This window comes from Notolepis coatsorum (assembly GCF_963971535.1).
Source record: "Notolepis coatsorum genome assembly, chromosome: 16".
Lineage (NCBI taxonomy): Eukaryota > Metazoa > Chordata > Actinopteri > Aulopiformes > Paralepididae > Notolepis > Notolepis coatsorum.
The window spans coordinates 109094741-109166829 of NC_140180.1; positions in this window are offsets into that span (position 1 = coordinate 109094741).

A 72089-nucleotide genomic window follows, 5' to 3' on the forward strand; every position below is an offset into this window, starting at 1 on the left:
TGCGGTGAAGTATGGCCTGTTTGGCCCCAAATAGAGCATTGAGACCGCGTGCGAATTAATAACTGAAGTGTCAGAGTTTGGCGCTATACCGTCGAGTGCGACATATTCTATTAAGTCAGTAATAGTCTATTTGTGTATAGTGTATCGTGCGGCTAAAGTTCTACAGTGACCAGCATCACCAACGTTTTCCTCATATCAGCTAGAGTGCTTATCCAGGCTGGGCTGCTTTCATGGCGCTTTCACCCGAGGAGCCCTAGACGAGGACCGTGTGGACATGTACACTGGATTATCTACCCGACGACTGCATAGCCCTTTACGGCTGGATTATATTTGCTTTTGGTCCTGTAATTAATGGAGCGGAGAATCGCCGACGCCCACACGTGTGTGGGATTTACCCTGTGAGGAGCCACGTCGAGTCTGCGCCTCAGAGAGCCTGAGGCAGGCTAGCTTTCTTCCCTGTGGAGCTACAGGCTACGGAGAACAGCTGTATTCGTCTGTGGATCAAGATCTTATTGCACCGTCTCCCGTACTCGGAGTCTCCTTATCATCGTTGACCCAGACTCTATTACCGACAGATCCTCTACCCTTGCTGGCTTACAACCGGGGGGACCCTTCCAGTATCTCCCGCTATATATTACTAGTGTACCATAGATATAATTCCCTAAGATTCAGGTTGTATAATTACCTCCTGCGTAACCAGAGAATGGACATTCATTATTGATTTGCCTACGCACATTCCTTTGCCTTATAAGCGCATTCAAAGTGAAATAGAGAAGTATATTATGTACCTTTTGCTGCAATAAATACTTAATTACAACTTTGTGTGGAACCGATTCATTGTGGGAAGTGTTCATCATTATATATATCATGTACTGTATGGCCAGTAATTAAAGTACATAAGACGGTAGTGGTTTAATGATACCATACTTATCAATACAGTCAGGGAATTGTACCCCTCAGTTACAGCGTTCATTCATTACGCCCGCTGTAGGCTATATATATTATATGTCATTCATTCATTCATATACAGTACTGCGCGCGCGTGTGTGTCTGTGTGTGCGCGCGCTGCGGCAGGTGTGTACCGCGAGCTGTATATGATGCCAATACATTAATCTAATCTAGTTTTGATGGGCGCAAGCGTGATTACGAAACCTAGCCGCGTTCTAGCCGTCTCGGAGACGCTCTCTGATTGGCACTGACTGATGCTAGGTTTCGTAATCACGCGGCTCGCAAAGCACTTCCGCCATTCCATTTCACACAGCTGCGTCACCAGTTGCCTTATAAGGAACTATGGAGGCGGTGTTTTGTATGCAAATGAGCTGAACGGGAACGCGCTTTGGAGTTTACGACAGAATGCCATTCTCCAAGCAGATATCAGATCATATAATTTCTGCTACCGTTTCAGCCACTTAAGACATATCTCCAGCACGTTCAGGACTCAGTGTACTTGTCATAGATTATGTCTCAGTGGTTCCAAGATAAGTCTTTCAGAATATATCTTTGGAAAATTTTCGGGAATGAGACCCAGTGTCGAGGTCTTCACTGCTCTGGTGGCCTCCGTTGAGAGAAGTCAGGCTGAGCTCATTGAGGTGATTGAGGGGAGGCAGAGAGCAGCAGAGAAACAGGCTGAAGGCTTCATCAAGGAGCTGGAGCAGGAAATCACTGAGCTAAACAAGAGAAGCACTGAGCTGGAGCAGCTCTCGCACACTGAAGACCACCTCCACCTCCTCCACTGCTTCCCATCTCTCTCCACCCCTCCACTCACCAAGGACTGGTCTGAGGGCAGTGTCCACAGTGATGTAAGTGTGGAGATAATGAGAACTGTGGCTCGGCTGGAGGAGACTCTCAGTGAAGAGATGGAGAAGCTGCGTGAAGTCAAGCTGATGAGGATCCAGCGGTATGCAGTGGATGTGACTCTGGACCCTGACACAGCACATCCACTCCTCATCCTCTCTGATGATGGGGAAAGAAGTACAATGGGGTGTTACACTGAAAGACCTTCCTGACAACCCAGAGAGATTTGACCAGACACGCATTGTCCTGGGAAAGCAAAGTTTCTCCTCTGGGAGATTCTACTATGAGGTTCAGGTTAATGAGAATCCTGAGTGGGATTTAGGAGTGGCCAGAGAGTCCATCAACAGGAAAGGAAGCATCACGCTGAGCCCTAATAATGGATACTGGACTATAGTGCTGAGGAAGGGTGACAAATATATAGCTGCTGGAAACTCCCTGTCCCTGAGAGAGAAACCACAGGTGATCGGGGTGTTTGTAGATTATGAGGAGGGTCAGGTCTCCTTTTATGATGTGAAAGTGAGTTCTGCCTTTGAAGATAGTACTCCTCTAATAATCTTCCCTCTTAACCTCTTTAGCCCGTCCGGTCCGTCAGTGGACTGCAAATGAATAATGTGCTCGTGGCAGAATTCAGTACTGTATCTACAAAACCTTCTGTTTAATCATCTTCCCTTTATTAATTTGCTTAGATTCTTTGTACACGTGATCTCAAGAAGGCCCTGAACGAGCTCAGTATCAGTGTTTCATGTCTGGTAATTTTTAGCATGGTATTATTCACCGTCAAAAATGCACAGCGCAGTGATCACAGTGCATGCGCATCAGGCACCCAGTATTGACCAGTTTATAAAAAATGTTTATTAGCAACGCAGAGCTTTCAAACCCTAGCGCTTGTCTGTCCGAAACTCTCGTGCAACTGTGAATACATTTGAAATTTCTCGGATACTTGTACGAGAAGCGTTTTGATAGAGAAAAGCAAGACAGACTTAATTGTAGGAATTTTACATGGTTGGACAAGGGACTGTGTATTACCTCGGTGCATCACAGTCACGAAAGGGGCTAGTTTGATCCCAGTTCTAGACTTTGGTTCTGGGGGTTGAGGTAAATAATCTATATTTGGAATATTAATTAATATGATTTACATTATCTACCATTCTCTAACCCCCCCCTCCCCATGTAAAATAATGCTGTATATACCGTATATATTTATTCTTACCATATATATATTATATATATATCCACACATCTGTCTCTACATAACTGCATATAATCCTTTTGTTTTTACATATCTGTAGATACTGTAGCGACCCTGGGATTTGGGTCGGTTGGTCAGCCCTCTCTGCCAACCTGAGGCTGGCGCAGACCAGGCTGCAGAAACAAATTAGTGGGGGGGCATACAATTTTCTCGGGGGGGCACAATGGTTTTTCAACACAGGTTCCCTTTTATACGTTTCAGCTGGGACAACGGCGCTGTGGCTTGCTTGGCGCTGCCCACGGTGCTGAACTAAACAGCAGAGAGGCAATTGAAAAATCAAATTTCTCTCTATCTTAAGAACATTCACTTATACAAAAACAGACTGAACGGATATATATAACAGACCTGCTGGGGCAGCGGACTGAGAGCAGGGGACACAAACAGGCTGGATAAGATGGTCAGGAAGGCCAGTAGCGTGGTTGGGGTGGAGCTGGACTCTAGCGAGGGTGGCGGAGAGGAGGAACCTTGCTAAGCTCCAGGCCATCAGGGAAAACCCCTCCCACCCACTATACACAGACTTGGCTGACAGGAGGAGCATGTTATAGGCTCACACTACCTAAATGCAGCACTGAACGGCACAGGAAGTCCTTCATTCCGACAGCCATCAGACTATACAATGCATCACTGTGCCTCACTGCATCACTGAGCACAGAGTGACAGTTACCATCTTCCTGGACTCTTACTTTTTAAACAGCACTGTGCAATATTACACCTACTGTAGACTTCAGTATATTTTTTACTGTATTTATTTACTGTATCTTTTATTCTATTTTTATTCTATTTCATTTTATTCTATTCTTAGGCCATTTGTTTTGTTATTCTTATTCGTGACTTGTTCTGTCTAAATGTTTAATGTTGAGTGATTTGGAGTGTCAAATTTCCCTCAGGATAATACATTTCTATTCTATTCTATTATATTCTATATCTTTGAAAAGTCTCCATTTATTCAACACTTCTGAATCCACTGACAAACTGAACTGAACTGACAAAAATAAGGTGCATAAAAAGGCAAACAAAATTCCTCCACAGGCTACTCACCATCATTAGTAGAGCGGCAAGCAGCGTTTGTGGACAGAGTGAAATCTTCTTAAAACACTGCCCCTCCACTCATTCCTGAACTTTTTTGTTAAGTCCTTCTCAAATGCCAACTGAATTAAATTGGCCTTAGTTGCATCGATGAAGCATACTAAGGCGATGTTCTGTAAAGACGTTCTTGAAGGTAGAAAACTTCAGCTTCAGTAGTGTTGTTGTTGACATCAGTGCCCACTAGGGCTGTCCCCGACTAAGGATTTGGATAGTCGACTTTGATTGACCAAAAAAAAAAAAAGATAATAATTTTACCAGGGTGGGCACAGCTGACTCTGTGGGCGGGCCCGGCCCCCTAATGCCCGCCCATGGCGCCGGGTCTGGGCTGGCGGCGACGCTATTGGTCGCGCAAGCCGGGGATTGGCAGAGGGGAGGGGGCAGGGGCTGACCTGGAAAGGGTATAAGAGGGTGTGGCACCTAGGGTGCACTCTCTTGAGGCATGGGGAAGTGGTAGTGATGACTCACGTGTATACTGCAACCTATGCACCTGTGTTGTAATAAAGATTACAATGTATTGGTAACTTGTTTCAAATGACAATATATACATCTGTGATTATTATTGTACGGATCGGAATACGGGCGTGCGTGTGGGAGCATGCACAAAGATATTACAGTGATATGCTAGTGCTCCCGACTGGAGGAGAGAGAGAGAGAGCGTGCGTGCGTGTTTGTGTAGGCGCTATTGGAAACGTGGCTGCATTGACTGATCATATATTGATTGATGGCAATGATGATAGTTGTACTGTACCTACTTAAATATTTGTACCTTGTGGTTTCGCCAAAGCTCTGACGTGCACAGTAGGCTATACTCAGTGTGTGGTTTCGCCAATGCGTGTACGCGTGTGTGTGTGTGTGACATTGTGATACCTCAGTACATGTTTGCAACATTTTTGGTATAGCGCCCCCCCTGGAGAAGAATTCACCAGCCGCCACTGCTAGGTTGTTATAGGTGGTTGCTAGGGTGTTATAGGTGGTTGCTAGGGTGTTTCTAGGTGGTTGCTAGGGTGTTATAGGTGGTTGCTAGGGTGTTTCTAGGTGGTTGCTAGGGTGTTATAGGTGGTTGCTAGGGTGTTTTTAGGTGGTTGCTAGGGTGTTATAGGTGGTTTCTAGGGTGTTATAGCTGGTTGCTAGGGTGTTTCTAGGTGGTTGCTAGGGTGTTATAAGTGGTTGCTAGGGTGTTTCTAGGCGGTTGCTAGGGTGTTATAGGTGGTTGCTAGGGTGTTATAGCTGGTTGCTAGGGTGTTTCTAGGTGGTTGCTAGGGTGTTATATGTGGTTGCTAGGGTGTCTAATGTAAGTGGTATAGTTAAAGGGTATAGCTAACCCATTGTATAGAGGTCATGGCTAACATCCACCAATGAATGTAGAAGTCAGTACTGAGTTGATTGACACCTCCCTTAGGTGTCATGCACATGCACATGCACATGCAGGTGTCAATCAACTCAGTACACCTGCAAGCCTTAATTTATTCAAATCCTGTGGTCAACATAGACCAATGAAAGAGGATATCCCTACTGAGTACAATGGAACAACCCGCAAGTCCCTACGACAAACGGTTCAAAAGATACACAAAAGGGGAGGAGTCTAACCATGTGGGCGTGGTCAACATAGACCAATGAAAGAGGATATCCCTACTGAGTACAATGGCACAACCCGCAAGTCTCTACGACAAACGGTTAAAAAGATACAAATGGGGGCATGGCCTAATGATCAATGGGGAGGAGCCGAACCATGGGGGCGTGGTCGACATAGACCAATGAAAGAGGATATGCTTACTGATCATGATTCTCTAGAACATTTCTGTATCTATTCAACAATTCGCTCAGAAGATCTCATTGTGCATTTTGAAACAGGACTGTTCAGACAGATCAGACTAAACAACACATAGACTGAAGCCTGTATTTCTCAAACAAGATGCCTAAGGTGAGTGTCCACAACGGCTAGCTAGCTGTTCTACTTGAATACTGAATGTTAATATTGAATCAGACACTATTGAATACTGAATGTTAATATTGAATCAGACAATATTGAATACTGAATGAAAAAAATACTTTTTTTTTAATACTTTTTTTTAAATTAAAAGCGAAGGTCCATTCGAAAAACCCTGACGAAGTTTGATTCCCAAAAACAGGCTTCGGGGACAGCCTTACCATACATATTATTTATATTATTCAAATGGAACTCAAACTTCCGCTGTGATGTCACAGTATGATGTCATAATAGAACATTCTAGAACATTTGTGATGGCACAGTATGATGTCATAATAGAACATTCTAGAACCACCAACAGCCGGTGAGAGGGGCCATAGGAAGACGAGGAGGAGTAAGCAAAAAAAAGGTTCATCGGTCCCGGAGATATGCACCATTTCTAACATTGGTAACATAACATTTCAAATGCATAATTGAGTGACTCGCACCACAATGTCCTTTCTAAAGGGTTATCGTTTGTTCCGTAGCTCGCTATTTCTCCAAATGCAATCTTACTGTTTACTTTCTGTAATATGGGACTCGAGCTGGTCAACAAGCCCTCTAGAGGGGGAGACGGGCTACTATATTCATTTGTTTAATGGTACAGAACCAAAGGGAATGAATGAAGAAAACGTGTTATCCTGTTTCCTATAATAAGTGACTTTTATTATTATGATTATATTATTATTATTATTATTTTTACGAATGGTGAAATGTTTCCCTCTTGTTTTTCCTTCTGTTTTTGCAAATATTGCAATTGGCTTATTTAGTTTCTGGTCTATATTTGTATTTATTTTGAGTTTGTAACATATTACATTATAAAGTCCTTACTTTGGAGGTCAAAGTTGACTAGCAATCCAGGCTCACCTCAATGATGTCACTTCCTGCCCACCTGGTATATAGCTCCCACCTTTAGAAGCTATCATTGCTAGCCTATATTAACACTGAAGAAGGAACACCTGTTCCAAAACATGTCTGTTCTATAGGCTGCCATTAAAACTTTTTAAATCTGAGAGTGCTGGTCCGGCCTCCTGCTTTCTTCCACATAATCCTCAGGATTTTAGCACCCAGTGTCATATATTGAGAGCGCGGTCTATCCTGACTTTCAGCACTAGTTAAAACAAATGCTTTTTAATACATGGAGATGTCATCATCACTTAAAACCCCAGCTTCTCAAATGTCAATGTCTCATTTGATTGCTTTTACTGATCGATTAGTATGCATTACCTTTTGACTTGGATGCGAGCAATATCCTCAGAGACGTCTTGCAGGTTTGAGTGACGAATGGCAAGTTCTGATGCATGTGCACCCATTGGTCAATCGTGGGGGGTCCTGTACAGCCCATCTTCGCAGATAGTTCATCCGCCCAATCATCCGATCAGCAGTAGAGTTGTCACGATCAGGCATGCGTGGTCATGGGACGGGGTAGCACGGTGTGCAAGCTCACTCGCTATTTGCATATCAATAGCGCCGGTCGTCAGGTGTGTTAAATACGTTCTCAGACACATTCACACCTAACTTGTTGTGAAGACGTGTTACATTCCATTCGTAGAGGCAATTAGGCACTGTCTTTAGTCTGTGCCCAAGCGAGGGGACATTAAATGTGCATTCGCGGGAGCGCGCGCACGCGCCGGGAGCGCGCGTGCACGTGGTGCGTGTCACCCCAGATGATTTCAATAACGCACCACTGGTCACGATACTCTGCAAAACAATAACAAATACACGTGTAGGCTGCGCAGCCAATTAGCAGTAGGCTAACGTGGACATTCCTCTGCCTAGACACAACAATCTGTAAAAAAGTTATGTCTGGAAATACGTTGGATTTTAATCAAACAAGGAGTCATAAAATACTTCTGATTTAAATCAAACAAAGGGGTCATAATCGGACTTAACAACACACATTCACAATATAACGTCCTCACGGTAATCAAATCAAATCAAATCAAATTTATTTATAGGGCCCGACAACACACGTTAATGTCCCCATGGGCCGTACAGATCTTCTTTAAACAAGTCAAGAAGAAACATAACAATAAGTCAAGAACAGAACAAGAACACCATAAGGTCCAAACATTTTTAGATGAATGCAAATAAATGAAAGAATGCAAGCACTCCCAGACATGCCCCACGCGAAGGTAAGGAAAAACTCACTAAAACCTAACAATAGGGAAAAAAGCTCCACAGGCAGTGTGGAGGAGAGAAACCTTAGAAGGGCCATTCAAGGGGGGATCTCCCTTCTTAGATGTTGGTGATAGTAGTGTTGCAGACGGACAGTTGGTAAGCATGCACTCATGTGTGTAGAGGAACACACACATGTGTTCACAGGAGGAACACATGTGTGGAACACAGGAACACAGGACATGCAATAATGTCCATAACAGTTGTAAAGAATACAAAAAATAAGACCAGAATGACTAATTGTTGCTAATATGTCATCTTTATAAAAGTTAGCTTTGCTTAGGAAGTTTGGTTGACATTGCATTCCAGATGCATGTTTTATGACAACTTTTCCTGGAAAACGTTATGGACGTTACATTGGCTGTCCTGTCCCTTAAGGCTATGTGTCCACTAAAAGCCTTTTTTTCAAGGCAGACCGCTTTGAAAAGCAAAAATATGCATGCCCAGAGCGTTTCCAGAGCATCTTGCGACTCCGCCACTTGCTCGATGTTGATTGGTCGGTCGAAAAAAGTGACATTGATGAGCGGCGCTCCTCTCCAAAAGTTGAACTATTTTCAACTTTCGGCACTGGGAACGCTCCGCCCAAAAACGCTTGCCGCCCGGGAACGCTAAAGGCACTAGCATACTCGGAAAGTGACGCGCACACGGACACGCTGCGCACACGCTTCTGATTATACCCGTGTTTGGTGCCTGGAAGCGCTGCGCGACTCGGCCCGAGTGTTTATGGAGATTGATTGATTGATTGATTGATTGAATATTGTATTAACAGATTGCAGAATGGGTACAATACAGTACAGCTCAATACACACAATTGTTAAGGGGATGCAGACCAGAGAAAGACGTTTGTCTTGTTTACATCAGGGTCCCTCATTTTCAATTCATAATGAATTGTAAGTAAGGGTGCAATTAACACCGTGCAATCCATTCTTTGTGGATCCCCGCCCTTAGACTAGTTGAAAAATGTTCATAAGAAAGAGGTGAAATGCAAATAGAAATGTTTCATAATGATGTTCAGTGTATTCATAAGTGTATTGCTCTCCTTAATGTAGAATGATATGGTGACTGTGCAGACTCAGGAAGGAGGCAGAGAAGGAGAGAAAGAGATACAAGAGGTACAGGTAATGGAAATATCGGACAGTCAGCTTAAAGTGTAGGATAACATAACAAATTAAGACACAAATAGGGAGTCGTAATGAATTGTAAGTAAGGGTGCAATTAGCACCGTGCAATCCATTCTTTGTGGATCCCGCCCTTTAGGTCGCTTTCACATATAGTTTTGGTGGACTCGGTGCGGTTCTGGCGGTGAAGTTGCAACATGGTTGCATTCTTCATTTGGTTCGCCTGCGTTCACACATAAATCTGTCAGCGCACCGAACCTTCTGAACAATGTCACGCGGTCGAAAAGGGCGCTTGTCTATTGGACAGTGGAAATGTGTGTGTGGCTGCGAGCCCGTGTGTGCGCGCGCGCGCGCGTGTGTGTCTGTGTGTGGACTGCGGAGCCCTCCAGATCAGCGGAGCCGGGTTTTGACATGGCATTGATCCATTGTTCTATTGAAGCACATTACCACCATCCTCTCGCTAAACAACTTGTAGACCACGTTGTTTTTATGAGTGCCCACAAGTAGCTGTTTTATTAATAATATAATAAGCCGCGTTTTTTCTTCCTTCTTCCCAAGATGCACAGATATATAGATAGAGAGATAGATAGATAGAGAGATAGATGCAGTGTGGTTGTTTTGCAGTGAATGAATGCTGCGAGCAGTGGTAAGGTAATAATAGTATTGACGTGGCATTGATCCATTGATCCAATTCCGTGTGCCTCGGTAATAATAATAAGCCGCGTTTTTTCTTCCTTCTTCCCAAGATGCACAGTTAGATATATAGATAGATAGATAGATAGATAGATAGATAGATAGATAGATAGATAGATAGATAGATAGATAGATAGATAGATAGACAGATAGATAGATAGATAGATAGATAGATAGATAGATAGATAGATAGATAGATAGATAGAGAGATTAGATGCAGTGTGCTTGTTTTGCAGTGAGTGCTGCGAGCAGTGGTAATAATAATCACTTCCTATATTTGGTTCGCGTTTGGTTCGATGAAGCCGAACCGAGACCTACGTTTTCAGGCGGACCAGAGTTCGCCTGTTTGGTCCGCGAACCGAGTTCGACACGCATTCACACAAACCCGAAAAACCGGACTATCGAATTCTGGTCCGAAAGTCCGGACCAAACAGCCCCTGTGTGAAAGCGACCTAAGACTAGTTGAAAAATGTTCATAAGAAAGAGGTGAAATGCTAATAGAAATGTTTCATAATGATGTTCAGTGTATTCATAAGTGTATTGCTCTCCTTAATGTAGAATGATATGGTGACTGTGCAGACTCAGGAAGGAGGCAGACAAGGAGAGACAGAGATACAAGAGGTACAGGTAATGGAAATATCAGACAGTCAGCTTAAAGTGTAGGATAACATAACAAATTAAGTCACAAATAGGGAGTCATAATGTATTGTAAGTAAGGGTGCAATTAGCACCGTGCAATCCATTCTTTGTGGATCCCGCCCTTAGACTAGTTGAAAAATGTTCATAAGAAAGAGGTGAAATGCAAATAGAAATGTTTCATAATGATGTTCAGTGTATTCATAAGTGTATTGCTCTCCTTAATGTAGAATGATATGGTGACTGTGCAGACTCAGGAAGGAGGCAGAGAAGGAGAGAAAGAGATACAAGAGGTACAGGTAATGAAATATCGGACAGTCAGCTTAAAGTGTAGGATAACATAACAAATTAAGACACAAATAGGGAGTCGTAATGAATTGTAAGTAAGGGTGCAATTAGCACCGTGCAATCCATTCTTTGTGGATCCCGCCCTTTAGGTCGCTTTCACATATAGTTTTGGTGGACTCGGTGCGGTTCTGGGGGTGAAGTTGCAACATGGTTGCATTCTTCATTTGGTTCGCCTGCGTTTACACAGAAATCTGTCAGCGCACCGAACCTTCTGAACAATGTCACGCGGTCGAAAAGGGCGCTTGTCTATTGGACAGTGGAAATGTGTGTGTGGCTGCGAGCCCGTGTGTGCGCGCGCGTGCGTGTGTGTGTCTGTGTGGACTGCGGAGCCCTCCAGATCAGCGGAGCCGAGTTTTGACATGGCATTGATCCATTGTTCTATTGAAGCACATTACCACCATCCTCTCGCTAAACAACTTGTAGACCACGTTGTTTTTATGAGTGCCCACAAGTAGCTGTTTTATTAATAATATAATAAGCCGCGTTTTTTCTTCCTTCTTCCCAAGATGCACAGATATATAGATAGAGAGATAGATAGATAGAGAGATAGATGCAGTGTGGTTGTTTTGCAGTGAATTAATGCTGCGAGCAGTGGTAAGGTAATAATAGTATTGACGTGGCATTGATCCATTGATCCAATGCCGTGCGCCTCGGTAATAATAATAAGCCGTGTTTTTTCTTCCTTCTTCCCAAGATGCACAGTTAGATATATATATAGATAGATAGATAGATAGATAGATAGATAGATAGATAGATAGATAGATAGATAGATAGATAGATAGATAGATAGATAGATAGATAGAGAGATAGAGAGATAGATAGAGAGATTAGATGCAGTGTGCTTGTTTTGCAGTGAGTGCTGCGAGCAGTGGTAATAATAATCACTTCCTATATTTGGATCGCGTTTGGTTCGATGAAGCCGAACCGAGACCTACGTTTTCAGGCGGACCAGAGTTCGCCTGTTTGGTCCGCGAACCGAGTTCGACACGCATTCACACAAACCCGAAAAACCATCGAATTCTGGTCCGAAAGTCCGGACCAAACAGCCCCTGTGTGAAAGCGACCTAAGACTAGTTGAAAATGTTCATAAGAAAGAGGTGAAATGCTAATAGAAATGTTTCATAATGATGTTCAGTGTATTCATAAGTGTATTGCTCTCCTTAATGTAGAATGATATGGTGACTGTGCAGACTCAGGAAGGAGGCAGAGACGGAGAGACAGAGATACAAGAGGTACAGGTAATGGAAATATCAGTCAGCTTAAAGTGTAGGATAACATAACAAATTAAGTCACAAATACTTGGATCATATATCCCCCCTCTCTCCCTTTACAGAGTAGCACAAACCAGTTCAGTGTATTCATAAGTGTATTGCTCTCCTTAATGTAGAATGATATGGTGACTGTGCAGATTCAGGAAGGAGGCAGAGAAGAGAAAGGTTGGTACTGAGTTACACACCGGGTCCATTCGGACCCAGAGTTTTTGTTTTCCTTCATTACATACTACATCCTACATTACATACTTCATCCTTCATACTGCATCCTACATTACATACTACATCCTACACTACATACTACATCCTACATTACATACTACATCCTACATACTACATACTACATTACATACTACATCCTACATACTACATCACATACTACATCCTTCATTACATACTACATCCTTCATTACATACTACATCCTACATACTACATACTACATTAGTAGTAGTAGTAGTAGTAGTAGTTTATTTTTTCAGTCATCATCACACAGTACAATATACATCATCATTTATCAATATTTGATTATTTACAGTGACTGAACATACATACTACATACTACATCCTTCATTACATACTACATCCTTCATTACATACTACATCCTACATGACATACTACATACTACATTACATACTACATCCTTCATTACATACTACATCCTTCATTACATACTACATCCTACATTACATACTACATCCTACATTACACACTACATCCTACATTACATACTATATCCTACATTACATACTACATCCTTCATTACATACTACATCCTACATTACATACTACATCCTTCATTACATACTACATCCTTCATTACATACTACATCCTTCATTACATACTACATCCTACATACTACATTGTTCATTACATACTACACCCTTCATTACATACTACATACTACATATTTCATTACATACTACATCCTTCATTACATACTACATCCTACATACTACATCCTACATCCTACATACTACATACTACATTCTAATCAGGCTGACAATGTGATATAATTTAGACAGTCTCCCTGAGTTGACCAGGGAGGTTAATGATCTAATGAAAGTGCAGATCGACTTGGGATTGGTTGCTCCGTGTTCAGGAGACTCGGGCGTGTAAAAGTATATTGGATCATGTCTCCAGCACCCCCACAGCCGTAGCTACAACCACTTAATGTCAAGGCTCTCATCCACATTCATAAATTTCCCCCCGCCCTCTCTCCCATGATATCAGAATACCGGAAGTGTTGCGGTGGTCTATAGACTTATTATAAGACAATCATACACATTTTAAGCTCTCGCGGGCCACATCAAATGACGTTGCGGGCCACACTTGGCCCCCGGGCCTTGTGTTTGATACATATGCTCTAAGGCATTCGACCAAGTTAACCACCAGAAACTTTTTAAAGCTGAGGGAGAGGGGCGTGCCTGGTAATATTATTAGAATCCTGGCATTCTGGTATGCGAACCAGACGCGTGAATACTTTCCCCAAGGCAGTTGTCCTTCCGTGTTCGGTTTACGCGGCCTGATTGGCCACTGACGCTTCTCTCAACGCCCAATCGCGTTACTCCTAACGCTCGCTCCTAACTTCCACAAGTCCATCACATCAGCTACCTACGCGTTACTCCTAACACTCGCTCCTAACTTCCACAAGTCCATCACATCAGCTACCTACCTACGCGTTACTCCTAACGCTCGCTCCTAACTTTCAGAACTTCTCTCAGTTCCACAAGTCCATCACATCAGCTACCTACCTGCATCAATATACTACTAACTATCAACTAACTCGCTACCGCCTTGCATCAATATACTAACTAACTAGCACATCAATGCACTAACTACTACCGCCGTGCATTGCTATACTGCTACCACCGTGCATCAATATACTAACTATTGATGTGATGTCGATTGATATGAATAGCTAGTTACGTTAATATAGCGATGAAAACTACGCTATTTATATTGATGTCGATTGATATGAATAGCGCGTTACGTTAATATAGAGAGATGAAAACAATACGTTATTTATATTGATGTGATGTCGATTGATATGAATAGCGCGTTACGTTAATATAGATATGATGAATTGAAAATGGGGGACCCTGATGTAAACAAGACGAAAGTCTTTCTCTGGTCTGCATCCCCTTAACAATTGTATGTATTGAGCCGTACTGTACTGTACCCATTCTGCAATCTGTTAATAAACTTTTCAATCAATCAATCAATCAATCAATCAATCAGGGAGATGAAAACAATATACGAGGAAATGGGCTAGTATATTGAGCGAGTAGTTAGGCGATAGTAGGGCTAACGCGATTGGGCGCTGAGAGGCCAATCAGCCAGGGCGCGCAAACCGAACACGGAAGGACAACTGCCTTGGGGAAAGTATTCACGCGAACCAGGCCATGCAGGTCAGATGGGGTGATACTGTCTCTGCTCCTTTTTGGTGTTGGGCATGGCGTCCGGCAGGGTGGGTTACCATAGATATATATAGAACACTAGATAGCTTAAGGCGGAGTCACCAGCGTCGCTGAACCGCCGCCATCTTGCCCCAGTCAGCCTTTCTGTTTGTGTGAGTGATCTGCACAGACAAAAATACTCATAACTCGCTGAAATATTGACGGATTTACAAACGGTTTGGTTTATTACAAACATTATTAACGTGGCTATGATTCAAGCGGTTTGTAAAAAAACATCAACAAAAAAATCAACAAAAAATTATAAGTATGCAGCATCATAACTACATCTTTGATGTTTATAGCAAACCAACCCGTTTGAAAATCGGTAAAGAATTGAGCAATCTATGGTTATTTAAATACTACATGCACCATAGACATTAATGTTATCAGTAGCTGAGCTGCCTGGGGCAAGATGGCCGCCCTACGACGACGTCGCTCTCCATTGGCCGGCAGGCGTGTAGCTTATTAACAGCGGAAGAGTGCGTCGCGTGCTTCCGCGTTTTCTCTGATTGGCCATGACGCCCATGTGACCGCGGCAGCGCGAGAGAGCTGCAGCGCGGAAATAGGCTGTCTATTGCCTCGCGCTGCAGCGCGGAAATAGGCTGTCTATTGCCATTCTCTAAGACAAACTCTAACCTTAATACAATCTTATTAACCTTAATACTTAATAATATCAATACAATCATCAAATTTGCTGACGACACAGTGGTGGTGGGCCTGATCTCTGCCAACGACGAGAGGGCCTACCTGGAAGAGGTCAAGGTCCTGGCGGGATGGTGCCAGGAAAACAGCCTCTCCCTGAACGTCAGCAAAACAAAGGAGATGATTGTGGACTTCAGGAGGTCGGGGGTCAAGGACTACAGCCCCCTCAGCATCGACGGGGCACCGGTTGAGAGAGTCAACAGCTTTAAGTACCTCGGAGCCTACATATCCGAGGACTTGACATGGACCACACACATTGACAGTGTTGTGAAGAAGGCACGACAACGCCTCTACTTCCTCAGGCGCCTAAGGAAGTTCCAAGTCAGTCAGAAGATCCTTAAGAACTTCTACTCATGTACAATAGAGAGCATCTTGACCGGCAACATCACCTCCTGGTTTGGGAATAGCACTGCACAAGACCGAAGCAGACTACAAAGAGTGACACGTTCAGCCGAACGCACAATTGGAGGGGGGCTCCCCACCCTCCAGAACATTTACAACAAGCGTTGCAAGGGCAAGGCTAAGAGAATCATTAAAGACTCCAGTCACCCGAACAACTGCCTCTTTGAACTGCTGCGGTCAGGCAAGCGATACCGGAGTCTCAAGGCGAGCACAGAAAGACTCAGAAGAAGCTTCTATCCCCAGGCCATCAGGCTGCTAAACGAACAATGAATGAACACTACACAACAACAACCACCATAGATCCTCCCCTACACAACAACAACCACCAAACGCACATAGCACACACATCCACACGCACACACTCACTTTAAACAAACACACTGTAGCACCCACTCCACACACTTTATAGCACACACCCACTTTAAACAAACACACTGTAGCACCCACTCCCCACACTTTATATTTATTGATGAAGGATTGCACTACAACTCGTACACCTTACTGTAAATTGTACCTAAATTGTACCTCATCCCATTTCTGCTTTGCACTATATAGTACTGTACATTAGTACACTGCATAGTATTGTATATTATATGGTAACTCAGAACATTGTACATATGTCTATACCGAACACTGTGACCTCATTTTATTCTTCTAAACTACATGCTATACTATGTTATTTGATACTATCTTGTCTAGCACAGTCTCTGGAGCGTAACAGTAAGAAGCATTTTGTATGAAAGTATTCTGTACTTCTGTATGACAACTATTAAAGAAACTTGAACTTAACCAGCTCCTTAACAGCGCCTAAACTTAACCCTTCTAACCTTAACCAACTCCGAAACAATGCCTAACCTTAACCTTAACCATGCCTAACCTTAACCATAACCAACTCCGAAAGAATATTGCCATTCTCTAAGACAAACTCTAACCTTAACCAACTCCTTAACAGCGCCTAAACTTAACCCTTCTAACCTTAACCAACTCCGAAACAATGCCTAACCTTAACCATAACCAACTCCGAAACAATGCTTAAAGTTAACATGCCTAAACTTAACCGGCGAAAGAATGCATGTTAAAAAAAAAGAAAAAAAAATTGAAGGGAATCAAACTTGTCAACAACGGACCGCAGGATCCACAGCACGGCAGCGCTGCCAGTTGAGCTAAGCATCGAATGAAAAACATCAGGGATTACGGCTACATAATGCCACAAGCTCTGCCGCTCCGCTCTGCGGCTGCCGCGCTGCCGCGGGGCGTGTCGCAGCCAATCAGGGAAAACGCGGAAGCACTCGGCAGCACTCTTCCGCTGGTAATAGCCGCAGTTTGCGGAGACGCTCTCTGATTGGCCACTGATGTTTCTGGTCATGTGACATGTGCGCCCAATCGTGTGACGCCTGTTTCTTTCACCGGTTAAGCTTAGGCACTCTTTTGAAGTTGGTTAAGGTTAGAGTTTGTCTTAGAGCAGCGGGCGATAGAACACCAGCCCTGATTCCAAACTCTAACCTTAACCAACTTCGAAAGAGTCGCCTAAGCTTAACCAGTGATAAACTAGGCGTTAGGTAGTTTGCATGCTGTTCGAGGCGGAAATGGGCAAAGACACAAACGTCACGCGATTGGGCGCACGTGTCACATGACCAGAAACGTCAGTGGCCAATCAGGGAGCGTCTCCGCAAACTGCGGCTACGAAAAGAAATCACGCAGGGTTACTCTCCCCTGCACTCTTCCATCTTTATTTGAATGAACTGTCTGTACAGCTTGGCAATTGCCGAACGAGTTATGCGTTGGTAACATGGTGGTGACTCACTTCATGTGTGCTGATGATTTGGTCATCCTGTCGCCAAGTAGTAGTGGTTTCCAAGAGCTGCTCAATATCTGTTCTGATTATGGAGTAAGGCATGACGTGAAATACAATGCTAAGAAGAGTGTCGTTCTGATTTGCAGGACTAAACGCGATAAGGATATTTCTTTTCCTTCTTTCTATCTGTCTGGGCTGGTGCTGGCCGTCTGCTGTAGTACAAAATATTTGGGTCACATTATTACCGATCAAATGAGTGATGATGATGACATGTGCCGACAGCGGCGAGTACTGTATACTCAAGCGAACATGCTGAGGAAGGAGTTCCATTTCTGCTCTGCTGGGGTGAAAGTGAATCTGTTTAGGGCCTATTGCACTCCTCTCTATACTCTATACTGACCCCTTGTGGCTCAAGTTTAAGCAGGCTAGCTTCCATAAACTCCGGGTTGCGTGAATACTTTCGGCAGCCAACTTGCCCTTCCGCGTTGCTCTGATTGGCCGCGACGCGCTCCTCAGCCAGGCTCCGCTTAACGCAATTTATACAAATGGAAGTATTGATTACGCCGTAACGAATCATTAAAGAAATATACCCTTAACTGGAATATGTTGTGCCTTTACACATATGTTGGATTATGTAATTGGTTTGTCATGACAAACCAATAAAAAATCGCGAATTAACCAGTGGCAACAACAACACACAGTAACTACATGCATCATTGTTTACAACTGGACACGGACGCAAACAGCAATAAATTAATTTAATATAACAGTCCGGTTTTGTGTTTGTTTGTGTCTGTAGATTGTTGGTGAACAACTAACTTTAGGTTAGTTTAACGCGTCCGTGTCCAGTTGTAAACAATGATGCATGTAAATAATAATATAATATATAAATAATAGAATGCAAGCACTCCCAGACATACCCACGCGAAGGTAAGGAAAAACTCACTAAAACCTAACAATAGGGAAAAAATGCTCCACAGGCAGTGTGGAGGAGAGAAACCTTAGAAGGGCCATTCAAGGGGGGATCTCCTTCTTAGATGTCGGTCATAGTAGTGATGCAGACGGACAGTTGGTAAGAATGCACTCAGGACCGCCTGGGAGAAATGCGAGGCCCTGTGCGAGATTTAAACGCGAGCCCCCCCCCCCCCCCAAAAGGTAAAACAAAATGTATATATATAATTAAAAAAAAAAAATTTTCATACAGTCAACATATTCTTAAATAATAGCGCTGCCCGAGGCTGGGCATTATACAGTCAACATATAGCAAGAGAGAGAGCGAGAGAGAGCTCCCGTTCTACAGTCAATATACAGTGTACAGAGAGAGAGAGAGATAGAGAGAGACACATTGGAAAGAAATTTAAATGCTATTTGGCCCTAAGCAGAGAGTACACAGTGGCAGAATACCTGAGCACTGTGACTGAAGATCCTTGACTAGGTACAGACTCAGCGAGCACAGCCTAGCCATCGAGAAAGGCCGCCATAGGCAGACTGTGTGTGTTAGAAGAGAGAGAGAGAGAGAGAGAGAGAGAGAGAGAGAGAGAGAGAGAGAGAGAGAGAGAGAGAGAGAGAGAGAGAGAGAGAGAGAGAGAGAGAGAGAGAGAGAGAGAGAGAGAGAGAGAGAGAGAGAGAGAGAGAGAGAGAGAGAGAGCATGTGTGTTTGTGTGTTAAAGAGAGAGAGCATGTCTGTGTGTCGTGTGTGTGTGTGTGTTAGAGAGAGAGCATGTATATGTGTGTTAGAAAGAGAGAGAAATATAGAGAGAGAGAGCATGTCATTTTGTGTGTTAGAGAGAGATATAGAGCATGTCTGTGTGTGTTAGAAAGAGAGAGAGAGAGAGCATGTGTGTTTGTGTGTTAGAGAGAGAGAGCATGTCTGTGTGTGTGTGTGTTAGAGAGAGAGCATGTATGAGAGAGATAAGCAAAGATGAGCCCCTAAAGGATATTCAACTTTTAATGGAAGAACAAAACAGAAGGAAAAGATAACTTCACAAAGGCAACATGAATATACATAGATCCAAAAGGACAAAGATCAACACTTAAATCCAAAGAGAAGAGGGTCTATACCAGAGAAAACAAAGTAGCAAGGAGCCAATGGCCGACATCAGCTAAATAGGCTAGCCAGGTACTGACACCAGGCCACACACAGCTTTGGCCAACACTACCCAAGCTACACAAACGACCAAGACAATTCACACACAGCACATGTCGTATCTCCAAATGTTGTGAAGTAACATATGTTTTGCCTGGAAAAAAACATTGTTATTAACAAAACATTCGGGAGGGGAAGGAAGGAAGAGTGGGGTAATGTCCAATGGACATCTTACCTGCACCAAGGAACGCAGGGCGAAAGGCCGCAACACATGTCTCCACGTTGACGAAAGGCCTCTCGCTGGCGGGACAAAAAGAAGCTATGGCCGGATCCTTGTCATGGTGCAGGCCCGACTACATCTTCTGTCAAAGATGATGTCGTAGTCAGAGTGCCAGGGCCCGCTATTCTCACGGCTAATGTCAATGGTCGTAGCACAAGCTAACAGCTAACTCTAGGCTAACTGATAGCATCAAGCTAACGTTCCCAGGCGAGCAAAAACGAGCAGCTAACGTCGTAGCTAAACAGCTAACTGGCTAACAGTTAGCTCAACCCGGCTATCGCTAACCACTAGCTAACGCAGAAGCAAGCTATGCGGCTACCACTGAAAAACTGTACAACGTGAGAAAAGCAATACAGGCCAACACTTCAGACAGCCGCTGTGTTTTCCTCTTCTCATACGACGAGAGAAGGGAAAAAGAAGGCAATACACGTCCCACTACAGAGTGGTGTTTACCATAGCGGTGCCGGCAACAAGTCCCTCGTGGACTATAGCCGACTTGAGCATGGAGATATTCTCATAATGAAACACCAAGCTCACCTCCCTCGCACCAGGTGCTGACACCAGGCCACACACCGTTAGCTACTAGTACTACAACAGCTAGTCGGCCCGTTTGGCTCCCGAGAGAGAGAGAGAGAGAGAGAGAGAGAGAGAGAGAGAGAGAGAGAGAGAGAGAGAGAGAGAGAGAGAGAGAGAGAGAGAGAGAGAGAGAGAGAGAGAGAGAGAGAGAGAGAGAGAGAGAGAGAGGAGAGAGAGAGAGAGAGAGAGAGAGAGAGAGAGAGAGAGAGAGAGAGAGAGAGAGAGAGAGAGAGATCCACGGCGGGAATAGAATAGAGTGCATTAAAAACTCACCAAACGTCCAAGAGGATGGAGACAACCGCATGGAGTTGACGAAGTTCATCTGCCAAACGACCGTCCTCTTCATCTTGGCATAACAATGCTGCACGCGCTGTCTCTAGGTTAGCTAACGCTAGTTAGCCTTTAGCTAAGCTAGCTACTAGCCGACATCATCATGGCTATATCCCGACTGAACACACGTTAGCACTCAATATTATAATGTAGCTAAAGCTAACTAGCTGTCCCTGTCTTTAGCCGGGATGGCTAGCCTGACTGAACTGTCTAACATGCAACAACTTTCATCTTCAGTCCATCTGCCGAACGATGTCCTCTTCATCTTGGCTGGCATAACCTCCAATGCTGCACGCGCGAAATAGTCAGACGCTACCTTACCTGTAACCCCTCCCCTCATTGAAACCAATTCTGCTGCCTGCAAAGCCTCAGAGCTGCCTGCAGAGCCTCAGAGCCAGGAACAAGTCAGACACATTCTACAAACGTGTCTAATGTGAAATATATAAGCATATAAGCAAAACTAGATTTTAGGTCTGTGATGAAAAAGGGAGGGGGGCCTCGCAAAGAATAAAAAAATTAATAAAATAAAAAATAAAAAAAATAATAAATAAAAAATATTTATTTTAAATTTTTTTTAATTTTCTTTTGTGAGAGGCCCCCCTTCCCGCAAGGCCCTGTGCGACCGCACTGCTCGCACACCCCCTGAGGCGGCCCTGCATGCACTCATGTGTGTAGTGAAACACAGATGAGTGCATGCAATAGCAACTGAACATTTAGAAAAATTAAAGATAGAGCTGATAGCGATAGCAACTGAACATTTTGAAAGATTAAAGATAGAGCTGATAGCGAATCTATTTGAGGCACAGGGGCGACGCAAAGAGGGTCGCGTCCTCCCCGTCTTAATCACGGGACGTTCAACACTCCGGTCATCGCTCCGAGACAGCCGGAGACAGGGAGATGGGGGGGCGGCGCAGAGAGGGTCGCAACCTCCCCGACATTGTAGAGCTGCTATTGGTTTATGTTTTTATTAGTGTAATTTGTGGATTATTATGTTTGTGTGTGTTTTTTACTCTGTGGACCCTGTGTCTGTTAATAAAGATGATTGATTGATAATGAGTATAGAGGTGTTCATCCTTCATTACATACTACATCCTAATTAGGCTGACAATGTTATTATATCAGTGTATTTTCAAAGGTAGCGGAGTCCCTCCAGAGCCTCTGATCATGTGTTCATGTCTCTCTGATCATGTGTTCATGTCTTTCTGATCATGTGTTCATGTCCCTCTGATCATGTGTTCATGTCCCTCTGATCATGTGTTCATGTCCCTCTGATCATGTGTTCATGTCTCTCTGATCATGTGTTCATGTCCCTCTGATCATGTGTTCATGTCTCTCTGATCATGTGTTCATGTCCCTCTGATCATGTGTTCATGTCCCTCTGATCATATGTTCATGTCTCTCTGATCATGTGTTCATTTCTAACCGACCTTTCAATCACAGTCGAGAATGCAGCTGTGACTGCGTCCCCGACCGCCAAGAACCTTGGTGTTGTCCTCGACGACCAGTTGAACTTCTCTGCTCACATCGCAGCGACAACCAGAACCTGCCGATTCCTCCTGAGCAACGTCAGAAGGATACGCCCCTTCCTGACAAAAGAAGCCACCCAACTCCTCGTCCAATCAACAGTCATCTCCCGCCTCGACTACTGCAATGCACTGCTCGCTGGCCTCCCGGCCACTGCCACTAAGCCTCTTCAACTCATTCAGAACGCAGCGGCCCGCCTGATCTCAAACCTACCGAAGTCGGCCCATGTCACCCCACTTCTTAGGGACCTGCACTGGCTCCCCATTGCTGCACGAATCCGCTTCAAGGCCCTCGACCTAGCATACCGTGCGGCAAAGGGAACCGCTCCCGCCTACCTCCGGTCAATGGTCTCTAACTACACACCCTCAAGACCCCTACGCTCTGCATCTTCTGGCCGCCTCAGACCTACTCCTATCCAAGCTCCGGGAGGGTCATCAAAGAGAAGTCGCCTATTCTCAGTCCTTGCCCCACAATGGTGGAATGAACTACCCACCCCAGTTAGGACAGCCGAATCACGTCCAATCTTTCGCCGTCGACTAAAGACGCACTTCTTCAACCATTATCTGAAAAAAAAAAAAAAAAAAAAAAAAAAAAAAACTAACCCTAACTAACCGTACTGTCATGCACTTGTCCTAATAAACTAACCTACACTGTAGCACTCAACACTTTGATGAACATTGTTGCTCAGCTGATAGAGTTGTGCCCTTCCTGATGGCTTGTCGTACAGAACTTGTAAGTCGCTTTGGATAAAAGCGTCAGCTAAATGACTAAATGTAAATGTCTAAATGTAAATGTCTCTCTGATCATGTGTTCATGTCTCTCTGATCATGTGTTCATGTCCCTCTGATCATGTGTTCATGTCCCTCTGATCATGTGTTCATGTCCCTCTAATCATGTGTTCATGATCATGTGTTCATGTCCCTCTGATCATGTGTTCATGTCCCTCTGATCATGTGTTCATGTCCCTCTGATCATGTGTTCATGTCCCTCTGATCATGTGTTCATGTCCCTCTGATCGTGTGTTCATGTCCCTCTGATCATGTGTTCATGTCCCTCTGATCATGTCCCTCTGATCATGTGTTCATGTCCCTCTGATCATGTGTTCATGTCCCTCTGATCATGTGTTCATGTCCCTCTGATCATGTGTTCATGTCCCTCTGATCATGTGTTCATGTCCCTCTGATCATGTGTTCATGTCTCTCTGATCGTGTGTTCATGTCCCTCTGATCATGTGTTCATGTCCCTCTAATCATGTGTTCATGATCATGTGTTCATGTCCCTCTGATCATGTGTTCATGTCCCTCTGATCGTGTGTTCATGTCTCTCTGATCATGTGTTAATGTCCCTCTGATCATGTGTTCATGTCCCTCTGATCATGTGTTCATGTCTCTCTGATCATGTGTTCATGTCCCTCTGATCGTGTGTTCATGTCCCTCTGATCATGTGTTCATGTCCCTCTGATCATGTGTTCATGTCCCTCTGATCGTGTGTTCATGTCCCTCTGATCATGTGTTCATGTCCCTCTGATCATGTGTTCATGTCCCTCTGATCGTGTGTTCATGTCCCTCTGATCATGTGTTCATGTCCCTCTGATCATGTGTTCATGTCCCTCTGATCATGTGTTCATGTCCCTCTGATCGTGTGTTCATGTCTCTCTGATCATGTGTTCATGTCTCTCTGATCATGTGTTCATGTCCCTCTGATCATGTGTTCATGTCTCTCTGATCGTGTGTTCATGTCCCTCTGATCATGTGTTCATGTCCCTCTGATCATGTGTTCATGTCTCTCTGATCATGTGTTCATGTCTCTGATCGTGTGTTCATGTCCCTCTGATCATGTGTTCATGTCTCTCTGATCGTGTGTTCATGTCCCTCTGATCATGTGTTCATGTCCCTCTGATCATGTGTTCATGTCTCTCTGATCATGTGTTCATGTCTCTGATCGTGTGTTCATGTCTCTCTGATCATGTGTTCATGTCTCTGATCGTGTGTTCATGTCCCTCTGATCATGTGTTCATGTCCCTCTGATCATGTGTTCATGTCCCTCTGATCATGTGTTCATGTCCCTCTGATCATGTGTTCATGTCCCTCTGATCATGTGTTCATGTCCCTCTGATCATGTGTTCATGTCCCTCTGATCGTGTGTTAATGTCCCTCTGATCATGTGTTCATGTCCCTCTGATCATGTGTTCATGTCCCTCTGATCATGTGTTCATGTCTCTCTGATCATGTGTTCATGTCTCTGATCGTGTGTTCATGTCCCTCTGATCATGTGTTCATGTCCCTCTGATCATGTGTTCATGTCCCTCTGATCGTGTGTTAATGTCCCTCTGATCATGTGTTCATGTCCCTCTGATCATGTGTTCATGTCCCTCTGATCGTGTGTTCATGTCCCTCTGATCATGTGTTCATGTCCCTCTGATCATGTGTTCATGTCTCTCTGATCATGTGTTCATGTCCCTCTGATCATGTGTTCATGTCCCTCTGATCATGTGTTCATGTCTCTCTGATCATGTGTTCATGTCCCTCTGATCATGTGTTCATGTCCCTCTGATCATGTGTTCATGTCTCTCTGATCATGTGTTCATGTCTCTCTGATCATGTGTTCATGTCCCTCTGATCATGTGTTCATGTCTCTCTGATCGTGTGTTCATGTCCCTCTGATCATGTGTTCATGTCCCTCTGATCATGTGTTCATGTCCCTCTGATCATGTGTTCATGTCCCTCTGATCATGTGTTCATGTCTCTCTGATCGTGTGTTCATGTCTCTCTGATCATGTGTTCATGTCCCTCTGATCATGTGTTCATGTCTCTCTGATCGTGTGTTCATGTCTCTCTGATCATGTGTTCATGTCCCTCTGATCATGTGTTCATGTCTCTCTGATCGTGTGTTCATGTCCCTCTGATCATGTGTTCATGTCCCTCTGATCATGTGTTCATGTCTCTCTGATCATGTGTTCATGTCTCTGATCGTGTGTTCATGTCTCTCTGATCATGTGTTCATGTCTCTGATCATGTGTTCATGTCTCTGATCGTGTGTTCATGTCCCTCTGATCGTGTGTTCATGTCCCTCTGATCATGTGTTCATGTCCCTCTGATCATGTGTTCATGTCTCTCCACAGCATTGAAGAAGTGGGGAATTGCTGCACTGAGTATTGCGCTGCTATGTCTTCTACTGGCTGGAATCATCTACCTGGGAGTGTTCTGTGAGTCTAATAATAATAATAAAGATTATATAGCGCCTTACATAATGGTATCTCAAAGCACTTTACAGACATTGCATTACAGTACACGGACAAACACAATACGGACTTTGGACTTTCACAATGACAACATGGTGGGGATACTACAGAGAAAGGGAGACAGCTTAGAGATGAAACAGAGAAAATAAATAATAATACAAATAAAAAATACATAGGTGTGTACACATGTGAAAATGTAAATGATGCAGGGGTTGGAGGGCCCTCATTTATCAATAATGCGTAGAAAGTGTTACATTTTTATTCCTACGCACAGAATTTAGAATGTCTACGCACAGAAAGATCGGTATTTATCAACCGTGCGTGCACAGGTCGTACCGGCTCGTACGCACACTCCGTGTTGATAAATACCAATTGTTCTTACCGTCTATGCTTGTGCACGATTATAAGTATTTGCATACAGAACCGCCCCTAATCAACCATATATGGTCATTAAATACCGCGATGGGAACATGCCTGTTTTGTGGAATGTGGAATAACTATAAAGATAGACTTCACTGAGAGCAAGATTGATCACGGAGGTCATCTAATCATGAACAAATTGAAGGTAGAAAGTATTTTGTTGTGAACAATCTTATTTGGAAACATGACACAAAATACAATTGTATTAAATAAAATTAGGCCTGAATGGGTAACGCTCACCAATAAGCCACCCGTCTTCAACAGCGTCTCCATGTGTTACGACTCAGGTAGGTGTGTTGAACCCAAATGCAGAACAGAAGAAAGGTGCGGAGAAGGTAGTTGCTCTTCTCACCAAAAACAGTTTCCTTTTATTTTTGAAACATCAAGAGCGATACTGGTATTATACAAAAGAAAAACAAACTAAATAATAATTAAACAATAATCAAAAACACGGCAGCTGCATCCTCCAGGCCTGGAGCGACACGCCTCTCCGTAGACAGCTGCTCACGGTAACGTTAGATGAAGAACTGACAAATGAGAGAATAAACACCAAAGGCCATTATAAAGAGAGTCAAACACACAGCAGGCGTCAATTAGGAATGGGAAGAGGACGGAGGAGACCCGCCGGGGAACGCAGAGAGGTCTTGCTGCGCGCACAAACCGGGCAGGCTGCCACAAAGGAACGCGTATCCCCCTCCGCTGCGGATGAACTCCAGGGTCCTGGAGGCCCCAGGGTGACCGGTAAGGAAGGAGGCATGCGCCCATTGCAACAGTCGTGAGCGCGCAGCCTTGGGCACATACAACCGCCCCGGAGGACCCCCCCCCAGGATCAGGCTTCCGTGCCAGTGCCGACCTTACCACCCTGTCTATGCCCCATGACACAGGAGCAAGAATAAGAGCCTGGGGAATAATGGGATGGGGTATCTCCTCTGTCCGTATGATCGAACTGGCGAGAGAGTGCGGCAGGTTTGACGTTTTTTGACCCGGGCCGAAAGGAGATGGAGAAGCGGAAGCGTGTGAAGAATAACGCCCACCTAGCTTGGCGAGCGTTAAGGCGTTTAGCCCCCTGGATATAAGCCAGGTTCTTGTGATCGGTCCACACAATAAATGGGTGTGCAGCCCCCTCCAACCACTGTCCTCTAATGCTAGTTTAATGGCCAATAATTCCCGATTCCCCACGTCGTAATTGTGTTCAGCCGAGGACAGACGATGTGAAAAAAAAAGCGCAAGGATGCACTTTCCCGTCCTGAGAGAGCACCCCCCCCCCCCACCGCGACGTCGGAGGCATCCACTCCTACCAGAAACGGAACCTCTGGGTCGGGGTGAATCAATATAGGGGCGGAGGTAAATCGACGTTTGAGGTCACAGAAAGCTGTCTCGGCTCGAGGCGACCAGTCAAGGCCTGGGAGAGATGCTTTTGTGAGAGCCGTTATTAAGGGAGCAGCCAAGGCACTAAAGTTAAGAATAAATCGCCTATAGAAATGAGCAAACCCCAAAAAACTTTGCAACTGTTTGAGCGAAGAAGGACGAGGCCAGTCTAGGACCGCCCTCACCTTGCCCGGATCCATACGCAGATCGCCCCGGGTTAATACAAACCCCAGAAAGGACACAGTGTCTGTATGAAACACACATTTCTCGGCCTTAACAAACAGCTGATGCTGGAAGAGATGCTGGAGAACCTGTCGAACGTGCTGTTGATGCTGCGAAATATCACGAGAGAAAATAAGAATCTAAATAAACGAAGACCGACACTCCTATTAGGTCCTGCAGCACGTCCGTGACCAGCGCTTGAAAGACTGCAGGAGCATTAGCTAAGCCAAAGGGCATGACTAGGTACTCGTAGGGCATGTTAAACGCAGTCTTCCATTCATCCCCCTCTCTAATCCTAATCAAGTTATAGGCATTACGTAAATCAAGTTTGGAAAAAACTTGCGCCCCCTGTAGTGACTCAAAGGCGGTGTCCATGAGAGGCAATGGGTAACGGTTCTCAATAGAAACATCGTTTAAACCACGATAATCTTTGCAAGGACGCTGGCCACCATCCTTTTTAGCTACAAAAAAAAAACAGCGCCCGCAGGTGAGGTGGAAGGACGAATGTGACCAGCGGCTAATGCCTCCTCAATATAGCAATTCATGGAAAGCGTCTCAGGACGGGAGAGTGAGAACAAACGACCCTGAGGTGGAGAGGTACCGGGTAGAAGATCAATAGTGCAATTATATGGCCTATGAGGAGGAAGTGCTTTAGCACGGGTCTTGCTAAAAACCTCCGCCAGATCCCAAAAAATATCGGGGACCCCTGTTAAATCGGGATTAGGAGAGGATGTAGAATCTGCAGCAGCTACGGCCACCCTGGAGGGAGACAGAAGAAGACAAAGTGGATGAACCTTCAATGGAGACCGGCCCAGCGCCTCTCTCCAGCGAAAGCTCACCCGTAGACCAGTTATTACAAGGGTTATTATTTGTTACCATCCAAGGATGACCCAAAACAATAGGAGAATGAGGTGAAACAATGATATAAAAATGCAATGATTCCCACTGACCCCCCGCTACCTGGAGACGCACCAGTGGCGTGCGCTGAGTAATAAGGCCGTTACCCAGAGGTTGGCCGTCAAGGGCCTGAACAGGAATAGGTACCTCTAAAGCCTCTAAAAGGAACCCCCCACTCCCGAGCCAACCCCTCGTGCATTAAATTCCCCGCTGCCCCTGAATCTACCAAGGCCTGTGCATGTTTAAGATGAGGCAGAGAGCCCCACCCAATAGTGACATCAACAAATGACTTGTTGGTGGCAGAGGATAAATGCATTCCCGCTAATACCCCTCCCAAGCCTAGCGAGAACTCCCGTTTACCGAGATGCCAGGACAGGTGTTAAAGCGGTGACCAGTGCGTCCACAGTGGAAGCAGCGCTTCTGTTCAATAAGTCGCCGCCTCTCGATGTTGGACAGGTGCATAGCACCCAGCTGCATGGGTTCGTCACCCCAGTTCTCCCATGGAAATCGGGCAGGTGTACCATAACCAAGAGGGAGTCGGGAGGGTACCTGTGGCAATGATTCCCTCTCCCGTCCTCGTTCTCGGCGACGGTTGTCCACACGAATGGCAAGGTTGATGACATCATCCAAATGTTCGGGAAGGTCCCGGGAAGCCAGCTCATCCTGCATCTCTTCCGCATGTCCCTGGACAAAGAGAACACACACGGTGCCTTCCTGCCAACCTGTCTCTCGGGCCACTATGCGAAACTCAATGGCGTAGTTGGCCACCGAGCGGTTACCTTGTCGACAGGACGTGAGCCGTCCACCAGCCTCGTAGATGGAAATTACCCGGGAGGTCTCGAAGACCCTCTTTAACTCCTGGGTAAAGGTATCAACGCTGGTGCAGACTGCCGAGCCAATCTCACATTCTGCCGTGGCCCAGGAAAGAGCACGGCCGGTCAGCAGGGTGATAATATACGCCACCTTGGACAGTTCGGTGGGAAAAGTGAGAGGCTGTAAGCTGAAAACAAGGGACCACTGCGTGATGAACTCTCTGCAGCCCTATGTAGCTCCACCGTAGCGCTCTAGAGGAGGAAGACGCGGCTCTCGAGCCCCCACTCGGATAGGCGGCGGTGTTACCTCCGCTGCTACTGCCGCAGACGCCTCAGCTGCTGGGAAAACCTGCACCTTCTTCGTGGGGAGAATATGGTGCTCTGTGCGTTCAGTAGAAAGCTATCTGGCTGCACGTTAGCCTTTGTTATACTTTTGTGTTACATATTTTATAGGACAATAGACAATAATTTATTGTAATTATTATTTCAATAATTATTAATTTAATAATTTATTGAAATTATCTTTGTTTTTCCATGACAGATTCAACAGTGGTATCCACAGAAGATCCAACCACAATAATGATGATGACAACAACAGCACCACCTACAACAACAACTCCACCTACAACAACAACTCCACCTACAATAACAACAACTCCACCTACAACAACAACAACTCCACCTACAACAACAACAACAACTCCACCTACAACAACAACTCCACCTACAACAACAACTCCACCTACAACAACAACTCCACCTACAACAACAACAACTCCACCTACAACAACAACAACTCCACCTACAACAACAACAACAACTCCACCTACAACAACAACTCCACCTACAACAACAACAACTCCACCTACAACAACAACAATTCCACCTACAACTACAACAACTCCACCTACAACTACAACAACTCCACCTACAACTACAACAACTCCACCTACAACAACAACAACTCCACCTACAACAACAACAACTCCACCTACAACAACAACTCCACCTACAACAACAACAACTCCACATACAACAACAACTCCACCTACAACAACAACAACTCCACCTACAACAACAACACTTGGTATGTTCTTTTTTTTCTCAACTTTTTAAATATTTCAGATATGGGTAATGGAAATCATTCAGTTCTGTTTTAGAACTCTAATCTTTCTAAAACTATTTGTGGTATTGTAGATTTTATTCGAGTAATACATTTATCTTTTTCATTAGTATAATGTGCTAGTGAGTAAAATTGTCATGGCGTGACCAAATGTAAAAGTGGTGTATTTTAATGATGTATGTCTATTTCTCAGCATTCCTCATCACTACTATACACATTTCTAGCTCTTCCTTGTGCAAATTAGTTACATTTTGCATACTTTCCTTAATCAAAACTCATGGTAAGACGATTGCACTAAATTGTACTATGTACTTCTAATACATTTTGGCAAACCGTCTTATAAAAACTGACTGGTCTCAGGAGTCCCCTCTACTATATATACTTTCACCGTCGACTAAAGACGCACTTCTTCAACCATTATCTGAAATGAAGAAAAAAAAGAAAATCGAACCCTAACTAACCTTACTGTCATGCACTCGTCCTAATAAACTAACCTACACTGTAGCACTCAACACTTTGATGAACATTGTTATTGTTACTCAGCTGATAGAGTTGTGCCCTTCCTGATGACTTGTCGTACAGAACTTGTAAGTCACTTTGGATAAAAGCGTCGGCTAAATGACTAAATGTAAATGTAAATGCATATCAACTGAATGAGAAGATTGCAGGTGAGAAATACTAAAGTAAAGTGGAATTCATCAAAACGGTGTGTTATGAGACTGTTATGATTGTTATGATTCATGTACAGGGAAAGAGGCTGAAGAATGGAAGCCGTTTGGTCGCAGTTCTTACTACTTCTGTACGGATAAGGAGGAGACGAAGACCTGGACTGCGAGCAGAGAGTTCTGTCAGGAAAGAGACGCTGACCTGGTGATCGTCAACAGCCGGGAGGAACAGGTACTGTGTTGATACCATGAAACCATTAGATGTCATGTGTTAGTTACTACTGTAAGGATGTGAGAAGCCGACCCCAGCAGACGTTGCATTTCTCAGGCAAAGACGACAGAAAGAGACCCAGAGCTCTGGGAGAACAGCGGGTGAGGTTTATTCCAGACCAGAGCTTTGGGAGAACAGTGGGTGAGGTTTATTCCAGACCAGAGCTCTGGGAGAACAGTGGGTGAGGTTTATTCCAGACCAGAGCTCTGGGAGAACAGTGGGTGAGGTTTATTCCAGACCAGAGCTCTGGGAGAACAGTGGGTGAGGTTTATTCCAGACCAGAGCTCTGGGAGAACAGTGGGTGAGGTTTATTCCAGACCAGAGCTCTGGGAGAACAGCGGGTGAGGTTTATTCCAGACCAGAGCTCTGGGAGAACAGTGGGTGAGGTTTATTCCAGACCAGAGCTCTGGGAGAACAGTGGGTGAGGTTTATTCCAGACCAGAGCTCTGGGAGAACAGCGGGTGAGGTTTATTCCAGACCAGAGCTCTGGGAGAACAGTGGGTGAGGTTTATTCCAGACCAGAGCTCTGGGAGAACAGCGGGTGAGGTTTATTCCAGACCAGAGCTCTGGGAGAACAGTGGGTGAGGTTCAGTTCCAAAGAGTGACAAGATGGTACAACCTCCACAAACTGCTGGAAGTCGTGGGTTGTCCCTTTTATAGGACAAAATGGTCTAACACATGTATAGGGCTATGAACAGTAACCAGAAAATACAAATATGTGAGTTGAAGGTATGGTGTTTGCAGTTTGGTTTTTTCCCTTGATGTGGCCATTGTCAGAATATGAAGTAAGTGCCAATATCAAAGGTGGAGAGGCTTGAGAGATTGGTTCATTCTTACATTAGGAAATGGCTAGGGGTTCCTATGTGTATTAGTAGTGTGGCATTGTATGGGAAAGGAATTCTCCAGCTACCAGTAACAAGTCTAACAGAGGAGCTTCAGTGTGTGAAGGTGAGTTATTGTTATCAGAAAGCAACGATACAGTAGTTTGCAAGTTGGTCCCAAATCCAACTAGAGGGAGTAGAGGGATGGAACCCAAGACAGGGGCAGTGCAGGAAGCAGAGGCAGCTCTTAGGGATACAGACATTGGTCCTCATTCTCGAACATGTTGATAAGTAAGTACCTTTGTAAATATCTTGGTAAAAACGTTGTACTAACAAATTTACAAAAATCCCCCTCCGCATTCCTGAACACGTGAAACGGTCTCCGTAAGTGGCCAAAAATCATTGCAGCTGGGTTCCCATGAATGAAAGACGTCACTCATTCTTAAACAGGAAGCACGTTCTCGTACACCTGAATGTCCATACAGACACGCCCCGCCAGCTCCTTATAAGGTGAGGGCCGTGTGCAAAACAGTGAGAGGCTCAGCATTGCATCTGCTCCGTGCTGATCCCCGTATTCAACAAGTAGCGTGGAAGCGATTTGCAACTGATCAAAATGATCAGTTGCAAATCTGATCATTCTGCTCCCGGCTGCCCTTGGGGAGGACGACGGGTCGGGATGGGTCAAGTGCAGAGGGGAAATTTCATCTGCGAAAGATCCTATGTGTGTGTTTCCTGTGTTTGTGTTTCCTGTGTGTGTGTTTCCTGTGTGTGTGTTTTCTGTGTGTGTTTCCTGTGTGTGTCACCCATCGCATGTGTGTGTTCGCTGCATGACTATGTCGCAATGTGTGTAACGAGTAAAGACTTCTTCAAAGTCCAGTTTAATAAAAACAACCATAAAGTTGTGGTAAATCAGACCATTGTTGTTTATTTACACATTGTCAGATGTTCCTCATGGAGAAGATTAGTTCTGAGTTCCATAAAGGACTCCCCAGTGTCCACACATGGATTGGTCTGAGTGACTTGGCGGAAAAGGGCTGGACCTGGCTGTGGGTGGATGGAACACCACTGACCACTGCGTAAGTTCTTTCAGTTCAGACTTCCATGTTTTAAAAGTTGTTTTAGTCACTGGATACAGCACGGACTAGCATAGATAGAAATTACCTTTCCTAATGTATCATAGTTTTATCTCCATTGGTAGTTACAGCCATAGCATCTTGTTAATGTATCATATTGTATCTCCATTGATAGCTACAGCCATATAATCTTGTTAATGTATCATATTTTATCTCTATTAATAATAATAATAATGGCTTGGATTTATATAGCACCTTTCACATAGCCACTAATTAGACTAAGCCCATCGGTCGTCAAAGTGTTAATGTATCATATTTTATCTCTATTAATAATAATAATAATAATAATAATAATAATAATAATAATAATAATAATAATAATAATAATAATAATAATAATAATAATAATAATAATGGCTTGGATTTATATAGCACCTTTCACATACCCAAGGCGCTTTACAAAAGAAGGGGGGACGGGGGAGAGGGATAATGGTGGCCTAAACTGAGAAACAAATTACAAAAACAAAACAGAGCAAACAGAACAACAGAACAAAACAAAATAGAACAAACAGAATGAACAGGATGCTAAGGAGCATCAGAGACCATGTGCCTGGTGGGTGAAGAGGTGGGTTTTCAGCAGGTTTTTAAAGTGGGCGAGAGAGTTCACATTTCGGATGTCCATGGGGAGGGAGTTCCAAAGGCTAAAAGCCCCGTCCCCAAAGGTCCGCAACCTGGCTTGTGGGATGGTGAGTAAGCCTGTGTCAGAGGAGCGGAGATTCCGGGAGTGTAGGTGTGAAGAAGATTGGATAGGTATTGAGGGGCGGTGGTGTGTAGGGATTTATATGTGAGCAGGAGGATCTTGAAGGTGACACGATATTTTACGGGAAGCCAGTGAAGGTGTATGAGGGAGGGTGGGGGTGATGTGCTGCCAGGGTTTGGTGCGGCTGAGAACCCAGAGTTCTGAACGTACTGGAGCCTATCCTATTGTAACTACAGCCATATAATCTTGTTAATGTATCATATTGTATCTCCATTGTAGCTACAGCCATAGAATATTGTTAGTGCATCATAGTTTTATCTCCATTGGTCGCTACAGCCATAGAATCTGGTTAATGTTTTCATGAAGCATTGGACAGCGCCGTGGTCTGTTGAAATCGGGTCTGGACAATCATCCAAATCTCCTTGACAACAACAAAGAGTTGTCACCAAAAGTTCAGTCACCACGGCACCAGAATTCTATTTTTAGAATGTTACACCAATAATGTAATGGGGTTGAACCCACATGGATGTAGCCCCTTGCAGGGGCGTATCTAGACCAAGCACTGTACTGGGTCCCAGGGGTCACTGTTTTTGATTCTTTGTCAATTCTGTAGGCCAGTATTTACAAAGGTGTCATGCTTAACATGTTTCCCAAATATCCTACAAGAAAAACAGAAGGCTGCATTTCTAGACTTGGAGTACTCCAGCCATGTAAAGCTGTCAATGTGAGGATGGGGTTTGGCGGAGCCCAATAGCAGAACACAGGAGGAGAGAGAATGGAGCGTTTTAGGGTGGTTTTAATGTTATTTCCCCAAGCAGACAGTTTACAGGAATGTGCGACAGACAGGTACAAGAATATTCTTGGGGTGAGGACAGGTGCACTCCTAGTGCAGCACGGGGCAGTAGACACAGGACTGTGTCGTGGGCGAGAGCAGGAGCACTCCTTGTGCAGCACGGGATGTCCAGGTAGGAGGTGTACTGGAGCGGAGGTCCTGGGAACATAATATTATGAGAACATAATAACTAACATTTTCACATAGCAAGTGAGAAAATTAAGAACAACTGTATTTCAGCAAATGTACTTAATTCTCTCTCTCCCTTTAAATGCCAGTTTGTGTGATGGCATCACAAATTATTGTTAAAAAAAAGACAAAAAGTAAAAAAAAAAAAAAAAAATTGTGCTTTTTTGTAAATGTTTTCAAGTACCACCAGCAGTACCACCAAGTACCACTAGTGGTACGCGTACCACAGTTTGAGAACCACTGGTCTAAACTAAAGAATCGATTCACTTCAACAAGAATCAAATTTCGATACCCATCTCTACTCACCTCTCAGTGTCACCTCTAGTCAGGCTCCTCTCTCTCTCATCTCTCTCAGGCCCATCTCTACTCACCTCTCAGTTTCACCTCTAGTCAGGCTCCTCTCTCTCTCATCTCTCTCAGGCCCATCTCTACTCACCTCTCAGTTTCACCTCTAGTCAGGCTCCTCTCTCTCTCATCTCTCTCAGGCCCATCTCTACTCACCTCTCAGTGTCACCTCTAGTCAGGCTCCTCTCATCTCTCTCAGGCCCATCTCTACTCACCTCTCAGTTTCACCTCTAGTCAGGCTCCTCTCTCTCATCTCTCTCAGGCCCATCTCTACTCACCTCTCAGTGTCACCTCTAGTCAGGCTCCTCTCATCTCTCTCAGGCCCATCTCTACTCACCTCTCAGTGTCACCTCTAGTCAGGCTCCTCTCATCTCTCTCAGGCCCATCTCTACTCACCTCTCAGTGTCACCTCTAGTCAGGCTCCTCTCATCTCTCTCAGGCCCATCTCTACTCACCTCTCAGTTTCACCTCTAGTCAGGCTCCTCTCTCTCTCATCTCTCTCAGGCCCATACTGTCTGTCTTCTGTCTCTTGCTGTCTGTCTCTCGCCTCTCTCTCCCCTGACTCAGCCAGCTCAACCTCCATCTCTCCTCCTCTTCTTGCATTCTGCTTCACTTTGTCTGGAGCAACATGAAAATAATGTTATATATATAGACATAGGCAGATAGGCTATTACTGTATACAGGTCCTAGCTAGGCTATATCTGGTCAACTATAACAAAGCTAAGCTTTCCCAAAATCAATCATCCACACAGCGGTCCTGAGTGACTAGAACCACCTAGGTATTATGCACTGTTTCGCGCTAATAGCCATCTCACTGGAATAGCCGGGAGTCTGACCGGACCAGACTACATTTCGGCTTTCCCATCCTTACTAATGATAATAAAAGTGACAACTTTTACACCTCAATCTTTCAGTTGTCTTGAAAGAATTGAAGAACTGTCAGTAAGCATGTTACATGGTCAGTAGCTTTGTATAGCTAGCCTCTATCCTTAGTAATGTTATCTAGCTAGCTACTGTAATTCCTCCGGTAACGTTAGGGGTGAATGGACTGGATAATAAATGGAATGTATTAACCACCATGTTGTTCACATGACAGGTACTGGGACATGGAGGATGGACAACCTAATAGCCTTTTTGGTTCTCGTGTCTTTTATTGGATCTGTGAGAAACCGTTCCTGTTGACTGTTTAGTGTTGCTGTCACCCGTTGAATGGTTAACAGAGGTGGCTAATATCATTTTACTATGCTCCTGTACAGTTAAACATCATTTTACTAATCTCCTCTACAGTTAAACATCATTTTACTATGCATAATTGTTTCTCACCAAGTCATAAATAATAAATAAATTAAAATAAAGTTTTCTATCTCTATCTATCTATCTATACTATATGTATATCTATATGTTTAAGTTAAGTACTGTGTGATTTTTTTGTGAAGGGTGGACTAGCAAAGTAAGATTTTCATTGTATGGCAAACTGTCGTTTTAACTGTGCACATGACAATAAACAATCTTGAATCTTGAATCTTGAATACTCATGACAAAGACCAGTATATACTCGTTTTTCACAAGTGTGTCATATTATTCCAGATTACATTTTGCATGATGAATAAGAGAAGACATATATGCCATAATTGCTTCGCACCAAGTCATATTGTTAGATTAAAAGAATATGATGCTGCAGGACCATGGCAGAGTTACATAATGTGGATCCACAATGCTCTACCTAGTGTCTGAAGCAGGAAGTAAAAGCAATCCATGGCCCCCATGTGGTATTTTAACTACTGCCACAGACATCATGTTGTCATACATCTAAGTAGGTAAAGATGAGATTCCACGTGGCTTCTCCCTGTTTCCAGCCCCGAGAGGTCCGGATGTGTCACCGTGCGCTGTGTCGTTTAGGGAGAGAAAGTGGAAACTCAGAGAAGATGAAAAAAAATGATGTGTATTCTGTATTGTATATATTCTTCAGGCAAAGCCGTTGCAGTGGCTTAAACGAGGAAATGTTGTGCACTTCACACAATTCTATAATTGTTTTGTCGAAACAGGAAAGCCTGTAGCCTGTAGCCTGTACTTCCGTTTGCACACTTTAGGAGGCATAGCTTTACCAGCCTACTCTTTTTTTGAAATTATCTTTTTATTGATTTTCACCATGGTCCATACAAACAATATCTTGATTTCGCCTTCTGTGTCAGAATGCAGGTAGGTGAATTCCAATGGTTGAAGGCAATCACAGAGACAGAGAGTGTTTACTCTTGAACAGGTTCGACTTTAATAGTAAGAACACAGAGTAAATTCTAAGAGAGAACAAGTGCTAAAAGCACAAGTGTAAGATAAGGTAAATGGGAGCTTATTGGAGGTCCACAGTAGAACCGTCTGCGTTATCCCCGAACGCAATTAGTGAAGACCTGACAATGGACAAGCAGAAGAGAGGTATGTTAAATAGAGACCAAATACCAACATTCCACACACACCCCCGTGACAGCCAATCAGGAACCACCCCTAAGTGACAGCACTAATTGACAGGGAAATGACAGGTGACAAGCCCAGTGACAAATGCCAGGAATGTGGGTGGTCACCGACCGAGGTCGGTGTCCAGAACGTAACACTTCTGCTGTACAAATTGCATCAATTGTTAATAATTATTACTTAACTTAAAAGTTGCAGTGCAGAAGTATCATTACGTGCGTGAGGACCCATACAGTCAATAACATCCTATACTTTTTTTTTCTAGACAAACAAAAACGTTAACAAAAAATAATAAATAACAAAACGCAACAAGACAAAATTATATGTTATGGTAATGTAACGGATATGTGCCGCGATAGTGTGACTACGGCACATAGAAGTGTGTAAAACTCACTCCCCAGAGGCAGATAAACCGAGCGCTTAGGGGGGAATTCCCTTCTTGGCGCAGCGGTTTGCTATACTGGCCCCGGAGCAGACGCTCGGGGTTCGACTCCCACTCGAGGCACGGTCGAATTTCGTGACGGGTACTAGGACGTACCCGTTATACTGGTGCCGTGACCCGGATGCCTTGGGTGGTGTGAGTTTAGGGGGGGTGAATGTAACGGATATGTGCCGCGATAGTGTGACTACGGCACATAGAAGTGTGTAAAACTCACTCCCCAGAGGCAGATAAACCGAGCGCTTAGGGGGGAATTCCCTTCTTGGCGCAGCGGTTTGCTATACTGGCCCCGGAGCAGACGCTCGGGGTTCGACTCCCACTCGAGGCACGGTCGAATTTCGTGACGGGTACTAGGACGTACCCGTTATAGTGACGTGGAATCTCATCTTTACCTGTATGACAACATGATGTCTGTGGCAGTAGGGTGACATGCATTATAAATGTATTTTTTGAGTCTCTAGCATTGTATTATAGTAATAGGAGTTAGTATCAATGTGTTTTTGTATCTAAATACCATATTGGCGGATTGCTCTCATTCAGATCCGACCATTTCCTGCTCGATTTAATTAGGGCATCCTGATTTGACTCGCAACGTGACGTCACGATGCGAGGATGGAGCGGATAGTGATCCGATTGGCTCTGTGGTTGGAGCCAATGCCCGCCCACAACCTAGGCTGCCCACACCAATAGTATCCAGCTGCAGGACCGGAGAACACGACACTCTCAGGACCGAAGACACTCTCAGGACCCATACGAGGCTCCGCCCACTAAGACACTCTCAGGACCCTCGCTCCCATTGGCTGATTTGGGTCACGTGACCGACACAGGGTCACTTGACCGTCCCACCCAATGGCTGAATTGGAGTATTGCAACGTGCGGGATTGATTGATTGATTGATTGAAAACTTTATTAACAGATTGCAGAATGGGTACAGTGACCGTCACAGGCCCGGATTGATTGATTGATTGATTGATTGATTGATTGATTGATTGATTGATTGATTGATTGATTGATTGAAAACTTTATTAACAGATTGCAGAATGGGTACAGTGACCGTCACAGGCCCGGATTGATTGATTGATTGATTGATTGAAAACTTTATTAACAGATTGCAGAATTGGTACAGTGACCGTCACAGGCCCGGATTGATTGATTGATTGATTGATTGATTGATTGAAAACTTTATTAACAGATTGCAGAATGGGTACAGTGACCGTCACAGGCCCGGATTGATTGATTGATTGATTGATTGAAAACTTTATTAACAGATTGCAGAATGGGTACAGTGACCGTCACAGGCCCGGATTGATTGATTGATTGATTGAAAACTTTATTAACAGATTGCAGAATGGGTACAGTGACCGTCACAGGCCCGGATTGGTTGATTGATTGATTGATTGAAAACTTTATTAACAGATTGCAGAATGGGTACAGTGACCGTCACAGGCCCGGATTGATTGATTGATTTGTGTCCCATGCCCGGGGATCAGATCCTGGCAGACAGGGGTTTCACACTCGAGGATGACTTTGCATCTGTTTGCGGTGCACAACTCATTCTACCCCCATTTACGAGGAACAAGAAGCAGCTGTCTGCAGAGGAGGTGGAGAGAGCCCGGAAAATCTCATCAGTGCGGATCCACATTGAGAGGGTGATTGGACTAGTCAAGAACCGATACACAATACTAAAGGGTCCAGTTCCAATTAGTTGTGTTCAGAGTCTAGCAGGTGAAGCCAATCGTGATCAATACAGCAGCATCGACAAGATCATCCGAGTCTGTGCTGCTTTGGTGAATCTGGGAGACAGCATTGTTCTCAAAGATTAGAGAGACATTTGTGATTGACCTGTGATACAGGACTAGGATTATTATTGCAGATGTTTTGCGTTAGATCTCGCTGATAATTTGCCATTGTAAGTAAAACAAGATTAAATTGACCAATCAGGGGGAAATAGTATAATAAGCAAAAGTATCTGCAAAAGATATTCTACTCAATATTTGATCAAATACAAGATATTTTCACTTGATACAATTTTATTTTTTGCAGTGTAGGCCTACTGTCTTTGCCCTGTGAGCCAGATTACAATGATTGTGTTACAGCGTGTAGTAAATGTTTTGTGTAAATATTGTTATGGTGTAGTAGACTATCTTTAAAATTTAAGTGTAACTAAAATACATTTATTGTCAACATCCATCTCTTCTATGGTACAAAACAAGACAGCAAGAAGGGGACACCTCTATCAGCTGAGTAACAATGTTCATTGTAAAGGCCGAATGAGTGTTTTTGTTATTGATTATTATTATTATTACTATTATTATTATCATTATTATTATTATTATTATTATTACCAATAGAAGGTTACTATTTATGGGAATGTTATGATTTATCTGTATAGCAATTGAATGTTCTCAGTTGTATTGTGGTGGTTCACGTGACAGGTGAATCGCCACGGCACAGCTGATGGCATAAATGGGTGATAGGAATCAGCTGTGGGTTGGTAGCCGACGGGGAAAGCATATGATTTTCTTACCGCTTCGGGAACGTTTTTAGATTAGTCTTATTTAGGAAACACTTTAAGCAATTAGACCAGGTTATATGACGCTTAGGATCGCTTTGATCACCTCTCCCATGTAACCCACCTTTTCTAATTAAATCGGATCACCACATCGGTGTCTGATAACGGAGCTTAATGTGTGGAAGACTATTTCTTTGGACGTTGAGCGCGTATGGATTCACTCCCCGTCTATACCAGGAATCGGACACAGGCATGTTGCCGATACATTAACCCCCTGAAGTCTAAAGTTTCTAGCTCCACCTTCTCAGAATATTCTCTTTTTTTTTGTTACATAATGTAAAATTACAGATTTATACCTTCAAAATAAGCCATCAATTGTCAAATTTGAGACGATAGTTTTCAATCAATGTCCTATCAAACATTCTGGTAAAATCCTAACAACTTTTCAGTATAGGACTTGAACTAGATCCAAGTTCATTCAGCTATCTGATGAGAGAACTACACTCCCAGAATTCAATGTGATCATTGTCACTAGAACCATTTCACACCTGGAGCAAAGGCCCAGTCATTCCTTTGTTATTCCAGTGAATGGACCCAGCAGGAGGCCTAGCCTAGCGACAAGCGGCCACTACATAGTTGGGTATTGAAAAAATGCTCATATACACATAGAGAATAATAATCAACAAGAAACATCAACTGTATCAATTGTATTGTACAATGAACAACCCTATATATCGCTTTTGGATTACAATAGTAATACAAGGTAATGTACTGATTTCTTTTGATTTCTCTGTTTGAGAGAGAGAGAGAGAGAGAGTGTGTGTGTGTGTGCAGGGGAGTAGCTGGGGGGGGGGGGGGGGGGGGGTTAGGATGATTCCAAGGGCCCAGCAAATGCCCCAATTTTTTTTTATAGATTGGGGGCCCCACATTTTTTTAATAGATTGGGGGCCCACAAATTGATTATTTTCATGGGGCCCAGAATCTCCAGCTACGCCCCTGTCCACGTGGCTTCTCCCTGTTTCCAGCCCCGAGAGGTCCGGATGTGTCACCGTGCGCTGTGTCGTTTAGGGAGAGAAAGTGGAAACTCAGAGAAGATGAAAAAAAATGATGTGGTATATTGTATTCTGTATTGTATATATTCTTCAGGCAAAGCCGTTGCAGTGGCTTAAACGAGGAAATATTGTGCACTTAGCACGTTTCCATAATTGTTTTGTCGAAACAGGAAAGCCTGTAGCCTTCCTGTACTTCCGTTTGCACACTTTAGGAGGCATAGCTTTACCAGCCTACTCTATGGGTTATAGCATCATAGCATTGGGACCAAGTAAGGTTTCATCGATAATCCAATGTACAGTTACCCCCACCCCGCCTACCCATCCCCCCCCACCCAACCACCTCCAATCTACAGTCCCCCCCCCCACCCCACCTACCCAACCCCCCCTCCCACCCCACCTCCTCCAATGTACAGTTTCTTCGTCAAATGTATATACTCTCTTTTTTCAGACTCTTTGTATCACAAACAGTACTGTATTTGTAAATCTGGGATGTCATAAATGTATAGATGTAGTATACTGTCTATCTGTATGTCATGTATGTCATATATGTTATGATTTGAAAATGGAGGACCCTGATGTAAACAAGACAAAAGTCTTTCTCTGGTCTGCATCCCCTTAACAATTGATTGTATTGAGCTGTACTCTATTGTACCCATTCTGCAATCTGTTAATACAATTTTCAATCAATCAATCAATCTTCGTTGTGTTATTGGCTTGAAGCTCTTAGACCCGCCTTTTAGGCAAAATGATTGGACGGCTCCTCGGAAGCCCCGCCCTCATTGGTGTATAACTTTCCCTTTTCCTTGACCTGCTTGAGGGGCTTCTGCTGTGTTTCACTCCATCTTCGAATCCAATTCAAGGTCCTTAAGAGGTTTTAAAGCACTTAAAAAAACACGTGCACACACACACACACACACACACACACACACACACACACACACACACACAGGGGTCAGGGGTCGGGGTCTTTTGGAGAGCGGAGGACCCGCTTGGCAGCGGTCGAGGCAGCCGACACTGAAGCGGTTTGTGCGTCCGCACACGCTCCCGGCCGCGACAGCACCCCCTGGCTGCGACAGCACCCCCTGCAGCGGATTACATCTGTTTGTAGACACACTGTCGTCCTCATCTGTGAGACACGATGACATCACGTGTGGAGGACGCAGCCTCTGTGAACAAGACAAGTGAGGACGCACAGTGTATTTTATCCCCCCAATGAAACGCTGTGAGTCACGCTACTCATTGTTGTGTACTAGTTGTGCACGCTACTCATTGTTGTGTACTAGTTGTGCAGCTACTCTTTATTGTGTACTAGTTGTGCACGCTACTCATTGTTGTGTACTAGTTGTGCACGCTACTCATTGTTGTGTACTAGTTGTGCACACTACTCATTGTTGTGTACTAGTTGTGCAGGCTACTCTTTGTTGTGTACTAGTTGTGCACGCTACTATTTGTTGTGTATTAGTTGTGCACGCTACTCTTTGTTGTGTATTAGTTGTGCACACTACTCTTTGTTGTGTACTAGTTGTGCACGCTACTCTTTGTTGTGTACTAGTTATGCACACTACTCATTGTTGTGTACTAGTTGTGCACACTACTCATTGTTGTGTACTAGTTGTGCACGCTACTCATTGTTGTGTACTAGTTGTGCACACTACTCATTGTTGTGTACTAGTTGTGCACACTACTCTTTGTTGTGTACTAGTTGTGCACACTACTCTTTGTTGTGTACTAGTTGTGCACGCTACTCATTGTTGTGTACTAGTTGTGCACGCTACTCATTGTTGTGTACTAGTTGTGCACACTACTCATTGTTGTGTACTAGTTGTGCACACTACTCTTTGTTGTGTACTAGTTGTGCACACTACTCTTTGTTGTGTACTAGTTGTGCACACTACTCTTTGTTGTGTACTAGTTGTGCACACTACTCTTTGTTGTGTACTAGTTGTGCAGCTACTCATTGTTGTGTACTAGTTGTGCAGCTACTCATTGTTGTGTACTAGTTGTGCACGCTACTCATTGTTGTGTACTAGTTGTGCACGCTACTCATTGCTCAAAGCTATTCGAAACTCATATAGTAGCCTCAATCGGCCATGACAGAAGGCCATTTCTAGGACAAAAGTCATGGATTCATTTGTGTCATGGCTCTGAGCCAGCTCAGTGGTTCGGGAGGCTGGTAGTTCAAACCTCGGCAGAGTCATACCAAAGACTATTTAAAAAATGGTACCCATAGCCTCCCTGCTTGACACTCAGCATCAAGGGTTGTTTGGGGGGAAGTCCTTGCGACATACTAGTGTCATGTCCAAGGGGTGTACTTGTACATCAAGCTGCCTCACGCTACGGAAACAGGAGATAGGCTCCTGCCCCATGTGCCGCTACGGCTCGAGAACCATTGGTTCTCAAAGGCAAACTTCTTCTTCATGGATCTGAGCGGTCACAGCGATATACATTCAGACGTATAGCTCTGAGCAGGACTGTCGTTCCTCCGTGTGACAGTGCTGGAGTGCTCCCACGGGGCTGTTGGAGATCAAACGGTTCGAGAGTCACCACTACTGCGATATCGTGGCCTGCCAGATGGTCTGCTGTGCAGAACCATCTGGGGAGTCGTCCTTTGAAACTGCTTTGTAACTTTTACAACTCTGCGTCTTCGCTGTCGCCACATTCACGAGACACAAGGCACCGATGTCTGAAGGTGGATTTTAGTACTATTGATACTATGGTGGTGGAAAATAGCCGAAGCGAATAAATAACTCGGTCCAAAGAGACCGAGAGGTTTATACGATTTATTAACTCAATCAAAGTATCAATACAATAAGAGTCAGAGTTAGGCTGGATGACTCTGAACGAGGTGTTCAGCGAGGACACCACGGGAAGAGAGAGCCCCCCCGGATCTTCAACATCTTATACATACAAAACTGGAAGGGGTGGGGGCCATAGGAACACGACGTATAGGGGTGTCATGAACATTTTTGGGGGAAAGGTGGGGCAGGGTTTGTTGGGGTTAAGAATGAGGGATGAGGGTAGGAAGGAAAGATGGGCAAGGAAGATCAAAGAGTCATCAAAGAGAGGGGGAAGGGAGTCCTAACTCCCACACTATACATACCATAGCTTCTTCATATCATCTACAGTCTATACACATGTTATACATATGTACATTACAATGCACTAGATTGAATACCCGAAGATAAAACGCTAGCATGCATGCAGATCTTCTGGAAAAAGTTGACTCAATTTCACCGATTTATTTTAGCATTATGTCAAAAACAAACATGCTAACGTTGTAGTGCCTTGGTAGAAGCAAAGAGCTGACCAAAGAGCTGACCAAAGAGCTGACCAAAGAGCTGACCAAAGAGCTGACCAGACTGCTGACCAAAGAGCTGACCAAAGAGCTGACCAAAGAGCTGACCAAAGAGCTGACCAAACACCTGCCCCACAGCCAAGTAGAAGCGTGGCATCTGGGGTGGCCAATCAGATTTGAGGGGTTACACCGGCCACCCTGGCCACCCCTTTAAAACCGGCTATGTAACTATCTTATGTTTTGATGTCATCAAAGAAGGTGAAATGCATCATCAATATGCATCCAAGATATAACATTCCAAGTTTAAAATGTCAATACGTTTCTAAGACCCTAAACAGGGCAAATCTGTTCAATCAAATAAGCCTCCTCTACTTTTACTGGTATAAGACATTCTATGTCTCACTTCATTCATTTCATAGAGTCCGAGGTCTGCTTAATTCTTCCAGAGCTGATGATGGAAGTAGCCATGGAGATCAACATTTCTCTTCCTATGTGTCTATGTGCACAAGACAGCCAAACAGCTCTTCCACCCGTGCGGTCCATCGGCGGACCGCAAATGACATCACGTCATAAATCAATCTGTCTAGACTGTCTGACAAAAGTATAATTTAATTTTTCAAATGTATTCAAGTATAAACATCATAACCATGTCACAACAGCAGTTATAATGTATATTATCATCAATACGTTAGTTTACCAATAGGTTAAAGTGTTATTAGATAGATTTTTGTTTTTGTTTTGGTGTTGTTTAGTTTGCGATAGTCTATCTATTTTGGAAAATTTGAACGTCGGGAATTGCAGTTTTTTGCCATTTCGAAGAGGACACCGACAGCTTTCGATGAGCGTTGGAATTTCTCCGAACGACACTTCCCAAAGGCCTCTATGGAGTTTCAAGCAAATTACTTCTGTATGAATATTTTTAATATCTCTTATTACTCTGGATAATAAATCACAAAACTTAACGTTATTGGTATATATTGAAGCACAGTTAGTTTCTCTTCCCTATTTTTAGCATGTAGCAACAATTAGATTTGAAATTAGTTTCAAAATGGTGCCACCCTGGCAAAAATAAAAAAGGAACTGCACATACAGTAGATTTCATTATCTGTTCTTATGCACGCCTGGTGATACTAAATCCAAATTGAACTCGGGCATTTTAAATATAAGATTTGGCACAATCCATAACTGTGCGAATTGGCTATAATAAGGTCATTTATAAGCCTGCTATTCTATATTCTATAATAATAATATTTCAAATAGCATTGGTCCGGATGGGAGAATTCAGTACCGTATCTACAAAACCTTCTGTTTAATCATCTTCCCTTTATTCATTTCCTTAGATTCACATCCAAAAACTCTAAATAGTTTTGCACACATTCATTTCGTTTGACAGTTATTGGGAGTAAATGCGTTTGAATGAGGCCACCAGTGATGTCATCGGGGACATTGAATCATTGTGTTCATGGAGCTGTAATTACCACAACACCATCCCAAACCTTATTGGTTATACCACTGGTTAGCATGGCTTACTACCAAAGTGTATTATACCACTGGTTAGTATGGCTAACTACCACAGTGTATTATACCACTGGTTAGCATGGCTAACTACCACAGTGTATTATACCACTGGTTAGTATGGCTAACTACCACAGTGTATTATACCACTGGTTAGTATGGCTTACTACCACAGTGTATTATACCACTGGTTAGTATGGCTTACCACCACATATACCACTGGTTAGTATGGCTTACTACCACAGTGTATTATACCACTGGTTAGTATGGCTTACCACCACATATACCACTGGTTAGTATGGTTAACTACCACAGTGTATTATACCACTGGTTAGTATGGCTTACCACCACATATACCACTGGTTAGTATGGTTAACTACCACAGTGTATTATACCACTGGTTAGTATGGCTAACTACCACAGTGTATTATACCACTGGTTAGTATGGCTTACTACCACAGTGTATTATACCACTGGTTAGTACGGCTTACCACCACATATACCACTGGTTAGTATGGTTAACTACCACAGTGTATTATACCACTGGTTAGTATGGCTAACTACCACAGTGTATTATACCACTGGTTAGCATGGCTAACTACCACAGTGTATTATACCACTGGTTAGTATGGCTAACTACCACAGTGTATTATACCACTGGTTAGTATGGCTAACTACCACAGTGTATTATACCACTGGTTAGTATGGCTAACTACCACAGTGTATTATACCACTGGTTAGTATGGTTAACTACCACAGTGTATTATACCACTGGTTAGTATGGCTAACTACCACAGTGTATTATACCACTGGTTAGTATGGCTAACTACCACAGTGTATTATACCACTGGTTAGTATGGCTAACTACCACAGTGTATTATACCACTGGTTAGTATGGCTAACTACCACAGTGTATTATACCACTGGTTAGCATGGCTAACTACCACAGTGTATTATACCACTGGTTAGTATGGCTAACTACCACAGTGTATTATACCACTGGTTAGTATGGCTAACTACCACAGTGTATTATACCACTGGTTAGTATGGCTAACTACCAAAGTGTATTATACCACTGGTTAGTATGGCTAACTACCACAGTGTATTATACCACTGGTTAGCATGGCTAACTACCACAGTGTATTATACCACTGGTTAGTATGGCTAACTACCACAGTGTATTATACCACTGGTTAGTATGGCTTACCACCACATATACCACTGGTTAGTATGGCTTACTACCACAGTGTATTATACCACTGGTTAGTATGGCTTACCACCACATATACCACTGGTTAGTATGGTTAACTACCACAGTGTATTATACCACTGGTTAGTATGGCTAACTACCACAGTGTATTATACCACTGGTTAGTATGGTTAACTACCACAGTGTATTATACCACTGGTTAGTATGGCTAACTACCACAGTGTATTATACCACTGGTTAGTATGGCTAACTACCACAGTGTATTATACCACTGGTTAGTATGGCTAACTACCACAGTGTATTATACCACTGGTTAGTATGGCTAACTACCACAGTGTATTATACCACTGGTTAGTATGGCTAACTACCACAGTGTATTATACCACTGGTTAGTATGGCTAACTACCACAGTGTATTATACCACTGGTTAGTATGGCTAACTACCACAGTGTATTATACCACTGGTTAGTATGGTTAACTACCACAGTGTATTATACCACTGGTTAGTATGGCTAACTACCACAGTGTATTATACCACTGGTTAGTATGGCTAACTACCACAGTGTATTATACCACTGGTTAGTATGGCTAACTACCACAGTGTATTATACCACTGGTTAGTATGGTTAACTACCACAGTGTATTATACCACTGGTTAGTATGGCTAACTACCACAGTGTATTATACCACTGGTTAGTATGGCTAACTACCACAGTGTATTATACCACTGGTTAGTATGGCTTACCACCACATATACCACTGGTTAGTATGGCTAACTACCACAGTGTATTATACCACTGGTTAGTATGGTTAACTACCACAGTGTATTATACCACTGGTTAGTATGGCTAACTACCACAGTGTATTATACCACTGGTTAGTATGGCTAACTACCACAGTGTATTATACCACTGGTTAGTATGGTTAACTACCACAGTGTATTATACCACTGGTTAGTATGGTTAACTACCACAGTGTATTATACCACTGGTTAGTATGGCTTACTACCACAGTGTATTATACCACTGGTTAGTATGGCTAACTACCACAGTGTATTATACCACTGGTTAGTATGGCTAACTACCACAGTGTATTATACCACTGGTTAGTATGGCTAACTACCACAGTGTATTATACCACTGGTTAGTATGGTTAACTACCACAGTGTATTATACCACTGGTTAGTATGGCTAACTACCACAGTGTATTTATACTAGTATCACCATCAGGCTCCACAACAGGTGGCAGAACTTGACAACTACTGTATTAGTAACGTCTGACTCTTAACTACTAAACCCTGCACAGACTCAAGAGAAGTGTGTATGACCGATAGGTCACCTGCACCTTTTAGTTACTTTTATTCATATTTGATGTATTATATTATCATATTAAAACATTTTATTAGTTACTTTTATTCATATTGTATATATATACACCATATTAAAACATTGTATTACCTATGTATTGTCTTCCTATTACCCTGCTCATACCTGTATCTCCCAGAGAGAGAGAGAGAGAGAGAGAGAGAGAGAGAGAGAGAGAGAGAGAGAGAGAGAGAGAGAGAGAGAGAGAGAGAGAGAGAGAGAGAGGGAGAGAGAGAGAGGAGGGAACACTGTGAGTGCGTCTTGCCGCTCGACGGAGGCGAGATGTTGACACATTGTTGACCTCTCGCCGGCGTGACGCAGCAGCTTACTTCACAGGCCGTGGGGGTGAAGAGTGACTGGAGAGTGACTGAAGAGTGACTGAAGAGTGACTGGAGAGTGACTGAAGAGTGACTGAAGAGTGACTGAAGAGTGACTGAAGGGTGACTGAAGAGTGACTGAAGAGTGACTGAAGAGTGACTGAAGAGTGACTGAAGAGTGACTGAAGAGTGACTGAAGAGTGACTGAAGAGTGACTGAAGAGTGACTGAAGAGTGACTGAAGAGTGACTGAAGGGTGACTGAAGAGTGACTGAAGGGTGACTGAAGAGTGACTGAAGAGTGACTGAAGAGTGACTGAAGAGTGACTGAAGAGTGACTGAAGAGTGACTGAAGAGTGACTGAAGGGTGACTGAAGGGTGACTGAAGAGTGACTGAAGAGTGACTGAAGAGTGACTGAAGAGTGACTGAAGGGTGACTGAAGAGTGACTGAAGAGTGACTGAAGGGTGACTGAAGGGTGACTGAAGGGTGACTGAAGAGTGACTGAAGAGTGACTGAAGAGTGACTGAAGGGTGACTGAAGGGTGACTGAAGAGTGACTGAAGAGTGACTGAAGGGTGACTGAAGAGTGACTGAAGAGTGACTGAAGGGTGACTGAAGAGTGACTGAAGAGTGACTGAAGAGTGACTGAAGAGTGACTGAAGGGTGACTGAAGAGTGACTGAAGAGTGACTGAAGGGTGACTGAAGAGTGACTGAAGAGTGACTGAAGGGTGACTGAAGAGTGACTGAAGAGTGACTGAAGGGTGACTGAAGAGTGACTGAAGAGTGACTGAAGAGTGACTGAAGAGTGACTGAAGAGTGACTGAAGAGTGACTGAAGGGTGACTGAAGAGTGACTGAAGGGTGACTGAAGGGTGACTGAAGAGTGACTGAAGAGTGACTGAAGAGTGACTGAAGGGTGACTGAAGAGTGACTGAAGAGTGACTGAAGAGTGACTGAAGAGTGACTGAAGAGTGACTGAAGAGTGACTGAAGAGTGACTGAAGGGTGACTGAAGAGTGACTGAAGAGTGACTGAAGGGTGACTGAAGAGTGACTGAAGAGTGACTGAAGAGTGACTGAAGGGTGACTGAAGAGTGACTGAAGGGTGACTGAAGGGTGACTGAAGAGTGACTGAAGAGTGACTGAAGAGTGACTGAAGGGTGACTGAAGAGTGACTGAAGAGTGACTGAAGAGTGACTGAAGAGTGACTGAAGGGTGACTGAAGAGTGACTGAAGAGTGACTGAAGGGTGACTGAAGAGTGACTGAAGGGTGACTGAAGAGTGACTGAAGGGTGACTGAAGAGTGACTGAAGAGTGACTGAAGAGTGACTGAAGAGTGACTGAAGAGTGACTGAAGAGTGACTGAAGGGTGACTGAAGAGTGACTGAAGAGTGACTGAAGGGTGACTGAAGAGTGACTGAAGAGTGACTGAAGAGTGACTGAAGGGTGACTGAAGAGTGACTGAAGGGTGACTGAAGGGTGACTGAAGAGTGACTGAAGAGTGACTGAAGGGTGACTGAAGAGTGACTGAAGGGTGACTGAAGAGTGACTGAAGAGTGACTGAAGAGTGACTGAAGGGTGACTGAAGGGTGACTGAAGGGTGACTGAAGAGTGACTGAAGAGTGACTGAAGAGTGACTGAAGAGTGACTGAAGGGTGACTGAAGGGTGACTGAAGAGTGACTGAAGGGTGACTGAAGGGTGACTGAAGAGTGACTGAAGAGTGACTGAAGAGTGACTGAAGAGTGACTGAAGAGTGACTGAAGGGTGACTGAAGGGTGACTGAAGAGTGACTGAAGGGTGACTGAAGAGTGACTGAAGGGTGACTGAAGAGTGACTGAAGAGTGACTGAAGAGTGACTGAAGAGTGACTGAAGAGTGACTGAAGGGTGACTGAAGAGTGACTGAAGAGTGACTGAAGAGTGACTGAAGGGTGACTGAAGAGTGACTGAAGAGTGACTGAAGGGTGACTGAAGAGTGACTGAAGAGTGACTGAAGAGTGACTGAAGAGTGACTGAAGAGTGACTGAAGGGTGACTGAAGAGTGACTGAAGGGTGACTGAAGAGTGACTGAAGGGTGACTGAAGGGTGACTGAAGGGTGACTGAAGGGTGACTGAAGAGTGACTGAAGAGTGACTGAAGAGTGACTGAAGGGTGACTGAAGAGTGACTGAAGAGTGACTGAAGAGTGACTGAAGAGTGACTGAAGGGTGACTGAAGGGTGACTGAAGAGTGACTGAAGGGTGACTGAAGGGTGACTGAAGAGTGACTGAAGAGTGACTGAAGAGTGACTGAAGAGTGACTGAAGAGTGACTGAAGGGTGACTGAAGGGTGACTGAAGAGTGACTGAAGGGTGACTGAAGAGTGACTGAAGGGTGACTGAAGAGTGACTGAAGAGTGACTGAAGAGTGACTGAAGGGTGACTGAAGAGTGACTGAAGGGTGACTGAAGAGTGACTGAAGAGTGACTGAAGGGTGACTGAAGAGTGACTGAAGAGTGACTGAAGGGTGACTGAAGAGTGACTGAAGAGTGACTGAAGAGTGACTGAAGGGTGACTGAAGAGTGACTGAAGAGTGACTGAAGGGTGACTGAAGGGTGACTGAAGAGTGACTGAAGAGTGACTGAAGAGTGACTGAAGAGTGACTGAAGGGTGACTGAAGAGTGACTGAAGAGTGACTGAAGAGTGACTGAAGGGTGACTGAAGAGTGACTGAAGAGTGACTGAAGAGTGACTGAAGGGTGACTGAAGAGTGACTGAAGGGTGACTGAAGAGTGACTGAAGAGTGACTGAAGGGTGTCTGAAGGGTGACTGAAGAGTGACTGAAGGGTGACTGAAGGGTGACTGAAGAGTGACTGAAGGGTGACTGAAGAGTGACTGAAGAGTGACTGAAGAGTGACTGAAGAGTGACTGAAGGGTGACTGAAGAGTGACTGAAGAGTGACTGAAGGGTGACTGAAGAGTGACTGAAGGGTGACTGAAGAGTGACTGAAGAGTGACTGAAGGGTGACTGAAGGGTGACTGAAGAGTGACTGAAGAGTGACTGAAGGGTGACTGAAGAGTGACTGAAGGGTGACTGAAGAGTGACTGAAGAGTGACTGAAGAGTGACTGAAGGGTGACTGAAGAGTGACTGAAGAGTGACTGAAGGGTGACTGAAGGGTGACTGAAGAGTGACTGAAGAGTGACTGAAGAGTGACTGAAGAGTGACTGAAGGGTGACTGAAGAGTGACTGAAGAGTGACTGAAGAGTGACTGAAGAGTGACTGAAGGGTGACTGAAGAGTGACTGAAGAGTGACTGAAAAGTGACTGAAGGGTGACTGAAGGGTGACTGAAGAGTGACTGAAGAGTGACTGAAGGGTGACTGAAGAGTGACTGAAGAGTGACTGAAGGGTGACTGAAGAGTGACTGAAGGGTGACTGAAGAGTGACTGAAGAGTGACTGAAGGGTGACTGAAGGGTGACTGAAGAGTGACTGAAGAGTGACTGAAGAGTGACTGAAGAGTGACTGAAGAGTGACTGAAGAGTGACTGAAGGGTGACTGAAGGGTGACTGAAGGGTGACTGAAGAGTGACTGAAGGGTGACTGAAGAGTGACTGAAGGGTGACTGAAGAGTGACTGAAGGGTGACTGAAGGGTGACTGAAGAGTGACTGAAGAGTGACTGAAGAGTGACTGAAGGGTGACTGAAGAGTGACTGAAGAGTGACTGAAGAGTGACTGAAGAGTGACTGAAGAGTGACTGAAGAGTGACTGAAGGGTGACTGAAGAGTGACTGAAGGGTGACTGAAGAGTGACTGAAGGGTGACTGAAGAGTGACTGAAGAGTGACTGAAGAGTGACTGAAGAGTGACTGAAGAGTGACTGAAGAGTGACTGAAGAGTGACTGAAGGGTGACTGAAGGGTGACTGAAGAGTGACTGAAGAGTGACTGAAGAGTGACTGAAGAGTGACTGAAGGGTGACTGAAGAGTGACTGAAGGGTGACTGAAGAGTGACTGAAGGGTGACTGAAGGGTGACTGAAGAGTGACTGAAGGGTGACTGAAGAGTGACTGAAGAGTGACTGAAGGGTGACTGAAGAGTGACTGAAGGGTGACTGAAGAGTGACTGAAGAGTGACTGAAGGGTGACTGAAGGGTGACTGAAGAGTGACTGAAGAGTGACTGAAGGGTGACTGAAGGGTGACTGAAGAGTGACTGAAGAGTGACTGAAGGGTGACTGAAGGGTGACTGAAGAGTGACTGAAGGGTGACTGAAGGGTGACTGAAGAGTGACTGAAGGGTGACTGAAGAGTGACTGAAGGGTGACTGAAGGGTGACTGAAGGGTGACTGAAGGGTGACTGAAGAGTGACTGAAGAGTGACTGAAGGGTGACTGAAGAGTGACTGAAGAGTGACTGAAGAGTGACTGAAGGGTGACTGAAGAGTGACTGAAGAGTGACTGAAGGGTGACTGAAGAGTGACTGAAGAGTGACTGAAGAGTGACTGAAGAGTGACTGAAGAGTGACTGAAGAGTGACTGAAGGGTGACTGAAGGGTGACTGAAGAGTGACTGAAGAGTGACTGAAGAGTGACTGAAGAGTGACTGAAGAGTGACTGAAGGGTGACTGAAGGGTGACTGAAGAGTGACTGAAGAGTGACTGAAGGGTGACTGAAGAGTGACTGAAGAGTGACTGAAGGGTGACTGAAGGGTGACTGAAGAGTGACTGAAGAGTGACTGAAGGGTGACTGAAGAGTGACTGAAGGGTGACTGAAGAGTGACTGAAGGGTGACTGAAGAGTGACTGAAGGGTGACTGAAGAGTGACTGAAGAGTGACTGAAGGGTGACTGAAGAGTGACTGAAGGGTGACTGAAGAGTGACTGAAGAGTGACTGAAGGGTGACTGAAGAGTGACTGAAGAGTGACTGAAGGGTGACTGAAGAGTGACTGAAGAGTGACTGAAGGGTGACTGAAGAGTGACTGAAGAGTGACTGAAGGGTGACTGAAGGGTGACTGAAGAGTGACTGAAGAGTGACTGAAGAGTGACTGAAGAGTGACTGAAGAGTGACTGAAGAGTGACTGAAGAGTGACTGAAGAGTGACTGAAGGGTGACTGAAGAGTGACTGAAGGGTGACTGAAGGGTGACTGAAGAGTGACTGAAGAGTGACTGAAGGGTGACTGAAGGGTGACTGAAGAGTGACTGAAGAGTGACTGAAGAGTGACTGAAGAGTGACTGAAGAGTGACTGAAGAGTGACTGAAGAGTGACTGAAGAGTGACTGAAGGGTGACTGAAGAGTGACTGAAGGGTGACTGAAGAGTGACTGAAGGGTGACTGAAGAGTGACTGAAGGGTGACTGAAGAGTGACTGAAGGGTGACTGAAGAGTGACTGAAGGGTGACTGAAGAGTGACTGAAGGGTGACTGAAGAGTGACTGAAGAGTGACTGAAGAGTGACTGAAGAGTGACTGAAGGGTGACTGAAGAGTGACTGAAGAGTGACTGAAGAGTGACTGAAGAGTGACTGAAGAGTGACTGAAGAGTGACTGAAGAGTGACTGAAGGGTGACTGAAGAGTGACTGAAGGGTGACTGAAGAGTGACTGAAGAGTGACTGAAGGGTGACTGAAGGGTGACTGAAGAGTGACTGAAGAGTGACTGAAGAGTGACTGAAGAGTGACTGAAGAGTGACTGAAGAGTGACTGAAGAGTGACTGAAGAGTGACTGAAGAGTGACTGAAGAGTGACTGAAGAGTGACTGAAGAGTGACTGAAGGGTGACTGAAGGGTGACTGAAGAGTGACTGAAGAGTGACTGAAGAGTGACTGAAGGGTGACTGAAGAGTGACTGAAGAGTGACTGAAGAGTGACTGAAGAGTGACTGAAGAGTGACTGAAGAGTGACTGAAGGGTGACTGAAGAGTGACTGAAGGGTGACTGAAGGGTGACTGAAGAGTGACTGAAGAGTGACTGAAGGGTGACTGAAGGGTGACTGAAGAGTGACTGAAGAGTGACTGAAGGGTGACTGAAGGGTGACTGAAGAGTGACTGAAGAGTGACTGAAGAGTGACTGAAGAGTGACTGAAGAGTGACTGAAGAGTGACTGAAGGGTGACTGAAGAGTGACTGAAGGGTGACTGAAGAGTGACTGAAGGGTGACTGAAGAGTGACTGAAGAGTGACTGAAGGGTGACTGAAGAGTGACTGAAGAGTGACTGAAGGGTGACTGAAGGGTGACTGAAGAGTGACTGAAGGGTGACTGAAGAGTGACTGAAGAGTGACTGAAGAGTGACTGAAGGGTGACTGAAGAGTGACTGAAGAGTGACTGAAGGGTGACTGAAGGGTGACTGAAGGGTGACTGAAGGGTGACTGAAGAGTGACTGAAGAGTGACTGAAGAGTGACTGAAGGGTGACTGAAGAGTGACTGAAGAGTGACTGAAGAGTGACTGAAGAGTGACTGAAGAGTGACTGAAGAGTGACTGAAGGGTGACTGAAGAGTGACTGAAGAGTGACTGAAGAATGACTGAAGGGTGACTGAAGGGTGACTGAAGAGTGACTGAAGAGTGACTGAAGAGTGACTGAAGGGTGACTGAAGAGTGACTGAAGAGTGACTGAAGAGTGACTGAAGAGTGACTGAAGGGTGACTGAAGAGTGACTGAAGAGTGACTGAAGAGTGACTGAAGAGTGACTGAAGGGTGACTGAAGAGTGACTGAAGAGTGACTGAAGAGTGACTGAAGGGTGACTGAAGGGTGACTGAAGAGTGACTGAAGAGTGACTGAAGAGTGACTGAAGGGTGACTGAAGGGTGACTGAAGAGTGACTGAAGGGTGACTGAAGAGTGACTGAAGAGTGACTGAAGGGTGACTGAAGAGTGACTGAAGGGTGACTGAAGAGTGACTGAAGAGTGACTGAAGAGTGACTGAAGAGTGACTGAAGGGTGACTGAAGGGTGACTGAAGAATGACTGAAGAGTGACTGAAGGGTGACTGAAGGGTGACTGAAGAGTGACTGAAGAGTGACTGAAGAGTGACTGAAGGGTGACTGAAGAGTGACTGAAGGGTGACTGAAGAGTGACTGAAGGGTGACTGAAGAGTGACTGAAGAGTGACTGAAGAGTGACTGAAGAGTGACTGAAGGGTGACTGAAGAGTGACTGAAGAGTGACTGAAGAGTGACTGAAGAGTGACTGAAGGGTGACTGAAGAGTGACTGAAGGGTGACTGAAGAGTGACTGAAGGGTGACTGAAGGGTGACTGAAGGGTGACTGAAGAGTGACTGAAGGGTGACTGAAGGGTGACTGAAGGGTGACTGAAGAGTGACTGAAGAGTGACTGAAGAGTGACTGAAGGGTGACTGAAGGGTGACTGAAGGGTGACTGAAGAGTGACTGAAGAGTGACTGAAGGGTGACTGAAGAGTGACTGAAGGGTGACTGAAGAGTGACTGAAGAGTGACTGAAGAGTGACTGAAGAGTGACTGAAGGGTGACTGAAGAGTGACTGAAGAGTGACTGAAGAGTGACTGAAGAGTGACTGAAGAGTGACTGAAGAGTGACTGAAGGGTGACTGAAGAGTGACTGAAGGGTGACTGAAGGGTGACTGAAGAGTGACTGAAGAGTGACTGAAGAGTGACTGAAGAGTGACTGAAGAGTGACTGAAGAGTGACTGAAGGGTGACTGAAGGGTGACTGAAGGGTGACTGAAGGGTGACTGAAGAGTGACTGAAGAGTGACTGAAGAGTGACTGAAGAGTGACTGAAGGGTGACTGAAGGGTGACTGAAGAGTGACTGTGTGTGTCTGTGTGTGTGTGTGTCGGTCTCGGAGCAAAGACGAGGCCCAGACAGCTGCCACAGGCATCCAGGCATCCAGGCATAGAGACACACAGACACACACAGACACACACACAGAGACACACACACAGAGACACACACACAGAGACACACACACAGAGACACACACACAGAGACACACACACAGAGTGCACACAGGTGAAGCAGAGAGATCGGGCCATTACTCCATCAGCTGGCAGGGACTCTGCTAGACTCCCTTTACTGCCTTAAGAGACATTACTGTCCACGTTCAGCTCCTTTACTGCTGGAGGAGACGTGACTGTCTGTCCTAACTTTACTAACATGACTGTCTGTCCTAACTTTACTAACATGACTGTCTGTCCTAACTTTACTAACATGACTGTCTGTCCTAACTTTACTAACATGACTGTTTGTCCTAACTTTACTAACATGACTGTCTGTCCAAACTTTACTAACATGACTGTCTGTCCTAACTTTACTAACATGACTGTCTGTCCAAACTTTACTAACATGACTGTCTGTCCTAACTTTACTAACATGACTGTCTGTCCTAACTTTACTAACATGACTGTCTGTCCTAACTTTACTAACATGACTGTCTGTCCTAACTTTACTAACATGACTGTCTGTCCTAACTTTACTAACATGACTGTCTGTCCAAACTTTACTAACATGACTGTCTGTCCAAACTTTACTAACATGACTGTCTGTCCTAACTTTACTAACATGACTGTCTGTCCTAACTTTACTAACATGACTGTCTGTCCTAACTTTACTAACATGACTGTCTGTCCTAACTTTACTAACATGACTGTCTGTCCAAACTTTACTAACATGATTGTTTGTCCAAACTTTACTCAGGCTCCCTTAATAAGAAACTGTTACGATTCAGGTAGGAATGTTGAACCCAAATGCAGAAGGAAGATACGGAGACGGTAGTTGCTCTTCTCAACAAACTGTGTTTCCTTTAATTGTCGAAACATCAAGAGCGATAATAGAATATACTTTAAACAAAGGAAATAAATAATAATCAAAACGAAAAAGCTCCGTAGACAGCTACTCACGGTAACAATGTTGAAGAACTGACAAATGAGAGAATAAACACAAGGCCATTATAAAGAGAGTCAAACACACAACAGGCGTCAATCCGCAATCAGGACAACCTGGAAGAATAGAGAGGGTGAAATACTCCAGGGTGGCGCTAGGAGCTTTTACTCCTAGGAGAGAGTAAAATACTTAAACGTTACAGTACCCCCCCCCGACGAACGGCACCTGACGTTCATCTAGGGGCCTCGGGATGCAGTCGATGGAAGTCATCAATAAGACTGTGATCTAGGATCGCAGGATCAGCTATAGAATGGAGTAAGTCGCATGTGACACAGCTGCTCACCCGTTATTTTTTTTTCCGTTTTAAAAACATATTTATAGACCACCAATGCGTTTAAAACTTGACGCATATATCAACTGAGATTATCAACTAACTATATTGACTGAAAGATTCGAGATGCCAACAACAAGGAAAGATCATAAAACGCTTCCAAAACCAAGCGCAGAAGACCCCCCTATGGCCGCGGGACACGTTCGCAAAATCGCAGAGGATATTGACGGGATGTCCACCCCAAGTTCAACCCCTATAATCACCTCCTCAGACTCGGAATATATCATCCGGGAAATGAAAAATGAAATGAAAAAAATGGAGAAGTCAATAACCGAAACAATAACCGAAAAAGTAGATGCTATCAAAGAATCTATCGAAGGCAAAATAGAAGCGCTAAGGGTGGATGCCGAGGCACATATTAAGCGCACCGTGGCACTGGAAATTGGCTTGGAAGCACACCAACAAAATTTCGAACGCATCTACAATGAAGTAGAGGCTAACAAAGTTAACCTAACTGCTGAGATGAAGGGGAACTACAATGAAATCAAGACGGAGCTCAGCGAAATAACGTTGGAGCTCACGCGAATCAATAAAGAACAGAAAGCCAAAATATTCGAGATGGAATATCAAAAACGCAAGCTGAATATTCGTATTGTCGGTCTGGACGAATCAGTGAGATGTGAAAACCCTGAAGAGTTTGCCACAGAATTACAGAAAATCTTGGGAACAGGAATCCTTCCTAAAATACCGGAGGTGGATCAGTGCTTCAGATTGGGTCCCCGCTCCATTGGCAATAACGCTAAGCCCAGAGTGATATTAGTTATACTGCGCCAAGTCAGAATAAAAGAAATGATTATGCGTGAAACTCGCAGGATGAAAGGCAATCTGAAATACATGGAGGTACCAATACACTGCTTTGAAGATTATTGTCGTGAGGTAGTGGAACTGCGTGCCAAGTTCAAGACGGTGATGTCTCAACTATACCTGGGGAAATACAGACCCCTACTAATATACCCTGCAATACTTCGCGTCGTCGACAAACAAGGAGCAAAGGTTCTCCTCAACTCGCCTGAAGAGGCAGCCAAATTCCTGGCTGAACAAAACGCAGAATAGTGTATAAATGGCCTTTTAAATCTCAGTTATGCAAGGTCACCATATAGTACAACCTTTAATAACCGAGGATTTGGGACAGAGAGACCTACGTGCTCAGAGTTTTTGAATGCTTTCCCCGACGTGTTTATATTATTGCGGACATATTGGATTTAAGATTGGAACACTCCAGAACATACTGGAACATTCAGACAATGTAAAAATGAAATATTGGAATAATCTAGAACATCGAAGCATTCTTTGATATATGGAGCATTCTGGAATATCAGCAATACGTGGTCATTCACTCTACCAGAAGCCCCTCGGGGGAATAATCAACAGCTATCTAGATGCAGAACCACAGAGCCATCATAGCCGGCCGGCTGAAGATCACTCTACACAACGATCATCGCCCACCCCGGTCAGGGGAAATGCTGCATATACGTATTTAAAAACTGTTTTTTTATTAATGGGAAATAATTTCACTACTTCTCCAATTAATACTTTAGATGTTTAAGCATAGCAATGCTCTTTTAAGATCTAAGTTAATGTTCTCTTCCTTTTACTGTTTTTTTCTTTTTCTTTTTCATCCGCTCTCTCTGATTTATTGAGGCTCTCTCTTCAGTTCAATACCTTCATATTATTCATGGGTTACTATAAATTACTATAAATTACAAGTTCATATAAAATGTAGTGATTAGGGCATGACAATTGAAGCTTATTTTTGGTCTTTATTTTTAGTTTATCTCATTTAAATTTTTATTTATTTATTTTTTACGGGTAAGTGGCCAAGCCACAGTCGACATTCTACTTATGGTAGAATTTAGAGTGTTAGATCCTATGGTATACATAGGAATGTTAAGGATAATTGGATCATTCTGGGATATCCGGTGGTGCAAGGGAGAGAGTCATACGCAAAGGTTGTGTTCATGGAACACAATCCTGTACGACTCTCGGTGGGAGGGAAGGGTAGGGGATTTTTATTTGTATATATGTATGTTTTTAAGCTCGGCTCTCAACGGGACCTCACTAGTGGGATGTATATCTATTATTGCCTCGCACTCTAGAAGCATTACCAAAAATTACAATGCAACATGTATAGACTATGGCTAGTTTGAATATAATGATATGGAACACCGGGGAAATAAATAACCAACTCAAACGCAAAAGCGTGCTCACACTGATGAAAAAAGAACATGTGGACATTGCTCTGCTAAGCGAAACACACATTCTAGGGAAAGACATAGGTAAATTAGCGGACAACATATACCATAATATCAGTCACTCCTCTATTGGAACGAGAACTCGGGGTGTAGCAATAGTCGTTAAACGTAAGTTGAATATTGTACTAAAGGGAGTATGGTCTGATGTAGAAGGTCGGATAACTATAGCTAAGATTGAACATAAGAACAGGAAAATAGCGTTGATAGCGGTATACGCCCCAAATTTGTACGAAGAAGATTTCTTCACTACACTAACCAATGCAATGTTAGACATTCCCGATTACTCATTTATAATAGGAGCGGATTTTAATGCCATCTGGAACCCAAGGATAGACAAATCTTACCTCGCCTTTTCCAGCGAACAAAAGAATTCATCGAAGGCATTAAAGGATTGGTCAAAGATTACAGGTGTAAAGGACTTATGGCGGTTACTTAATCCCACGACCCGAAAGTACTCTTGTCGATCTGCGAGACATAAGACACTATCCAGAATAGATTATGTCTTTGCATCACAGAGACTATTTGATAATTATGAAGTGGAAATGATACCCAACGCACTATCAGATCACTGTTATTTACTCCTTAAAGGTACATTTGGTATACTATCCTCCCGAGCCCCAAGATGGCGATTTAACTCGTTGCTGCTTAACAACAAGGAATTCATTACACAACTCAAAGAAGCTCTTATAGTATTCCAACGGGAGAATGCAAACTCGGTGCAAGACCCCAGAATAATATGGATGTCGGTAAAGGGAATGATCAAAGACTTCACGGATAGCTTTTCCTCCAAAATGCGCAAGAATCAAAACACAAAACTGGATGAGCTGGAAACGCTTTACTCAACGTTATTTAATTCTCTGAAATACAACAACTCAACTCGACTAGAAAATCAAGTTAACGTACTAAAAATAGAGATCAATGCCATATACAGACAACAATCGGAAATACAAATACGCAGCACAAGACAACAGCAGTACTCCCATGGTTCCAAACCCAGCCACCTATTAGCCATGCGATTAAGAATTAATGCAACATTTGCAGATATAACTACCATTAGAGCACAACAAGTACTTGTAACAGATCCTGTAAAAATAAACGATACATTCAAAGTATTCTACTCCGACTTATATAAATCAGAAATGACCTTCGATCAAAACAAAATTGACACATTTCTTAATCAAATTATTCTCCCTAAACTTTCAGAGGATGACGCTAAACAGTTAGAAATACCGATCACACTAGAGGAACTCAAGAAGGCCATAACCGCAATGAAAAGTGGTAAGGCTCCAGGAAGAGACGGTTTCCCATCAGAAATGTACCTTTCTTGTTGGGACATAATTGGCCCCTTATTACTAAATATGATCTTATACTCAGTCAAGGAGGGGAACTTCCATAAAATTGACAATATTGCACTCATAACGTTAGGTTATGACTATAACCAAGTTTTGTTAGTATAGCGACGCTCGGCATCGCTCTCTGCACTATCTCGCATACGTGCACGCGCACTGAATAAAGACCACAATGTACCTTTAATCCCAATATTCGTCTGACCACACCCCTATCAGCTTACCCATATAAGCAGGGGTGGGGCCACCCACTCTCCTCCTTCCCAAGCTTTCGCCACAAGGCGAGGTCAAAGGCTGCAGCGGCGTCGGATGCCGAGCGTCGCTATACTAACAGAACTTGGTTATAGTCATAACCTAACGTTCTGTATCGTATCGCTCTCGCTCGGCATCGCTCTCTGCACAAGGGAGGCCGAGCGAGAGCCAACGGCCGACAAATACACCCCGCTGACAGCCCCCCACAAACCATCAGAACAGGGAGGGCCGAGCCCCCCCGACCCACCCTAATGGCGGGCACCCCCCCTATTAGGGGCTTCACGGGAGGGCGACGGACCCGACCGTGCGAAGAGGCACTCAAGCAACTCAACGCACAGGGTGAGCAGACCGTGGCTTGACCCCACGACTACACACACGCACAACCCGCATGCCACCCGGGAACGAACGGAGGAACAACCTCGTTACTGCCCCCAGAATCACGGGGTCAAGGGCAAACCCAACCCCGTGGCAAGGCCGTAGCAGCGGAGCACGAAGGAAGACCCAGACCCACCAAAAGGACTGGACTCATTAGAATGGGGGCCCGGAGAAGTCCATGATGCCAGCATCAAGACCCCACCAGGTGGGCACGTAGTGCCCCGCCCCCCACATCGCCAGCGTATTCGGACAAAGGCCCCTCAGTTACTGCACCTGGTATTCCCAGGCGGAATCCCATCCAAGTACTAACCAGGCCAGAACCTGCTTAGCTTCCGAGATCGGACGAGATCGGGCGTGTTCAGGTTGGTATGGCCGTAAGCCGAGCGGGCCCTGTCCCCCCAATAGTACACCGCCTGGCACACTGACCCTGCAGAACAGGCAGTCAGCATGGCCGTAAGCACACAAAAAAGGTTAACCAACGGAAGCAGGCAGCGCACCGGGGAAAAACCAGGCAACAGGCTGTTAACCCTAGCCTGGAGACTGCGGACGAGACAGGCGCCAGAGGGGACAGCTGAACACAGCCGCCCCGGCGGAAGGAGCGTAAGCTGGCGGTGTTGCATGACCAAGCCTCCATTTAAAAACCCCCACCCAGAGGGGTCGAGGCAGAGAAGGCTGACACGATTGGCAGACGTCATGAACGTGCAGGGGCACCCTCAAACGGTGAACCCGGGAGTTGACACTGCTCCAACACACCAGGGAATCAACCACCTCGGTGTTACCCAATGCGGTGGTTGTTCCTATAACCCCTCAAGAAAAAACTCCAAAACACACCTGCGGGTATACACCGGCTATACCGCAGTACAAGTGTTTCAGTTTCCAAAAAGGGTTAACCCAGGCCTACGGGTCGCAAACATCACTTCGGACCGGGCCTGGCGGTACGGGAAGCACAGGGTCACCAGAGGAGGTCAAAAAACCACCCCCACAGGCCCCTCTTCGCCATGCGTGAGAGAGGAGCGAAAAATAATGGAGAACCAGCCCCTAAGCACACCGTACCTGGTATTCCCCGGCGGTCTCCCAACCAAGTACTAACCAGGACCAACCTGTGTAGCGGCCGAGATCCGACGAGATCGAGCGCGTACAGAATGGCATGGCTGTAAGCCATGACGACAGTGCTGAGTAAAAACATACCCAACCAGGGTCTCCATAGCGCTTAACCCTGTGACACCCAGACCGACCTGGCATTTTTCCCCCTGAAAAAAGCCCAAGTCCCTCAGGGTACCAGAACAGCAGATCTGCATCCCCGGCGGACAACGGGTTCAACTGATCTGGACCAGCGTGACCAGAACCAGTCCCGTGCCCTAACCACGCCGACATGCCTACTCCAGGAGAAGGGCAGATATGCGTGTTGATCTTAACATGAAAAGAAGGCGCCACCCAGACGTTCGGACGAACCGCGCCTGGTGGCCCACCCCAAGGGCGTGAGACCCCACCACATATGTTCAGATCCATCCCGTCATCATCCCCCAGACATGAACGAGAATCCGTCGACAACCCACCCAGGTCATGGGATGTGGTCGTCGGAAGAGGAAAAACCCCCATCTCAGTTGCTTTATAAAAACGCTGTTTCAACCACAAGCAACCAAGGCGTGCCAGTCAATCGCCTGTTTACAGCGAGCTAGCACTATACGTGCGTCGGGACACACCCCCATCAATGAACAGGCTATTTAGACCTGTCATTGAATCCCCAAGGCGCCCAGGGGAACGACAAGAGGGGTGTGACACTCCCTAACTCCAACACTTCTGGAATAGAAAGAAGGAAGCATCAACAGTATGTATCCCAGTCTACACAGCCGGGGTAAAAAATGTTCACATTTTTACATCCCACCACCCTCCCATAGGAAAGAGACGGGGATCCCCAGAGAGACTTCCCACGCGAGCTGTACAGATTGAAAAGAATATATTGCACCTTGAGCCATGTAAAAAACTGGTTTTAGGGCCTCCGGGGAAGAGGCACTGAACCCATACACACTCAATAAACGAATTGAATCGAATATACATACAATAGAAAAGGACCCTTCTAGAGGGTCCACTCACTTTGACAATCTGAGGAGGAAGGCTCTGTACTCTGATGGAGGCTTCCTCACATGGAAGAAGGAGTCCGAACTCACAGAAGGCCTGAATAGGCGCTTGGTGAGGAGGAGCCCTGACCACCCCCCCTGAAAACAGATCCATCACATGGACCTGAACAGCACACGGAAGTCCTACCAACAGAGACGCGCACGGTGACGTACTCTATGGCGGGGGAATTCCTGCGGTGCACACGCCCAATATACCAGGCCGTGGGACCACAACAGCGGCATGTCCGACAGTTCAGCTGTGGCCTGACAGGTTTCACCCCAACAAACACAGCAAGGAACTGCAGTTGAGAAGCATGCAGCGGCGTGCTCCCAATACGAAAACCGGTGGAGGGTTTTTAGAATGATCATCATCTTCCAGACACTCCAGTACGAAGACAATATCGCCGTATTTTCTCGAAAATAGTGAGAGAGAAAATAAAGATATGATGTCAACGTATCCTTGTTTCCCAAAGCTGCTCCTAAACCTTTCTTCCATCATGGTGTCAAGTGTGGGGATCTACCGAGGCACTTCTTCCTTGTGGTGAAAGCGAGAAGGAGGAGAGTGGGTGGCCCCACCCCTGCTTATATGGGTAAGCTGATAGGGGTGTGGTCAGACGAATATTGGGATTAAAGGTACATTGTGGTCTTTATTCAGTGCGCGTGCACGTATGCGAGATAGTGCAGAGAGCGATGCCGAGCGAGAGCGATACGATACAGAACAGTCCTCCTTAAAAAAGACAAAGACCCCAACGAGTGCGGTAGTTATAGACCTGTAAGCCTCCTCGGAACAGATATCAAACTGTACTCTAAGGTATTAGCCATCAGATTACAAAAGCATATGACGTCTTTAGTTCACCCGGACCAAACTGGCTTCATAGGAGGCCGCCTGATCACTGAGAACATAAGACGTATACTGCACGTACTTGATGCCGACAAGGAGGACACCATACCTAAGGCGATGCTGTCCCTGGATGCTATGAAGGCCTTTGACAGGCTGGAATGGTCGTATCTGTGGGCAGTGCTAGAAAGGATGGGGTTAGGAAAAGGATTCATCGATATGATTAAAGTATTATACAAAGACCCATCGGCCATGATTACAACAGGCACAATCATCTCGGAAATATTTCCGGTATCACGCTCTGCCAGACAGGGTTGTCCTCTTAGTCCCGGACTGTTCAATCTATCATTAGAGCCTTTAGCACAATATATAAGACAATCCCAATCCATAGAACCTATCGTAATCAAGGGCACACAACAAAAAATTTGTTTATATGCGGACGATGTAATATTGTTCATGAAAAACCCCAACACCACATTGCCTCATCTGCTCAAGTTGATTGAGGACTTTGGTGATTTATCGGGATTTAAGATAAATTGGCCGAAGTCGGCTTTCCTTCCACTTAACACCCCTGCAAAAAAAGATACAACCCTCCCAGGACAGATACCGATGGTAAAACATTTCAGATGCTTGGGAGTGGAAATATTCCCTACCATAAGACAAACGGTGAAGCACAACTACACAAAAATCCAAAACAAAATCAAAGACGACCTTGATAGATGGGCAAAACTTAAGAACACAGTACAAGCACGGATATCAATAGTTAAGATGGATGTACTACCTAAAATCAACTTCTTCTGTTCAATGCTACCGTTACCCCCTCCAGAGGGTTACTGGAAAAGATTACACTCCTCCACATACAAATTTATTTGGAATAACAAACCACCACGTATAAAAAGATCCACCGCACAGAGAAATAAAGCAGATGGTGGCATGGCATTTCCAGATTTTTTCCTATATTTTAAGGCGTACTCATTAAGTCCATTGACAACATGGTTTGACTCCCTAGCATTAGCATCTTGGAGAAAAATAGAAGAAAACATAGTAGCCCCACATAGACTGAAGGACATAGCATACACTAAACTACCAATCAAGCACTGTGAACGAAAATTTGGCCCCATAATTACTCATGCGATCCGGATATGGCGTGAATCACAAAAAAAAAATCCTAACCCACAAGAATGGCACAATCATACTCCCTTATTCAATAACAATGCTCTCTTAATTGGAAAACGACCTATAAGATTCCCTATATGGGAAGAGCAAGGCATACACTCATTAGGGGATGTTTTTAACAAACAGGGTTTTTGTAGTGATAAAGAAATACGCAAAAAATTTAATCTCACCAAGTCCACATGGCTTTTTCACAAACAGTTAGAGCTATGTTTGAAGTCTCACGGTGTTCCATTAGACAGACCAATTGAACACCACAGATACCACAAATTCTTCTACTCAAGAGAGACATCGAGAGGTTTTGTTTCAGAATTTTATCATCAATTACTAACGTCCTCGTATGAAACCCTCCAACTTGACTCTGTCTGGAGGAGGGATATACCAGACCTGGAAAATGACTTTGATTGGCAAGGAGCCTGGGCAAATGTCCGACTTACATCAAGGAACCCGGATCATCAACAAATCAATCTTAACTATATTCACAGGACATACTTGACTCCTATAAGACTGTGCCGAATGGGGCTCAAACAAGATTCCAAATGCACCCAATGTACAAATGGGGACGAAGGGACATTTATGCACATGTATTGGGACTGCTCACCAGTTAAGGCATTCTGGAAAGATGTGACCCAACAAATATCAAAACTCGTATCTTGGAATATACCTGTACACCCCTCGGTATTGCTGTTGAATGATGTTTTTGAGTTTGCAGTGAATCCACAGCTAAAGAGATTGGTTTTATCGGGTATCACAGTAGCCAAAAAGCTGATCGCATCACGCTGGTTTCAACCGGAAAAAATGTGCCGTAAAGTTTGGTTTCTTACATATCTCGATGTAATTTACCATGAAATATCTACAGCAAGAATTCTGGGTCTCAATGAATCCAAAATGTCAATGTGGTTAGAAGTGGTGGAGAGAATAAAAGCTAGCTTATAATGGTAGTGTCTGGTTAGGTGCGAGGGATAGTGGAGGTACTTCTCAAGGTGGGGTCCGGGAGGGGGGGGGTTCGAGCTGAGCATATGTGTGTAGGTTTTTTTTTTTAGATAACAGGTATTATGGGTATATCTTATATAAAACAACTAACCAAAAGGTGATCTCATTGGATGTGCCCTGACAATTAATGCTTGTATATCTTATCGTGTGTTGTCATGTTTGTTTATATGTTTGTTTAAAAAATAATAAAAAAATTAAATACAAAAAAAAAATAAGACTGTGATCTAAGATATCCCTCTGAGGCACCCAGGATCGCTCCTCTACCCCGTACCACTCCCAATCCACCAAAAACTGAAACCCCCTACCCCTCCGCCTGCAACCCACGATCCTCCGCACAGTGTAGACCATCTGTCCATCAAGGATGCGGGGCGGAGAAACAGCGGGGAGCGGCGGGGACAAGGGCGAAGTGAGAAAGGGTTTTAAAAGCAAAACGTGAAACAGCGGATGAAGCCGCATGGAAGTTTGGAGTAACAACCTGTAGGCCACTGGGTTAACCCGACAAACCACTTTAAAGGGACCCACAAAGCGTGGAGCCAGCTTCCTGGACTCGACCCGGAGGGGAAGATCTCGACTTGAAAGCCAAACCCTCTGTCCCAGACGGAGCCTGGAGCCTAGGGCGCTATCCAATAAGGAGAGCGAATATTACTCTGGTTTGAACGTAGGTAAAGGGATATTCCGTATATATATAAATAATATACAATGTATATAAAACAATAAAGGTAGATTCTCAGTTTAATCTGGCCCTTCACAACACTGTGTGTGTTAGAAAGAGAGAGAGAGAGAGAGAGAGAGAGAGAGAGAGAGAGAGAGAGAGAGAGAGAGAGAGAGAGAGAGAGAGAGAGAGAGAGAGAGAGAGAGAGAGAGAGCATGTGTGTTTGTCGTCTGTGTGTGTTAGAGAGAGAGCATGTATGAGAGAGATAAGCAAAGATGACCCCCTAAAGGATATTCAACTTTTAATGAAAGAACAAAACAGAAGGAAAAGATAACTTCACAAAGGCAACATGAATATACATAGATCCAAAAGGACAAAGATCAACACTTAAATCCAAAGAGAAGAGGGTCTATACCAGAGAAAACAAAGCAGCAAGGAGCCAATGGCCGACATCAGCTAAATAGGCTAGCCAGGTAGGCTACTGACACCAGGCCACACACAGCTTTGGCCAACGGCCCAACGCTACCCAAGCTACACAAACGACCAAGACAATTCACACACAGCACATGTCGTATCTCCAAATGTTGTGAAGTAACATATGTTTTGCCTGGAAAAAAACATTGTTATTAACAAAACATTCGGGAGGGGAAGGAAGGAAGAGTGGGGTAATGTCATGACATTTTCATTCATCTTACCTGCACCAAGGAACGCAGGGCGAAAGGCCGCAACACAGGTCTCCACGTTGACGAAAGGCCTCTCGCTGGCGGGACAAAAATAAGCTATGGCCGGAGCCTTGTCATGGTGCAGGCCCGACTACATCTTCTGTCAAAGATGATGTCGTAGTCAGAGTGCCAGAACCCCCTGCTATTCTCACGGCTAATGTCAATGGTCGTAGCACAAGCTAACAGCTAACTCTAGGCTAACTGATAGCATCAAGCTAACGTTCCCAGCCGAGCGCAGCCGGCAGCTAACGTCGTAGCTAAACAGCTAACTGGCTAACAGTTAGCTCAACCCGGCTATCGCTAACCATTAGCTAACGCAGAAGCAAGCTATGCGGCTACCACTGAAAAACTGTACAACGTGAGAAAAGCAATACAGGTGCTGACACCAGGCCACACACCGTTAGCTACTAGTACTACAACAGCTAGTTGGCCAGTTTGGCTCCAGAGAGAGAGAGAGAGAGAGAGAGAGAGATCCACGGCGGGAATAGAATAGAGTTAATAGAATAGGTTAAAAACTCACCAAACGTCCAAGAGGATGGAGACAACCACGTGGAGTTGACGAAGTTCATCTGCCAAACGACCATCCTCTTCATCTTGGCTGCATGCGCTGTCTCTAGGTTAGCTAACGCTAGTTAGCCTTTAGCTAAGCTAGCTACTAGCCGACATCATCATGGCTATATCCCGACTGCACCATGACAAGGCTCCGGCCATAGCTTCTTTTTGTCCCGCCAGCGAGAGGCCTTTCGTCAACGTTCCTTGGTGACCGACCGACTGATAATGACCGACCTATTCGTCTTGGCTGGCATAACTAAGCATAACCTCCAAAGCTGCACGCGCGAAATAGTCAATTGCAGCTGACGCACGCCGGCGTACACATGATGTAACCACTCCCTTCGTTGAAACCAATAGTATGTCTGCTGCAGAGCCCCAGAGCTCCAATAGTGAGTATGTCTGCTGCAGAGCCGCAGACCCAGGAACAAGTCAACAACATTCTACAAACGTGTCTAATGTGAAATATATAAGCATATAAGCAAAACTAGATTTTAGGTCTGTGATGAAAAAGGGCCTCGTGGGAAGGGGGGCCTCGAAAAAAAAAAAATTTAAAATAAAGAAAATAAATAAAAAAAATAATAAATAAATTAAAATAAAATATATATATATATATATATATATATATATTTTTTTTTTTGCGAGGCCCCCTTTCCCGCGAGGCCCTGTGCGACCGCACTGCTCGCACACCCCCTGAGGCGGCCCTGGGCGCGGATCCTGACAGTAGACCAGTTAATACAAGGGTTATTTGTTACCAGCCAAGGATGACCCAAAACAATAGGATACAGGCTCTACAAGCTGGACCAGGCTGGACCAGGACTCTACAGGCTCTACAAGCTGGACCAGGACTCTACAGGCTCTACAAGCTGGACCAGGACTCCTACAGGCTCTACAAGCTGGACCAGGACTCTACAGGCTCTACAAGCTGGACCAGGACTCCTACAGGCTCTACAAGCTGGACCAGGCCTCCTACAGGCTCTACAAGCTGGACCAGGACTCTACAGGCTCTACAAGCTGGACCAGGACTCTACAGGCTCTACAAGCTGGACCAGGACTCCTACAGGCTCTACAAGCTGGACCAGGACTCCTACAGGCTCTACAAGCTGGACCAGGCTGGACCAGGCCTCCTACAGGCTCTACAAGCTGGACCAGGACTCCTACAGGCTCTACAAGCTGGACCAGGCCTCCTACAGGCTCTACAAGCTGGACCAGGACTCTACAGGCTCTACAAGCTGGACCAGGACTCTACAGGCTCTACAAGCTGGACCAGGACTCCTACAGGCTCTACAAGCTGGACCAGGACTCCTACAGGCTCTACAAGCTGGACCAGGCTGGACCAGGCCTCCTACAGGCTCTACAAGCTGGACCAGGACTCCTACAGGCTCTACAAGCTGGACCAGGCCTCCTACAGGCTCTACAGGCTGGACCAGGACTCCTACAGGCTCTACAAGCTGGACCAGGACTCCTACAGGCTCTACAAGCTGGACCAGGACTCCTACAGGCTCTACAAGCTGGACCAGGACTCCTACAGGCTCTACAAGCTGGACCAGGACTCCTACAGGCTCTACAAGCTGGACCAGGACTCCTACAGGCTCTACAAGCTGGACCAGGGCTCCTACAGGCTCTACAAGCTGGACCAGGACTCCTATAGGCTCTACAAGCTGGACCAGGCCTCCTACAGGCTCTACAAGCTGGACCAGGCTGGACCAGGACTCTACAGGCTCTACAAGCTGGACCAGGACTCTACAGGCTCTACAAGCTGGACCAGGACTCCTACAGGCTCTACAAGCTGGACCAGGACTCTACAGGCTCTACAAGCTGGACCAGGACTCCTACAGGCTCTACAAGCTGGACCAGGCCTCCTACAGGCTCTACAAGCTGGACCAGGACTCTACAGGCTCTACAAGCTGGACCAGGACTCTACAGGCTCTACAAGCTG